Below are 72089 nucleotides of genomic sequence, written 5' to 3'. Positions count from 1 at the left end.
CTCGAGGTCTCTCACTGTGAGAAAAGGTATGCTCATATAGAACAAGAGTTGTTGGCGATTGTTTATGGATGTAAGAAATTCCAGCAATACATCTACTGTAAGACAGTACAAGTGAAGACGGATCACAAGTCCCTTGAAACACTGTTTAAGAAATCTCTCCAAAAAGCTCCTCCAAGAGGACAATGATGAGACTACAGTCCTACAATCAGTTACAAGCCTGGTAAAGAGCTGTACACCGCAGACATGCTGAGCCAAGCCTAGACGAGCCGATTTACTAGTACATCTACTATCAGCTCATCTACCAATCTCAAAAGAGAAGCTGAACACGAGAACTGCAACAGCCGATGAGTGCAGATGGCCATGTGAAGTGATCCAGACAGGGTGGCCAGCAGAAATATGACAAGTTTCAGCAGACACATTTACATTACATTACATTACAGTCATTTAGCAGACGCTTTTATCCAAAGCGACTAACAATAATTGCATTTAACGTAGGAAGAGCCAATGTACTACTACTTGCCAGAACTCACAAGTGCATCTTCCCTCTAAAACAAGTGACTAAGAGCATAATCTAGTGCTGAAGGCAAAGTGCAAGAATAGCAATCTAAAGTACAGTGCAATGTAATATAATACAATAAAATACAATAAGTGCTTAGGCGGGAGGATTGTTGTAGTACACCTGACGGAAACATCTCCAAGAGAAATCTGTGACACCTGCTGAAGACCAGATAAATTACTTTTTTACAAGCACACCCTCTAGACCTGGAGAACTGTCCTTCAGTCAACAGTGCACCTGCAGAGAGTAACAGCCCAGTGCAATCACCTGCACTGTCATCCTGTGCTCAGCGGGAATTATGTCACATGTGCAAGTCATGCCAGAGGCGTTTTGATGAATCCCAGCTGTGGACAAATGTCACTTCATGGACAGCGACGGATGTGGTGAAATTCCAAGACGCAGTGTTATGACAAGGTAGTATATCCCAATTGCATGTGTATTGCATGCAAAGTACGCACTTTCAATGGGCAGCTGTAGTACGTACTGGTAGTAAAAGGTAGAGATATGCGATTCGGAATGCAACCAACATTTACTTTATATATGCTTTGATAGAAAAAACAAACATTTCATGCAGGTAGAGGGTGCTCTCCACCAATAGTGCTAAGCGGAAGCAGGAAGTGAAAACCACCATGGGACCTTAAAGGACAATGCTCGTTTTTGACAACCTGGACCTTATTTACGACATATTATAAGACGTTTGACTCACCGAGATCACTTTGGTGTAGTTCGGAGGCATGTAGAAGAAATTTAAAATCCAGCGCGAGCCAGTATATCCATGTAATGGCGGTGGTCGGGGCACTTAGAATGCAGTTTCTAAAAATCGATTTTCTGCCGCGAAACAGTTGTTTTTATCAATCTGTCTTGATGAATCACTAGTTGTGCTTACATAGAGCATAGTCCTGTTGTGTTGTTTTTCACATGCCTCTGTAATATGATCTTTAGAAACGTCTTTAGACACGAAATAGCTTCCTCACTTGCTCCAGCACGCATGCGCACAGCGTGCTGGAGCAACGATTGCGCGCTGTGCGAATTCGTGCTGGAGCAAGTGAGGAACAGGGCTTAAAAACGAAATTATTTTTCAATCGGTTCGCTCCGAGCAGAACCAGCATATTTAACGTTTCCGTTCTCGTGTTCCGCCACCAACATAGCGTTCCTGAACCGGTTAAGAACGAAAAATAACGTTCCGTTCACCGTTCCGGGGGTGTTAGCCTATTAAGACTCTATAGGCCTACAGTATTTCTTGTAAGGTAGGCTATAACCTAATCAACAAGTCTAGGGTTGTGGTGTGTGGTGGCCTTATTGCCAACAATATTAGCCTTGGTGATGTGTGCTGTAGTGTAGCCTTGTTGATTATTTTACAAGAAATACGCAACATTAGTCCTATTCCCGTATGCCCTTAATCCACACCGTAAACTATGCACAGGTCTATCTTAAGTCATCATCATAGCTCATCATCCTTTTAAAAATATTTTCTTGTAGGCTACTGTTGCTGCAAGCTATTTTATTCTGCGCCTGTAGGCCTATTGTTTGTTTATTATTTCGTTTTATGTTTTATGTTATTTATAAATAATTAGTCACCTCATTCATTCATCTGCGCAATCCCTATTGTTTATGCTGCGTTCCTTTTGTATGGGAGCTCCGGATTTGGCGCCTATACGCCTAATACGTAGCCTATCGTCTGACATCCGCGGTCTTTAATATTATAGTCATTTAACTTATGCTATTCACTGATCAGGGGTGCACGGCACATTGCCACTAAAGTGTGCTCATATTAATTAATGTAGCCTAATCATTTGGTTTGTGAAAGTCAAGACGTGACGGAAACCTGTGCAACAATAGGCTATGACTAGATTCCAAGAGGCGCGCTCGCTTTCACAGCCTAATTGCCGAGTAGAACTCTGAAGGAGGCAGACCATTAAATTCGCAAAACATAGGTTTATGCATACTAGTATACATCCAAGCAACTGTCACAAAGTACTCCGTGTTTTAAATAGCCAAACCATACTTGGAGCGAGATGCGCAACGAGTGAAAATGGGCTTCCGCTGAATGTTGGTTATAAAGATAGAGGAACTTTATTGCAGACCCGCAGGTCCATATAAAACATTATATTTGCACAGTAGGCAGGTCCATATAAAACATTATATTTGCACAGTAGGCTATTATTTCTTTCACTTTATTATTTGCATCATTCTTTGTGGACCAATGTTGGAATAAATTTGCCTTCGAACGTTATTGCCCACTCTGACATCCGCGGTCTTTATGTGAAATCTAGTTTTAGCCTACTGAAACATTACAGGCTAGCCTACTCTTCTTCAATTAAACCAAATAAATCACATTGATATCTTTGCTAAGTAATAAGCTGTAAGGACAGGCTGAACTACTGTTTTGCACTGGCAAACAAAGGAGAGTGTGTGACAGCCCTGCGCAACGCGTGCAAATTGGCTGCCGCTGAGTGGTTGGGAAACATCAAGAATAGCCATGCATCTTAGCTTGCAGAGTTTGAGAAACATCCTCAATTTTTCTAAATAGCACTTGTTGTAGAAACTTGGGAATCCTGTTTTTAGACTAGTCATGTAATCGGTTACAAAACCACCGTCTAGTCGTCAGTGAAAATAGTCGCTGCGCACATCCCTAGTCTGAACTAGGCTATGGTGTGTTGTTGTAATATCTAAATCTCTTCATTTCGCTAAGCAAGCATTTAAGATCCTGACTGTGAAATAGCCTAACAGATTTAGTGGCCTAGGCTACATTACAAAAACGGGACAAGATGTAGGCTACAAATTTAATACATTTAATTTAGCCTATTCGGCCATAAAAGGCTCAGCTTTCTTCTTTTTTTAAATATTTTTTAAGTTATATAGGCCTACTACAAAGAACGAAAAAATAACGTTATTAACCGGTTTTAAAGATTTCAAATTAACGTTTCTGTTCTGGAACAATTAAAGACCATTTTGTTTTCGTTCCTGTTTCTGTTCCTCGTAAAATACCGTTCGTCTTCGGTTTTCGTTTCCGTTCCTTGAACCGGTTCGGAGCCTTGGTGAGGAAGCTATTTCGTTTCGAAAGACGTTTCTAAAGATCATGGCATGTGAAAACCACAACAGGCCTATGCTCTATGTAAGCACAACTAGCGATTCATCAAGACAGATTGATGAAAACAACCGTTTCGCGGCAGAAAATAGATTTTTAGAAACTGCATTCTAAGTGCCCCGACCACCGCCATTACATGGATATACTGGCTCGCGCTGGATTTTTAATTTCTTCTACATGCCTCCGAACTACGCCAAAGTGATCTCGGTGAGTCAAACGTCTTATAATATGTCGTAAATAAGGTCCAGGTTGTCAAAAACGAGCATTGTCCTTTAAATTGGAAAAAATATGGATGGTAGTGAACGGTGGATGACAAATAATTTTTTGATCCCGTTTTAATTGTGCCATGACCACAACATGCGTTTGTCAATCTAAAACATAAATTTTACTGATCTCTGTTAACTCGCAAGTTAGCTAATATTAGCTAGCTGACATTAACCAAAACCTTGTGTGGGATATTTTGATTCTGAGATATGCCTGCTAATTAGGTGTTTGGTTGTGGCTGCATTCTTTTTAGATAATCACCGGCTGGCCAATCTTCCTGTTTCCACTTAGGCACTCTATAGGGATGAGTCCATCAATATATAATCTGTAGGTTACATGAACTAGTGTTTATGCCAGCAGTCGGCCCTGAAACCATGAAGGAATGGGAGAGTAATACACTGTGTTGGGTTCATTGTGGCAACCATTTATACCACCACAATGGATTTGAAATTAAACAAGATGTGCTTTAAGGGGAGACACTACAGTCAAAATTGTGTTTTTTCTACATACATTTTAATTTCAGTATACGTCTGTTTAATTTGATTTATCCATACTATATGATTGGAAAGTGTGTCATAGGCTGTTAGACTAGTTATTCGTCTTAACTGAGGCTAATGCTGCAGTCTTGGATCAACACTGCCTGTAACGTTAACTAGAAATAGCTGGTTAGCCTACAACTAAACAAGGCATCGTCGCTTAATCTCATGAGTGAAAACATCTTCGTAAATAGCTTTCTCTAACGTTAGACTAACTGACCCCATCTACCGGTATGTTCTGCCAGAGAGGCTGCTGTCTCACTGTTAGCTAGCTAGCAATAGAAATAGCTGGCTTTTCTACAACTGAACGAGAGCAATATAATGAATGAAAACAGCATACAATGTAAAGTGAGCTATCGCACAACAGTCGTAAACCATGTTTTGATTAGCATTTATTTATGATGCCCATGCTTGCAGCAAACACTCTTGGCTGCAGTGATGTGGTAGCTACAGTAGCACTAGCTAACGTTATGACAGCATGTTGACGCTGACTTGCTGTGTGCCTCGTGTTGACTTATATTAGATAAAGGTGACCATTAATCGATCTTGTGAGTTTTTCTGGTCATTTGGGGGGAATGATTGTGTTCACAAAAGATCTAACAACCAGTTCCTCTGTTTACAAGCGAGATCACGAGAGCCGAGTACAGCGAGAGCCGCGGAGTCTCAGGCCGTGTCCGAATTGCATACTACTTGCTATATAGTAGGCGAGATGCAGCATGCTGCATCAAAACTGTGCATACTGTATTTCGCCTACTATATAGTAGGTACTATATAGTAGGCGAAATCGGCGAAAAAATGGGCGTAAATGTAGCATAGTCCAGAGCATACTGTTCCGGAAGTCGAGAGGTGAAACGTCACTGGGCAGTGAGAAAAATAAAAAAAGATGGCGAACGAAGAGATCTCCGGGACCGCAGCGGGAGTTTTCAAATGTAAGTATTGACTTAATTTGTCGATGGAAAAATTATTTTTCCGGACAGATATCTTAGTTATAACGACTCAGAGCTACAAATGCAGTTTTGTGTATATAGGTGGGGTAGAAATGACATTTCGAAAAAGAACGTCATGATAGCTAGCTGCTTGCATTGATCTCTGTGGTGGACGTTACGTTAGCTCGCTAGCCCAGCTAACGTTAATAGGCTGCTAACGTTACAGGTGTTCAGACGGCTCTTGCTCAAAACGTATTAATGTCATAGCTTAAATGTTATTATAGCTAGAATCAAGACAAACAGAGTAACATTTCCATGTAATATGACCATGATTGCTTAAGAAATGTCGAAATTGTGATGAGTTGTTAAATGGCTAACCTAAGCCACCGAGCCTAACGTTACTTGAAGTTGTTTAAACAATTGTCTGTTCATTCCATGATTTAAACGAGTTCAACTGTTCATATATCATATATTAATGTATTAGTATTCATTGTCCCATAATACTTCTGGATGTATTACAGGGACCAACGACCACACCAGGGATGATGATCCTCTGGAGGACGGCTGCATGGGTGGCCCCCATCGCCTCTTCCAAGACCCTGTACCACTTCCACGAAGCGGCTGTGGCCTCCCCTCCCTCTGTGCTGACCCCAGTTCTGGGGCTCTTTAGGTCCTATGAGGTTAGATAACAGTTTTCTAGTGTCATACAAACTGTGAGTCCCTATCAATATCTTTGCTATCATGTAGCCTGTAGATCAAAATCACCTTGTACATGGCTACAAGGTTCTCTGTGTGCTTTATCCAGGCTGTCTCCGTCGTCCCCTGCAGCCCAGCTTCTAAGATGTAGGTCCTACATAAATCAATATTCAAAGTAAACAGACCGCTGGATTGCTTCTGAACAACAATGCATACGTTAGTTAACTTACTCCAAGCCTTTCAGCGTGGTGTTTCTCTTCCCCGTAAACAGGGAAGAGTTTGCCGTCCTCCAGAGGGAGGACCGGCTGATGTTGAATCATGATGTTGAGAGAGAAGGCAGAGATGAAGGCTGAGTGGAGGGAGGAAAGGGGGTTGTTTAAGGAGAGGGAGGACCGGCTGATGTTGCTTCTAGAAGCCTCAGTCAAAAAAAACTGTTTTATCTTGTTCCATTATTGTTTGTTATTTTTTATTAAATGTATTTTCTTGAATTAAATTGGTGTTTGTGTGTCATTCCTTGTAATGTATTCCCAGTCAAAGAACAAATGTCAATATACCTAAAACCAGTCATTAGAGTAAAAGAACATTCCTAATGGACATTGTAGTTTGCAATTAGGCATAAAAGACGGAACACACATGTTGGTTCACAATGCTTCATTGGAATTATTCAGAGACGGTTATGAAAGCTTCACTGTTTAATGTGTCTGACTAACGACTACTTGATAAGGGAGTAACATGTCCAAAGCGCTCTGCGTGTTGTGTTAGGACCTTCCAAGTTACTGTACATGACCTGTAGACATATCAAGACAATGTGTCTGATGTGTAGATATTACACTTTGTTGAAATGTTAATACATCAAGAAGTAACCTTTACATGTATAATGGAAGAAACACAACCATAAACATTTCTTGGATATTTTTATTACACAATGGTCTTCAAATATACTTTTGACTTGTTTATATTTGGTCAGATCATTAGCTTTCCTTGCAAAAGGTACTGACAGGATAACGCTGATCTGTTGTCTCCCCCTAAAATACTTAAACTGATTACTATGTACAGTGTTACACAAATTTAAATACAAATACATTTAAACAAATGCCTCAAGGCTGTCTATAACCAACTGATCGGTGTTTAAAGCCTCAAGGCTGTCTATAAGGAACAAGGCAAAGCACACTCATGAACTGATAGACTGACTACTTATGGCAGGATGTGGGTAGTCGTGCTCACCAAGAGCTGCGATCCAGGCAGCTTGTGCTGGTGCTGATGCTGCCGCTGCGAGACACTTTCTGAGGCCATCTCCAGGGTTGGGATGATCTGCAGCAGCAGGACCATGGCCACCATCAAGGTCTTCAACCTTTAAATGGTTAAATGCAATTAGGCCTACTGTAAGTCGCTTAGCAGACACACAAAAGTGTCTGCTAAATAAATGACTAAGGTAATGCTGGACAAAAGTGTCTGCTAAATGACTGATGTAATGTTACCTCCAAAGACTAGCACATGTGTGTGAATGACAAGACCATTGTAAAGGGTGAGTACTGAGAAAAGCTCTAAATGCAATGAATTATTATTATTATTGCTATTATTAGCACCTCCATGGTCTTGCCCCATCCTCCTGACCATCACCAAGGTTCCTCTGTGTCGATTTTGACAATCTGAAGTCCCTCCTTGTGTCCGCGCTGTCAAAATAGGTCCTCGGCAGGGACGTGGAGGTTGACTTGGTGAGGACCTCTGTCTTCCATGTGAGCCTACAGGGGGAATATTATTAGGACAAACTTTAACTCATTTGTGCGTATGGCATTTACTTGTCTTTACAATATGATAATAGATAGATGTCATTATCTGTAGAGCTAAAATGTAACATTACAAAGCAGGCGTGTAGTGATGAGTAAACCCAGGTAAACTCAGTTTAACCACCTCTTTAAAATGAGTTGAGTTTTATTGTTTTGCTTACCTGCCTCTCAGAATCTATTTAATATAACATCCCTGGTACAGATGTAACAGTATAGCTAGCCCCAAGCCAGCACATGCATGTCTATCAACTAACCTAGCTAACTAGCGTAGCTAGCAAGCTAACGTTCAATATTTACCTCAACTACTGTACAAGCATGTCGAGAAGATCTCATGACGGCTCTTCTCCTTGCAGCGTTAACACGTCTTCTCCTGGCGGCAGCAGCAGCCGCACATCCCATGCCAGGAAAAGGCTACATTTTTGTGGATAATACACAAAATGATCACAGAAAACACCGGATAATTGTACCACAGGTTCGCGGGAGTAAACAGTATCGTATCCCGTCACTTCCGCTGGATGACTCGAGTAGCATGCTGTATTTTCTCGCATACTACACGCGTTTTGTGGAACAGTAGGTACTATATAGTATGCAGTATGCATACTATATAGTGCCTACTATATAGCATGTAGCAGGTAGTATGCAATTCGGACACGGCCTCAGTCTGACTCTGAAAGCGCTCTGTCTGGAGCTTCCACTAAATGACATCACGCATGCGCAGGCTGCGCATCTTACAACCAATCACAGACATGCTTGTATTGTAGTAAATTTGGGTTTAGGTTCTCCAGACTTTTTCAGAGAACAGTTTCGCACTTAATCCCTCACACGATTCTCTCCGCCTCAGTCAGTCGCAGTGCGAGTGTGTCTGAGGTCACCAGTCAGATGTTATTTCTCGTGTCCAGTCCACTGTCTGAGGCGAGTTATCAGGCTCATTAGTTAGTAGGGAATTGATTGATTTTTTTGGTAACAGAACTAGGACTACTGTTTTAATATTGTGGGGCATGAGTCAGACTCGGCGTTTGTCCACTGCTTGAGTTAACATCGGCCAAGTTGAGCCAACACCTGCAGCTCCTTAGCTTGTAAGGTGTCACTAAGCAAATTCTTTCTCTCCTCTCTAGATTAATCTCTGCACCTTGTGTTACGGGACACTCTTCAGCCTCTATATTTTCACTTTTTTAATAGTTAAGCTGTCTCTTGGTCATAGTCATACACATATAACGAAACTGTTGGCACGTGTCTGCTGCTTGTCTGAGGTAACGCCAGTCGGCTGCTACTCATCGTGTCCAGTCCAGCTGAGGCGAGCTATCAGGGTCATTAGTTAGTAGGGAATTAAAATATCCTGTTTTGATTTTTTTTGGTAACAAAACTACTAGGACTACTATGTTTTAATATATTGTGGGGCATTAGTCAGACTCGGTGTATATCCACTGCGTTTTATTGAGAGAAATGACAGAGGGTGGACTTAAGCAATGTAGGCCTAATTGAGACATTTGCGAGGATGAAGAAAAGAAGAACACAGTTCAGATAGTCTACACATTCCAAGAATAGCCTACTTTTAAATATTTTTTGTCATTTTCATGTGTTAAACACATTTTTTGAGTAGCCTACATTGGACTATTAGGCTTAGCCTTTACCATGACATGTTGCCTCTGAGCGAATTGAGTGAAAATACCGTATAGCCTATTGAGCCTAGTGATTTGTCTTACAGTACATTAGTATGGCTATACTATTTGTTGTGGAGTTCTAGCACATACTAGGCCTACTGGTGACTACATAACTGCAGTTGATGCCTGGAAGTGCTGTGTCATGTTTAGTCTGGTCTCTTATAATAAAGAACACGTCTTTTGTTATCCCCGGTCCTCGTTCTTATGTAGAAATAAGTTTATATAGCTCCAGTATATCACAGCTATATGTTTCAGCTGGTACAAATTAAGATAAATTCAATAGGCTATTTTAATGAATATATTATTAGAAACATATTTTTGATTGACAGACAGGCTAGGGGCCCCTTTGAGGTGAAAAAACCCCATGGGAATAAAAGTGAATCTATGCCCCTGACAATGACCCAAAGCATACTGCGAAAGCAAGACAAGAGTTTTTCAAGGCAAAGAAGTGCAATGTTCTGCAATGGCCAAGTCAAACACCTGACCTGAATCCAACTGAGCATGCATTTCACTTCCTGAGGACAAAACTGAAGGGAAACGGCCCAAAGAACAAGCAGGAAGTGAAGACAGTTGCAGTAGAGGCCTGGCAGAGCATCACCAGGGATGAAACCCTGCGTCTGGTGATGTCTGTGGTTCCAGACTTCAGGCTGGATTTGACTGTAAATGATTTGCAACCAAATATTAAACATGGCAATTTGATTCATAATTTTGTTAGTTTGTCCAACTACTTTTGTCCTTTAAAAGGGAGGTTGGGTACATATAAAATTTGTTGTAATTCCTACACCTGATTTGGATGTAAATACCAGAATTAAAGTTGAAATTCTGCATTTAAAGCACATATTTAATGTTTCATTTAAAATCCATTGTGGTAGTGTACAGAGCCAATATGATGAAAATTGTGTCAATGTCCAAATATTTATGGACCTAACTGTATACCAATGGTTCTTGCCACAATGAACCCAACACTGTCGCATTCAGTATTGGTTGGTGGAGGACAGTAGAAGACTGCCTGGGAAACGACGAAAGACTCCCCATTGGTCAATGATGCTTTCAATGAACCGCTATGCCAAGTGAGGTCAGTGAAGAATCAGTGTTACTGCTGCAGAGATGTGTGGTGCTGATATATCACCCCAACAAGTGAGCAGCAAGGACATAAAAGATGCCAGGAAAGAGCTCTCCGCACAAGTCTGGAACTAGAGAACATTCTTCCAACCCAGGTGGCACTCAAGCAGAACATAAAGAGTACATGCTACGTAATTTGACCGTGACCTTGATCCTTGGTTCTGGCATTCTTAAAAGTATCACTAAATGAGTGTGCATCTCCAATTTTGTTGGAAATTACACCTTAAATGTTTTTCTTCAATGGTTCCAAAATTAAGCATGTTTGAAAATTTGAGGTTGACTCTCACTTACCCCCACATCTGAAAATAAACCTTATGGTAAGTATTATAGAACATTGCACAATTGTTGTGATGTCTGTCTGTCTGTCTGAGGGTGTTGGTCTCTGATATTTTTGAAAATATCGAAAAATCTGCAAGAGGACAAAGACACAGACGTCTGGGTCAGTGACTGTCATTACAAATACATTCACATATCCACAGTATATTGTCAGTCACTGATTTTGCTTGTGTGTTTTCAAATACTGTGAAGAAAACACAGGTGATGCTAAAGGTATACTATGGGGCTATACTCTCACCTTTGCAATGGTTGTTCTTTTTCCTCTACCAGCAGATCCTGCGTCTTATTTTACTGTTTCTCCCTTCTTTTCCTGTTTCTCCCTTTTCGTCATCTTTCTCTTTCTCCTCTTTCTGTTTCTCTTTCTCCTCCTCTCCCCTGGCCTTCTTCATCTCCTCCTCTTCTGTCCACTTTTTCATGTCCTCGGTTTTCTCCCGGTACTTCTCTACAGCCATCTTCTCTTTCTGCTTTTCCATTTCCCTTCTATCCTTCTCCTCTTTCTCTTTGCTGTCCACCATTTCCATGTACTTCATGAAGGTCAGGAAGTTCTCGTTTTTCTTCCGGTGCTTCTCTAGAGGCTTCATCTCTTTCTGGTGTTCCTTTTCTTTCTGCTTTCTATCTTTCTCCTCTTTCTTTTTCTGTTTCTCCTCTTGCCTGGCCTTCCTCTTCTCTTTCTTTTCCTGCTGTCTCATCTTAAATTCACTCCACATCTTTTTCAGGCGAGCAAAGATGCCCCCAGATGTCTGAGATGGCCGCTGGTCACTGGTCGCCAGCTCCCTAGAGGGACACTGAACAGCAATATCAGACATCTTGGCTGTCTCCCCCCTCCTCCCCTCATCTTCCTCCCTCAACTCCGTCCTCAACCTTTTCACCCTCTGGTCCAACTCCCTGATCATGACGGCCATCATGTTCTCCAGTTGCATCTGCTCCATTTTCTGGCTCTTTACCTCTCTCTCCTTCATCATCCTGGCCGTCTCAATCCTCCTCCCCTCTTCTTCCTCCCTCAACTCCACATTCAACCTGGACATCCGCTGGTCCAACTCCCTGATCAGGAGGTCCTTCTCTCTCTCCTGGCTCCTTTCCCCTCTCTCCTCCAGGCATTTATTAACCATCTTGGCTATCTCGTTCCTACTCCTCTCCTCTTCCTTACTCCTCCTCCCCTCATCTTCCTCCCTCAACTCGACCCTCAACGCGGTCATCCGGTCGTCCATCGATCTCGTCAGGAGGACCTGAATGCGCTCCAGACGCCCCTCCGACTTCCCGGGTCTCCTCTTCTCCTCCTCCTGCCTCCCCCTCCCCTCATCTTCCACCCACGCCTCCCTCCTGAACCTGGGCATCTGTGGGCCGACGAGGTCCCTCTCCCTCTCCTGGCTCTGCGTCTCTCTGTCCTTCAGGTATTCCTCTACCATCCTGGCTGTCTCGCTCCTCCTCATCTCCTTCTCCTGCCTCCTCCTCCGCTCGTCTTCCTCCCTCAACTCCCTCTTCATCATGGCCATCCGGCGGCGCATGTCTCTGGCCACGTTCTGCAGCTGCTCCTCCACCCAGACAGTCTCGCAGGGCTTTGTCATTCCTAAAGGCTATGGGGGTCAGGGGGGCACAGGGACAACCAGTCAGTCACACCGGCGTCACATTCATGCAGTCAATACACTGTAGTACAGTGATCATAAGATATCACAGTGCATTGGCTACTCCTAGCATGGCACAGTACGATTATACATAGCTTCAGTGTTGCAAGAGGTCACAGTGAACTGGCTACTGCTATTAATAGCAGAGCAATACAATACATCACAGTACAGTACTGCTCCTAATAGGTTATGTACCAATTTACATTACAGCAAGCATACTGTAGTCATACAGCACTTTACAACACAGAACAGTGGGCCCATACCTAGCTACTGTATACAGGTAGTTTAGGTGCAAAGCGTCTGAGCATCAAGAGACTAACAAGCTGAACACATCAGCACGCAGAGTGAACAGTCATCATGTATTGCAAACATAAAGGCAGCAGCAAGAAAAGAGGAGAAAAGGGAACAGGATGAGAAGGTAGCAAAGCTGCTGGTCAAAGCTACCAGTCTGCTGGTCAGTTTTGAGTGTCTGTAGCTATCTGGTACGCTACAGGGAAAATAGTAGGCTAGATAGTTGGCTAGATAGTAGGCTAGTGCGGATGATTTCTGTCACAGCATACACCTCATGCCCTCTCCAGTCCCCTAATAGGTCTTATTTCATTTCCACTTGACTACTAACTTGATTGAGCATGCTACATTTGAGCAGTAGGATGATAATATGGCTAAAAGGTAGGCTACAAGATGCACAGTGCACAGGCTACTCCTATCATGGTACAGTACTCCTACACATACAGTAACTTCAGTTTTACAAGATGCCACAGTGCACTGGCTACTGCATGAATAGCAGGGCAATACAGTACCATGCTCCTTCAATAGGTTAATATACCACTTTATATTACAGCAATACTACAGCCTATATTTGGATATACAGGATTTTACCACACAGCACAGTAGGCCTACTGTAGCTAGATAACACTTTACAAAACAGCAAGCAAAACAATATAAAATTATTATTATCATTATTGTTATTATTATTATTGATTCACTAATTAAGAGGAGGTTCACCCAGGAACTCATATTACCCAGACACATCACTGCTAGTCCTGTAATCAACCAGTATCGCTCTCAACCTGGACATCATTTCTAACCTGGTTAAACAAAGTTCTGAGAGAAATGTTCTGTATTCTGTCTTCAATTGGAGGTGTTTTTGTCAAAGACAGTAATACAGAATAATTTCAGAAAATTCCAACTCTAAAGTCTATCCCTATTATGGACTTACTTGTTTTCTCTAAATTAGTGTGTCAGATCCAGAAGTCACTAGCTAATCTGATGAGGTGGAATCTGATCACTGACTATTTAAGTGTCTGCCTCAGTAACGTCTACTATGACGTCATAAGCAAGGGGAGATGTAAAGTGACGAAACGCCCTCTAGTGGTTTTTATTAATAATAAATAAAATAAAAAATGTTTTGGGCTGCATTGAGTTATTATTTACATAGTTTCTGAGACACATTGAGTCACTGTTTATTGATTTTGTTTATATGTTGCAGTTTAAAGACAGAATAAAAGGCTTTACAATAGGTTTTGGAACGCTGGGTGTAAACTGACTACAGTTCATATGATGCACACACCCCGTGCTTCCTCGCTTTGTCAATAGATTAATCTGTCTCGTTCTGTCGGTAACGCTTTATAATACAGCCTGTGTCTTACAGTGTCTTACCAGTGTAATACCAGTGTCTTACCCATACCGAGTAGGCTACTTACATGTAAGTACGGGGTACCGGGTACTTACAGGTAGTTATGGGGTAGCCTACTTACCGGGTACTTTCATGCAAGTACTCCAAACCTACCTGTAAGAACCCCGTACTTACCTGTAAGTACCCCGTACCTACCTGTAAGTAAAAGTACCTATGCTACTGTGCACGCCATGTACGTACCCGGTAAGTACCCCGTACCTACATGTAAGTACCCGGTAAGTACCCCGTACCTACATGTAAGTACCCGGTATGTAGGCTACCCCGTACCTACATGTAAGTACCCGGTATTAACCCCGTACCTACCTGTAAGTAAAAGTACCTATGCTACTGTGCACGCCATGTACGTACCCGGTAAGTACCCCGTACCTACATGTAAGTACCCGGTAAGTACCCCGTACCTACATGTAAGTACCCGGTATTAACCCCGTACCTACATGTAAGCAGGGCTGAAAATTAACACCCGCCAATGGCGGGTAAAATTTAGATTTGGCGACTAAATTTCGGAGGCTATCCGCCACGCTGGCGGGTAAATGTTTGTACCAATAGAGTCATGTAATAAGTTATGCGTGCGATGTCGCCACATCCATGCCATAGACCGGCGTTCTGTACTCGTAGGCCAGTAGGATTTGAAAGGAGCCCAAGACAGAGGCGCGCATGCGCTCCTGACCCCGAGTGCACAGCCCATGATCCCATGAGAGAGAGCGGTGTCGTGTGGCCGATTAAAGCCCCCGGGTCCTGTTATTCTGTTCATAAAGTAGCCTACTTTGAGACACAACCTCAAAGTGCTGACGAAACGGTTTGGCTACTCGTTCCGTTAATATTAGGCCCAACTCAGTCCCTGAATAGAGAACCCAAACAAAACATAGTTTTGATGAAGACCGTTTGGAGACCAGTGCTATGGATGTAGGAGCACCCTACTGTATACTATTGAAAATTACCCATTTCTCATTCATGTTGTAAATAACCCTTAGTGAGGACTATTTATTAAGTAGTTACTTCCTGCAAGCCTTTATTTTTCTTAGTGCTGTTTTTTGGTTTGTTCATATTATGAGACCTTTATTTTGGTAAACTAACCTTCTGTATTTGCTCCCTGTAACATTGTTGTTACCTGTAACCCATTAAGCACCTAGCTGGAACGGGAACAAGGTATTGTTTGTTGTGTGATTTGTTTCGATCTAACTGTTAAGAAGTATTTAATTCAATTGATGCATTTCTACCTCAATGGCGCTGATGTTACTCCTGATGTTAGATGGAGTTGAAATGAATGGCTGTAACGCGACGGTAATGCGAGCTTTCTTATACACCAATTGATATGTTTGTATGTTGAGCTCATTTTATTTCCATCATCTCTCCTGTAGCTCTTACGGTGTTTCTTGAGGAAACTGCAAGGAAGGCATTGTTTGTTTGTTTGTTTATTAGGATCTATTTTAGCCATCGGCTAGTCTTCCAAGAGTCCTCAACTAAAACATACAGTACAATACAATAATGCAGAAAATACTACAATTCATAAATAGAATTCAAGAAAAAATAGGAAAAGAAAGAAACATGATAGTGAATACAATAATAACAGTAAAATACAATAGTTCAAAAACACAGCTACTTACGAAATCACACATCTAAAATTATTGTAACAAAATATTGTAAAATTGTTCTCCAAAGAAGTTCAAAGAAGGAAAATACAGCACTATGGTCAGTGCAATGAATTCCACATGATCACCATCCTATATATAAAAGTCCGTCTGCCCATTTCCGTCTGTATCCTTGGTTGGGTGAATTTGTCCTTCAGTCTATTCCGCGTATTAACTGCATGTAGATTTCTAATCCGTTGTAGTTTGTTGAATATATCTGCAGGTGTCTTAAGGGCAATAATTCGTTTGAAAAGTGCTAATGACTGCTCTGAAATGAGTTGACTAACTGTTGGCCACCCTGTTGCATTGTGTTCAATATAAGGACGGCTGAACAATAAAAGGCTTCTGGAAACATCAGTGCGCTTCACCGCATTATCTAGTAGGGTTCTACACTAAGAAGGATTTCTGAAGTGTATTTCACTCACAAAAGTATGGAACATGACTTGGAGAACACAATCCTGAGACATGCGGGCCTCATTACAGAAACCTGCTGTCTTATCTCAGTTTAGGAGCACATCCCACTAAACATTCGACGTCGATTTCCGGTTGAAATAGGGTTGTTTTCCCGTCCGTCCGTCAGTGACCTGAATTCAACCTGTTTTCAACCTGACGAAAAAAACGACGTCATAGACCGACGTCCTATTGACGTTGAAATCCCGTTCAATATTTTGACGTCTGGCTTGGTCATTTCTGGTGACGTTATATGGACGTATATATTTCTTGTTATGAAAAACATAACACAAAAACACTTCTTACTACTATTAGGCTACTACTAATCATAATAATAATCATAATGATGATACACTGTGAAACGGAAGATGGAGGGCTGTTCATTGATAATTATATGTAGGCACATTCTTTCTCTGTATTAAGATTTACAGTCTAAGCCTAATAAAAATAATGATTAAAATATGCCTACAAATAAAGCCCTAATTTTCCAACCTGTGAGTAATGAACATAAAACAAAGATTACACTGTATTTAGGCTACTGACAGGTTAGAATTGGTCGACCTACAGTAGGTGGCGGTATTGAATTCACATTCAAGCTGTGCAGAAGAAGAAGAAGAAGGAGTAACGGTTGATTTGAGCTAAAACCACGGAAAGTCCACGCATCTGTGTTTTCCCTCAGGACAGCCTCCAGTAAGTGTTTGTTCAAGAGTGCTTTTGTAAATTACTCTGTCGCCATGATGGTTGGTTAACTTTCGCGTTTTGTCGTAAATTGTAATGTTGGCTTGGCTACTTGGATTTATTTCCGTTGTCTAAACTTCTTGAGCTTTTGTGAGATGTCTGAGGAGAGCACGAGGCTCGCTAGTTAGCTTCAACAGCTAACTAGCACGAGCTCCAGCTTTAGCTAGCGCTAGCGAGCTGGGTGGAAACAGTATGTTGGATGGCAAATATTGAGTTTATATTGAGTGAGGTGAGACACAATACACTGTTAGGCTCTAGCTAGATTAGGGCGCGGGCTAGCGCGGGCTAGCGCGGGCTAGCGCGGGCTAGCGCGGGCTAGCGCGGGCTAGCGCGGGCTAGCGCGGGCTAGCGCGGGCTAGCGCGGGCTAGCGCGGGCTAGCGCGGGCTAGCGCGGGCTAGCGCGGGCTAGCGCGGGCTAGCGCGGGCTAGCGCGGGCTAGCGCGGGCTAGCGCGGGCTAGCGCGGGCTAGCGCGGGCTAGCGCGGGCTAGCGCGGGCTAGCGCGGGCTAGCGCGGGAGACTTAGCAAGCTAGCATTGAGCTATCAGACAGCCTAAACCGAACATACGAGCGTTTGATATTTATGTAGGATGGCAAAGATTGACCTTGGATTGTCTAGCTATATTGTGCTTCTATCCTGCTAATACAGCTTTTGTGATGGCTAGCTAATCTTGGTTGATGGATAAGCCATCAATTGTTATATTATACGAGACATGTCCTTTTAGATTGTGCTCAGTTTTGTCTTTGATTTTCCTTAATTTCAGGGTGTATTCAAATATCTAGTGCGTGTTTAGCGCCGTTGTTCAGACTGTCAAGTCAAATTTTAGGCATGCCGTGCTGTGGTCACTCGTTTATTGGGAGAATATTCTGACAGTTGAGGTTCTTCCAGAGATTTCAAAGAATGGAGCACAACCTCATGGATATCAGCAACTCTCTCTCTCTCTCTCTCTCAGCTTAGATATATAGCCGCCGTCTGTGAAGGACCGCCGCAGCGCCAGCTGAAGGGCCGCCGCCGTCTGTGAAGACTGAAGCCAACCAAACAAGGTACAAGACTTAGCACATCAGATTTTCCTGTCCTTTCAAATATACTGTTAAACTAAACTTATGTAGACTCCCGTCTGTGTTTTCAGATGGCTGCATACATGAGAGTCTGGCGAAAACGCCAGCGAGACTTGGATGAGTTTCTACATGAAAATCATTCTGATAGTGACGATATGCCTGGGACTCATATTGACAATGTCCCTGTGACTCCAAACAGTAAACCTGGGACCCTGGATAGTTCTGACACAGTCATAGAATATAGTGACTCGGAAAAGGAATTGTCTAGTGACTCAGAAATGGAAGTAGATGATGTTGATGATGTTGAAGTAGCTATCAGCTTTGAAGATGACTTGAGAAAGTGGGCCTCAAAAAACAAAGTGACAAATAGAGCAGGGAATGAATTAATGTCCATATTGAGAAAGCAAGGTCACCTATTGCCTAAAGATTTTAGAACACTTCGTAAAACACCAAACCAAAATTCCACTATAGACAAATGTGGGGGGCAGTACAGTTACTACGGGTTGGAAAAGGGGATTACGCCTTTCCTAAGCCAAACAGAGAGCAATCAGTTAAAATTAACTGTTAACATTGATGGCATCCCACTTTTTAAAAGTAGCGGAGTACAGTTCTGGCCAATACTGGCAAAGGTTGGCCATTTTGACCCATTTATTGTAGCCATGTATAGTGGATCCAGTAAGCCCAATCCTCTTGATGAGTATCTCGAAGATTTTTTGACTGAGTACAGACGGCTCAAAGAGAATGGGATAGTGTTTCAAGACCAAAGGTACAATGTCCATCTAGAAGCTCTGGTGTGTGATGCGCCAGCCAGGGCTTATCTAAAATGTATCAAGGGTCATAATTCTTATGAGTCTTGTGAAAGATGTCTCGTCAGAGGTGTTTATCATGACAACAGAATGACTTTCAGTGACCAGGACTGCGCTCCTCGAACAGACGAAGCCTTTGCTAGAGTAGAGTACAGCAACCATCAAACTAGTGCTAGCCCCCTAATTGATGCAGGAGTTCCTTGTGTTACCTCATTTGTGCTGGACTACATGCACATGGTCTGCTTGGGTGTAGTTAAACGAATGTTATATCACTTGACCCGTGGCCCACCATCTATTTGTCGTTTAAGGGTCGGGGAAAGGAATGCAATATCTGAACAACTAATTGCACTGAAAGGCAAAATGCCAAGTGAGTTTGCGCGTCAACCCCGCAGTTTACATGAGCTAGATAGGTGGAAGGCCACTGAACTACGGCAATTTTTGCTATACACAGGACCAGTGGTACTAAAAAAGGTGTTGTCCAAGGAAACATACCACCATTTCTTGTCCTTGACGATAGCCATGTCGATAATGCTAGAGGCAGAGGAGGAGACTAGGAATGGTTTCCTAGAATATGCTCAACAGCTAATTAAACACTTTGTCGAGTGCTGTCCTGCCCTTTATGGCGACAGCTTTTCTGTATACAATGTGCATGGACTAATACATCTCCATGAAGATGTCAGCCACTTCCACTGTTCGTTAAATGACATCTCCAGTTTTCCTTTTGAAAACTACCTGCAGCAAATCAAGAAACACGTGAGGAGTGGGAGAAGTCCTCTCGAACAAGTCACCAGGCGTTTGGCCGAAATTGAACAATCACAATTGAACACTATCAAAAAGCATCCTAAAGCAATTGTTTCTGTTAAAGAGAAGGACAGTTGTTTTCTTTTGAAGGACAATAGATTTGCTTTTGTTAGACAGAAGAATGCAGATGGGACTTTAGCCTGTGAGATTTTGGACCAGCGCCACACGTCACTATTATTTGACAAACCATGTCGCTCAGATCTCCTAAACATCGTGTGCACGAATGGGCAGGGCAGGATGGAAAAACAACTACTGCGTGAAAAGGATCTGATCCGCAAGGTGGCTTGCCTCCCGCAGGAAGACGGTTATGTCCTCCTACCACTTCGCCATGGTATTGAACGACATGGTTTGGAATATTAAAGGTTAGAATCTATTCTTTCAGCTGCGCCTTCCTAGAGCATCGATCACCTGCATTTTCCAAGCAAAAAAGTCTCTTGGGAGTGTTTTTAAATCATCATAAATCACAGGAATGGGCTAGAGACATACTTTGTGTTTTTTCAAACTCAGAAAATTTTGAATTTTAAAAAAATATACTTGTATTAAGGGTGGTCTGGCCCTTTAATGCCTCATGTAATTTGAACCAACACACTACCCGAGGCGTACAAATATGTAATTCTTATCTTAGCCCTTTACTAACAGGACGCTTGGTGATATATATGGTTAATATAATTTTGTGTGTGCCGTCTTTTCAGGTCATGTATTGCAAGGCTGTGTGGGTGGAGGAGAATGGAGAGGAGTATGAGGAGACAATTCCTCATTGTTGGATAGACGAAGCAAACAACGTCGTTAGATGGCCAAAGAAGATGAAGAAGGGTCACCTTGATAAGGCCATTAAGGCACGAATGATACCCGAGGAGGACTGGCAGAAGTACAAGTTGAAAAAGATAAAGAAAACTTCAGGCAAGTTTTATTCATTATTTTTTTTATAATTTTGTCAAGAATCAAGTCAGCATTTTAGAATCAATGTTTACAGTTGAATTGTATAAGGGTCAAAGACGGATAAGAATGGTCCGTTACACAGGAAGGATTATAGTAACATTTCTAAGCTTAAAATATTAAGCTTATTTGGATTCTTGGATCATATTTGAATTTAATGTCCCTCCTGGGTAACGGACCATTCTTATCTGCCTTTGACCCATAACTTTTAGATAACATACTTGAGTGTCGAGAGTACAACTACACCACCAACGCAGAACCGGATGAGGAGGTAGAGGGAGGAAGACGAAAGAGGAAAACTACAAAGAAAAAACAGGATGATTTTGTAGCGACATTCGGTATGTTTCTCATAATTTGTTAATGAGACCTGTGTTGGGAACCTGCATTTATAGTAGGATGAAATGTGTTAACAGACGGGCCTCACATGTTGACCATTCATGTTTTATATCTTGTTTTGTAACAGAATCTGATGAGGAGGACTTCATGGGGAAGAAGGGTAACTTCATATATTCAATTTAAAGTCCTATATGAAAAAGAAATTACAAACTATTTTCTTGGTATTTGATATGTTTTACTTTGTTGCATCTGTATAGTTAAGAACCTGCCTCCATTCCCTGCCCCACCATCGAAGATTCAGTCCAGCCAAAAACCTCCAGCTAGTGAGTATTGCTGTTATAAAAGATACATTAATGTATTGGGTACACGCAACATGAAAACATTAACAAGCTGATCTTATGTTTCTTACTCAGAAAAACCAGCCACGTCTCCCCCAGTGGAGCCTGCAGAGAGTTCTCAGAGCAGTCCTCCACGTGAGTAAACATCTCCCGTTGCACAAAGTTGAAATCATGGTGTCTGTCATAATGCCTGTGAATTATTTTGGAACAGTTTCAATTCAGTTTATTGTGACGGGACAGTGTACATTCATGGACAGGTGTACAAGTACTTCAACATGTAAATATACCGGAGTTAGCTTGCTGCTAAATTCCATCCGTAGTCCCCAATAAATAACAATTCAAAACACAGTCATATAGACAATACAAAATGCATTATACAGGCACAGTACATTAAGAGACGGTTATCCCTGAGGTGACATCCCACACACACAACAGATTTATACACTTTGAAACGTATTAATCGTGTTCATGTTCTGTTTAGACTCCCCAGTCCTGCCGGATTACCAGGAACAAGAATTCCAGCCGGATGGCATGGTTGACAATTACATGGAGTCTGATCGAGCTGCAAGGTCTGCCCGCTCGGACCTGGAAATAGGATCACAGCGCAGTGAAGGTTCAGGTGAGTATATATGCAACACACTTGTGTTTTCAAAGGCATATGTTTTGAATCTAAAATGTGTTTTTGTATTTCTCAGGCTCAAAGAAGGCAGTACATTATAGATCAATGTCGACACCCCCCACACCTCGGAAGCACTGCAGAGGCACACCAGTCTCACACCGACCACGCTACAGCAGAGAACCTTCCAAATCGGCCAGGCAAGACGTTCATCGCTCCAGGTACAGTGTTGGGCACAGCATCAGTACTGACTTCTAGCTGTTCTCCAGCCAACACTGGCATAGTGATTTCCTACAGCTTTGAGCTTGGCCTAAGCCACAGCTGGGGCATTGAACTATATTTGTTACTGGTTGTGATTGTCAACATCCAAAACCAACCAAAAGGGTTGCTCTTTTCTCAGTGTGACATTGTGTTATATATTATGTCCAATAAATATTGAACCCTAATCATCTAGGTCTAGATCCAGCAACAGGTCCAGGCACAGTGTCAGCCAATCCTCCAGCTCCAGACACTCTGTCCGAACCATGGATCCTGGGTCCGACAGTCGGTCCAGACGCGATCACAGCTCCCACAGTCTGAGGTCCAGAAGTGACTGCAGGGACACAGCCAGCCGTGGTGAGTTCAAGTAATCAATGCCTTTATAATTAGACAAAGTAGAATTGGTGCAATTTTGTTAGAATTTGCCACACTGGTATTTATCATCAAACGCATGGTCATCTGTTTCTTGTGGAAATTGTAATACAAAATATAAATTATAATTTATAAAGCATGCCTTTCTTCTTATAACAGCATTGGAGTATTGTAAGTCGCAAAGGGCTGGCTACAGTCCCAGCCAAGACTCCAGTGACTCCACGCACTCTAGTGTTCGGTCCAGAGTTCCCAGCAGGTCCCACAGCCAGACGTCCCACAGCCAGACGTCCCACAGCCAGACGTCCCACAGCCAGACGTCCCACAGCCAGACGTCCCACAGCCAGACGTCCCACAGCCAAACGTCCCACAGCCAGACGTCCAGACGTGAAAAATCCAGGGATACAGTCAGGCATGGTGAGTTCAAGTAATCAATGCCTTTATAATTAGACAAATAGTATTGGTTACAGTTATGCCAGACTTTGTATTTCTCAGCTAATGCATGGTCATCTGTGTCTTGGGTAGTTTGAATACAAAATACCTTTCTTCTTATACCAGCAGTGGAGACTGGGGAGTCACAGAGGGGCCGGTTCCCTATGCCAACAGGAGGTAAGTTCTGAGCTATTTCAAGGGGGACAGGTCACTGGCCAAGAACACTGGGGGACACTTATAATTTGGAAGCCTCTCACCTGCCTTTTCTCTCCTTAAATATTCCCTCAGTTGTTGTCCCATCTCCTATCAGGACACAAACTGCACTTCAAACAGCAGTGCTTTGTATCATTGTAGGGTTATATCTATTAATGTGAATATTTATTTGTGTTAATATACATGTTTGTCATTTTTTTCAGTATACCAGAAGAAGTCCTTAGCGATATTGGCAGAAATCCGGCAGGAGGTGCGCAGAATTGCGAGAGCAGAACCTGAGACTTCCACCCATCAGACTTCCACCCATCATGTTCACACGATGGACAGCCTGGAGGAGTTCGACAGAGAGGAGCTACGCCTTGGTGATGAAGAAGCCTTCAAAACCCTGGTAGGTAGAGCCTTTACAAGAGAGTAATTAACCACATATAAAGCAGTATAATATGCACCTGCACACGGTTTTTATGGTCTTCTGCAGTATATTGAAGTTTACATGGACTTAATTATTCCAACAGGTGCTGCGACTCGTTCGCATTGGGGGGAAGGACACGAAGGAATGCGTCCACAAAGTTCTGAACAGGTAATGTTTCAACATATAATAAGAAATAGCCTGTGTGTGACGTTTGATATTTGTTTTGAGCTAAAGTGTTAGCCTGGAGGACGTGTATAAAAGATAGTAAGTAAGTAAAGTTTATTTATAAAGCGCCCTCCCAGCGCGAATGCAGAGTGCTGTACAGTATTTCAGAGCAACGGATAAAATAATCTTACAAATACAAAAAGACATAGTAACAGTGTACATGAGCAGAAAAAACACATGCAAAATACAGTGCAGTAAAGTGCAAAATACAGTGTAGAAAAAGACAAAAAACATACAGTATGGGAGCAACATTCAACTTACAAACACAAAGAATAAATACATTCAAGTGCAAAAAACAGGGACAGTCTGACAAATAGCAGCGTAGACACCAATGATCACATGGATTTACTAGGGCCCGAAAACCTGAGTGAACAGGTGGGTTTTTAGATGTTTTTTAAACTGGGCCTCGGACTGCAGGTCTCTCGTGTTGAGGGAGAGCGTTCCAGAGTTTGGGGGCCGAGGCCCCAAAAGCTCTGTCCCCTTTTGTCTTGAGCTTGGTCCCGGGGACCCCCAGAAGCTCCTGGTTAAAGGACCTAAGAGATCTGGAGGGAGTGTAGGGGCGCAGCAGTTCGGTGATGTAGGGCGGGGCTTGGTGGTGGAGGGCTCTAAATGTGACCACCAGGACCTTGAACTGGATCCTGGCGGATATGGGGAGCCAATATAGTGATAAGAGTGATTTTTTTTGACCTGGTGATTAGTCTTGCAGCAGCATTTTGGACACGTTGAAGTTGGTCTATGGATGATTTAGTGAGACAGGGGAATAGTGAAGTACAGTAGTCTAACCTAGATGAGATGAAAGCGTGTACTGATAATTCCATGCCATGTTTACAAAAAATCATACATCCTAATCTTTAATGTATGTAATTTTGTTTTTCTTCAGGCTCATGAGCAACTGGCTGATGACGAAATTCAACTTAAGAGGGTCGGGGGGGAAGAAGCGGCCCTTTATCGACACTGCACTGTTTCGAGCAACAAAAGGTAAGCCGGCTCATATTTCATGTATAGTAGGAGCAAATTAGAATAAGAGAACTAGCACCCCTAACCTGTTCCATTGGCAAAACATTTACTCCCCTGTTGACGACAAAATAATGCCAACTGTCTACCTGTAGTTGGAGATAACATTTTAAATATTGTGCTGGTTAGGTGTAGAAATTACATTACTACTAGTTGTGGAGGTACTAGCTGTGGATGTACAATGCATCATGCCTTTTCACATTTGATTTCTTATTCTATATGCAGACGCAGTCCTGCAGGCACAGCCAACAGCCAAAGAGGAGGAGATAAAGCAGTATGTTGGGGAACACCTCAAACACGCTAAACAAAGGAAGGGGGGCCAAGGACCAGGCACTGAGGACTGAACCATGACACCCTCTTGATCATCTTTCCATGTTCACATGCACACTCATACTATCACATTCTCTCTCTCTCTCTCTCTCGTGTGTGTGTGTGTTCGCACTCTGTGTGTGTGTGTGTGTGTTCGCACTCTCTGTGTTCGCTCTCTCTCTCTCTCTCTCTCGTGTGTGTGTGTTCGCTCTCTCTCTGTGTGTGTGTGTGTTCGCACTCTCTATGTGTTCGCTCTCTCTCTCTCTCTCTCTCGTGTGTGTGTTCGCGCTCTCTCTCTCTCTCTCGTGTGTGTGTTCGCACTCTCTCTCTGTGTTCTCTCTCTCTCTCTCGTGTGTGTGTGTTCGCTCTCTCTCTCTCTCTCTCTCTCGTGTGTGTGTTCGCACTCTCTCTCTGTGTTCGCTCTGTGTGTGTGTGTGTGTGTGTGTGTTCGCACTCTCTCTCTGTGTTCGCACTCTGTGTTCGCATGCACACACTCATGCACTCACACTCTCACATGCACACTCGCTCCGTTTTCCTTTCAATCTGGCTTTTTTTGTTGAATCGATACATTTTCAGTGCTCCTACATTTTTTATTTATTTAGGAGCATCTGTGTTCTCTTGAAAAAGCTTCTCTTTTCTCATTTATATGATTGAGCAGGAGCAAGTTTATTTGTGGTGCACTTTATATTAGAAAGGAAAATATTTTTTTTTACTATTCTAAATGTTCTGTACAGTTCTGGTTGCTAATATTTTTGGTAAATAAATATAAGTTAAGAAACTGGTGCTTTAATGTGTGGATGTAATTGTATTTGTTAATGTGCATAACTGTAATCCCAGTTCTTCAGAGGTGTATGTTAGTTCATTTTGCTTAGTAGCATTCAAATGTGTTTACAATTAATTAACATTGCAATGTTAAATAATCAGTAAAAGGAGCCACTGTCTGAAAACAAGTAGAATTTTGCACAGAGCTCTGTGCAAAACTACTTGTTTTCAGACAGTGGCTCCTTTTACTGATCATTTTACATTGCAATGTTAATTGACGTCTTAAGTTTTTTAAAGGACGTAGAAAAGACGTACAAATGACGATATTTGGACTACAAGCAGAGGTCATGTTGACGTCATCTTGACGTAGAATAGACGTAGAAACGACCACATTTGGACTAGAAGCAGAGGTCATGTTGATGTCACCTGGATGTAGAATAGACGTACAAATGACCACATTTGGACTAGAAGCAGAGGTCATCTTGACGTCACCTTGACGTAGAAACGACCACATTTGGACTAGAAGCAGAGGTCATTTTGACGTCACCTTGACGTAGGAACGACCACATTTGGACTAGAATTGGACGTCGAAGTTCCGACGTCGAGATGACGTCCTGGAAATGACGTCATTTCAACCTACGTTCTGCACCGTCCAGGGACCGTTTTTCGGCGTCGAAAAATTACGTCATATTAACGTTGTTTCAACGTCCGCATGTTTGCTGGGATTTAGGATGTTTGCTATTACAGAAACCTGTTTACAATAACAATGTGCCCAATAGCAATGTTTATCATAGCTAAGCAACCTCATACCAGCTGATAGTTAAGCACAGGTGCAACAGAAAGCTAGCAGCTAACTTCACTAACTAACACTACTACATAGGATATATAACGTTACATTGTCTGTTCTTGTGTTTCTTTGACAGAAGAAACAACAACTGACGAGTTGTATTCAGACCAATCGAAAGTCCACTGTGAGCAGTGATGCTTTTAAAGACGTCGTATAATAAATGATCATGTGAAAACAAAGAAACGGACTACCAGGCCGTCTGTTCACCCCACTAATGTTTGGCGCATTGCATCCAATCCTTCCGCTGCCCTAATACCACAGCAAAGTTGATGCAAATTTGAGTGAGCATTATGCAATTATGGGCTTTTTGTCACCTCACTCCTATCCAGACAGGCCTAATTTGGCTCTTTTTCAGATATTAGGGTAGGTCTAAAGAATAGGCCAAAAAACGTATTTCCCACAAAACTAAAGTTCCACAACCCATCTCATTAATTTACATTACAGTCATTTAGCAGACGCTTTTATCCAAAGCGACTAACAATAATTGCATTAATGGGACACATAGGGGATATGAAAAAACATGGTTGTGTTTTGTTCTAACTCGGGTAGGGGTACCTCAAAATCTGAGGGCCCCTCCTGCTAGACTATAATACCAGCTTTCATGTCTCAGAAGGAGAGGAGAGGCAATGCCTTAACTTCACCCAACAGTAGCTGTACTCTGACCTGGTAATCACAAGTACGTTAGCTCAACTCAGCTGTATTTATACCACACATATAGCAACGCAATTAGGGTCACGGTTGGTAGTATAATTGTCATTTTTACTGTATTAACTTGATTATCAACTAGACTATGATGTTCTATTCCTCATTTTCTTATAGGGACACTGGCGCAGGTAGACAATCACTTCAGTACAGGAAACACACACAGAAGCAACCAAGACGGTATACGACTGAAGACAAGAGAAAAAAAAAGTAAGTGCAACTGATATAGCCTACTGTACAATAACATTTTATATGTTTTCACAGTCAATTTTGATTCTGTTAAATGTATACCTTCTCACAGGTTTGTTGGTATGTAAAAGGTCAACGTGGGTTGGGGATGGGGGACACTTCCAAGTGCCACTGTACAGTATCTAGTTCTGAAGGTGTAACATACAGTAGACCTACAGGTCAATATTTCTTGTTTTCTAATAATCCATCATTAAATCATGCAGTAATCAATCAATGATCATGCTACCAAGGTTGTCACAAACATATTTACGAAATAGTCCTCTAAAATGTCTTTGACACTTGTTTTGAGCCTTTATTCAAAAGATGGTCAACTTAATTTCCTGATTCCTGCAGCTCAAAGAGCTGTCTTTGAACAAACAGGAAATGGCGTATTCCCTACACTCTGACTCCCTCTTGTGTCTGAAAAAGAGAGGTGTACATTTGTTGACAAGAAGATGCTCAGCCCTCTGCTTTAACAGAAACGAGATGGTGCTTGAGAGAGCACAGACCTCCGCCAATTAATGCATTTTGTGGCTCTGTGCATGTGCACGTGCGAGTAGTAATGTTTGGTATTGCTGCATTCATTAGGTCGATAGCTTTATATCCAAACTCCTTGTCTCTGTGACATTCCTACGTCGAGATATGTCCATTTCACCCCCCCAGCATTGACAATGGATGGGGAGAATTTTTCACTCCTGAGCCACATCTGGCAAACTGCTGTGTGTGACAACCTACCAATATTAGAAACATAACGTCATACCTAACTGCAGTCTTAAAGAAACTTTAACTTAAATTCAACATCAATTCAATAAATAAACATAACTTCATACCTAACTGCAGTTTGAATTCATAAAGAAACATAACTTCATACCTAACTGCAGTTTGAATTCATAAAGAAACATAACTTCATACCTAACTGCAGTCTTAATTCATAAAGAAACTTCACTTCATACCTAACTGCAGTCTTAATTCATAAAGAAACTTCACATCATACCTACTGTAAAAGCAGTCTTAATTCCTAAAGAATAAAAACCTTAATCCAGCAGCACAATTGTATGAGAGAGCAATTTTAGCTTTTCCCAGAGATATTGGTGATAAATGAATAGGATTGAATAATTTGTGACCAGCCATATAATTCTATATACAATATAGATGTAGTCTGATGGTCTGGTGTTCAAGAGCTCCCCCTAGAGGCAGATCCTACACACAGCATTTTTTATGTGGATTACTGTAATATACTATCATAAATACATATACTGTAGATATGGAAACAGTCATAAACTGCATGTGTCAATGTTGTTGACACAGTGATTACTGTTTTTTTGCTTCCCTCTGGAATATGTAGAGAGTTAGGAGGGTGAGGAGGGTGAGGCCGTGTGAGAGGTGAGGAGGGTGAGGCCGTGTGAGAGGTGAGGAGGGTGAGGCCGTGTGAGAGGTGAGGAGGGTGAGGAGGGTGAGGAGGGTGAGGAGGGTGAGGCCGTGTGAGAGGTGAGGAGGGTGAGGAGGGTGAGGAGGGTGAGGCCGTGTGAGAGGTGAGGAGGGTGAGGAGGGTGAGGCCGTGTGAGAGGTGAGGAGGGTGAGGAGGGTGAGGCCGTGTGAGAGGTGAGGAGGGTGAGGCCGTGTGAGAGGTGAGGAGGGTGAGGAGGGTGAGGCCGTGTGAGAGGTGAGGAGGGTGAGGCCGTGTGAGAGGTGAGGAGGGTGAGGCCGTGTGAGAGGTGAGGAAGGTGAGGAGGGTGAGGAGGGTGAGGCCGTGTGAGAGGTGAGGAGGGTGAGGAGGGTGAGGCCGTGTGAGAGGTGAGGAGGGTGAGGCCGTGTGAGAGGTGAGGAAGGTGAGGAGGGTGAGGCCGTGTGAGAGGTGAGGAAGGTGAGGAGGGTGAGGCCGTGTGAGAGGTGAGGAGGGTGAGGCCGTGTGAGAGGTGAGGAAGGTGAGGAGGGTGAGGCCGTGTGAGAGGTGAGGAGGGTGAGGCCATGTGAGAGGTGAGGAGGGTGAGGCCGTGTGAGAGGTGAGGAAGGTGAGGAAGGTGAGGCCGTGTGAGAGGTGAGGAAGGTGAGGAGGGTGAGGCCGTGTGAGAGGTGAGGAGGGTGAGGCCGTGTGAGAGGTGAGGAGGGTGAGGAGGGTGAGGCCGTGTGAGAGGTGAGGAGGGTGAGGCCGTGTGAGAGGTGAGGAGGGTGAGGCCGTGTGAGAGGTGAGGAGGGTGAGGCCGTGTGAGAGGTGAGGAGGGTGAGGCCGTGTGAGAGGTGAGGAGGGTGAGGCCGTGTGAGAGGTGAGGAGGGTGAGGCCGTGTGAGAGGTGAGGAGGGTGAGGCCGTGTGAGAGGTGAGGAGGGTGAGGAGGGTGAGGCCGTGTGAGAGGTGAGGAGGGTGAGGCCGTGTGAGAGGTGAGGAAGGTGAGGAGGGTGAGGCCGTGTGAGAGGGAACAAAACAAATATAAAGGCAACTCAAGTCATTCACAACAGTTTTTGAGCAGTTTTTGAGCACTTGAGTATTTCTCCCGATTGCACTGTGCAACATATTTGAGGGGTTATTTAGCAATATCAGATATATTCATTGTTGGTGTCAATTTGTTATGTTCAAATGGTGTCAATTTGTTTCTCGGGTTTCACCTTTATGCCATTCTCCCGTCAAGTTTGGTTTTTATAAATGCCCAGGTTTGCACAGGAAGGTGTGTTTGTGCGCATTGTTATTGTTGTATTATTGTGTTTGTCTGATGATGCAGGCTCTGATGTGTCAGAAGGGTGTGTGCGTTTCTTTTCAGCGTGCTTCTCTGACAAAGTGCTGCGTGTTTGTGCTTCCATATATCCTGGTGCCCGTGCAAATAGCCTACAACAAGACATGTTAACTGTTAGTGTACCAAATACATTCACTTGATGGACAACAGTGGTTATATGTTTGAATTTTTAGATAAATAAAACATTTTATTCATGTCTTCTGCATGGCTCTGGGTGTGTGAGTCACAGGCAGACAGGTGACAGGCTGTTACTGTCCTTTGTCCAAGATGATGGCCCATTGTGACAGATCATGGGGTGTGGTAGGGGTGTGGTCTGGGTAATGAATATTCTGATTGGCTGCTAATTAGCCTGCTAAATTTGGGAACTGTTGTGACTAAACTTTTTTTTTGGGAGCTATTTAGATCTAGGATGTTCTAAATATGTTTTACATCATTGCATAACCAAGACTTTGATGAACAACCTTCATATTGACAAAACAATTCATCACTATCATTTAGGGGGTGTTTTACCAACATTTGTGAGGGCAGAAAAAAATAGTCTTTATAACTTTTGTGTTTGTAGATCTATTTATAAGCTGAATGGTAGTGACCAAACTATTGATGGCAAATGTAGCTGCGATTGTCCTTCAACTAAAAATATAAATCATTCGGAGTAAGTGTGCGTTAAGTTGAGGAAATTTAAATTAAGTGTAGTCCAGTTTAAAAATGCATTCAAGGCAAGGCAAGTTTATTTATATAGCACATTTCAGCCACAGGGCAATTCAAGGTGCTTTACATGAGACATTAAAAGCATTAAAACAAAAAGCAAGACATTATAGACATTTAAAACAAAAGGCAGGACAAATTAAAAGCATTAAAACAAAAAGCAAGACATTATAGACATTTAAAACAAAAGGCAGGACAAATTAAAAGCATTAAAACAAAAAGCAAGTCATTATAGACATTTAAAACAAAAAGCAGGACAAATAGAATACAGGAATAAAAGTTACAGTGCAGTATACTGATAAACATATTAAAACACATTAAAGAATTCATTTGCGCCATACTTTACAAATTTGACAAGGTACACACAAACGGCTGATGTGACTGTGAAGGACACTTGTTGTGTGTTTAACTGGACTGTGTGTTTAACTGGACTGTGTGTTTAACTGGACTGTGTGTTTAACTGGACTGTGTGTTCCTCCGTGCAGGTCAGCGGGCGTCTGGCCATGTTCTACGCGTCGGTCTACGCTCACTATGTGGACAAAGGAGACCCGGCGATGGCCGTCACGCTGACCATCTTCCACAATACGGTGAACGCACTCACTCACTCACTCACGCACGCACTCACTCACTCACGCACTCGCTCGCTCGCACGCACGCACGCACGCACGCACGCACGCACACACACACTCGCACTCGCACGCACTCACGCACGCACTCGCACGCACTCACGCACGCACTCTCACGCACGCACTCACTCACACACACACACACTCGCACGCACTCACTCACTCACTCACTCACTCACTCACTCACTCACTCACTCACGCACGCACTCACGCACTCACTCACTCACTCACTCACTCACTCACTCACTCACTCACTCACGCACTCACTCACTCACGCACTCACTCACTCACTCACTCACTCACTCACTCACTCACGCACTCACTCACTCACTCACTCACTCACTCACGCACGCACTCACTCACTGCCTGACATCTTCTGCCTCTCTTTCTCTCTCTCTTTTTCTCTCTCTTTCTCTCTCTCTCTTTCTCTCTCTCTCTTTCTCTCTCTCTCTGTCTATCTCTCTCTTTATCTCTCTGTCTCTCTCTCTGTCTCTTGTGTTATAGCTGCGGTGCTGTGGACTGGTGGGTGCGTTGGACATCCTAGTGAAAAAGACGTGTCCTAACCATAGCTTTCTGGAGACCTTCACCATGCCTGTGAGTATACTAATATGACCTCACTATACCTGTGAGTATACTAATATGACCTCACTATACCTGTGAGTATACTAATATGACCTCACTATACCTGTGAGTATACTAATATGACCTCACTATACCTGTGAGTATACTAATATGACCTCACTATACCTGTGAGTATAATAATATAAACTCACTATACCTGTGAGTATAATAATATAATAATATGACCTCACTTCACTATACCTGTGAGTATAATAATATAATAATATAAACTCACTTCACTATACCTGTGAGTATAATAATATAAACTCTCTTCACTATACCTGTGAGTATAATAATATAAACTCACTTCACTATACCTGTGAGTATAATAATATAAACTCACTTCACTATACCTGTGAGTATAATAATATAAACTCTTCACTATACCTGTGAGTATAATAATATAATAATATGACCTCACTTCACTATACCTGTGAGTATAATAATATAATAATATGACCTCACTTCACTATACCTGTGAGTATAATAATATAATAATATGACCTCACTTCACTATACCTGTGAGTATAATAATATAAACTCTCTTCACTATACCTGTGAGTATAATAATATAAACTCTCTTCACTATACCTGTGAGTATAATAATATAAACTCTCTTCACTATACCTGTGAGTATAATAATATAAACTCTCTTCACTATACCTGTGAGTATAATAATATAAACTCACTTCACTATACCTGTGAGTATAATAATATAAACTCTCTTCACTGTACCTGTGAGTATAATAATATAAACTCTCTTCACTGTACCTGTGAGTATAATAATATAAACTCTCTTCACTATACCTGTGAGTATAATAATATAAACTCTCTTCACTGTACCTGTGAGTACAATAATATGAACTGTCAGCCAACTACTTTCAAGGATTTATACTCAGAATGACTGTAGCTGTATTAGTCACACTTAACTACAGTAGGTCTGTCTTCTCTATACCACATAAGACAACAAAATGGATGACCAACGATGCCTTCAGTTGTGATTAAATATCTATTTCTCTAAATGGTTCACCAGATATAGATGAAAAAACTCAATTCTAACTCTCAGAGTAAACAGACTGCACCTTAATTATTATTATATGAATTAAAATTCAACATGGAAGATTACAGAATAACTCTCCTAATACTTTAACCTCCTCTCCTCTCCTCTCCTCTCCTCTCCTCTCCTCTCCTCTCCTCTCCTCTCCTCTCCTCTCCTCTCCTCTCCTCTCCTCTCCTCTCTCCTCCTCTCCTCTCCTCTAGGCCTGTCCCACGGTCATCATGAACCTGTTCCAGGAGAAAGCCCCCCTGGTGATGGGTCTGTTCCTGGGCACGGCTGCCCTGCTGGTGGGCCCACTTCCATACTATACACTACGCACTTCCATACTATACACTACGCACTATACTAGTGTAGTAGCACAATAGAACACACACACACACACGCGCACACACAAACACACAGTAGCTCAGGAGGTAGAGCAGCCGTCTGCTGAGTGGAAGGTTCCCGGTTCGATGGCAGCTCCCAGCAGCATGTCGGAGTGTCCTTGAGCGTGCCCACTTCTCCTAGCTTCCTTGAGCCTGCCCACTGCTCCTAGCTTCCTTGAGCCTGCCCACTGCTCCTAGCTTCCTTGAGCGTGCCCACTGCTCCTAGCTTCCTTGAGCCCGCCCACTGCTCCTAGCTTCCTTGAGCCCGCCCACTGCTCCTAGCTTCCTTGAGCCCGCCCACTGCTCCTAGCTTCCTTGAGCCCGCCCACGGCTCCTAGCTTCCTTGAGCCTGCCCACGGCTCCTAGCTTCCTTGAGCCCGCCCACTGCTCCTAGCTTCCTTGAGCCTGCCCACTGCTCCTAGCTTCCTTGAGCCTGCCCACTGCTCCTAGCTTCCTTGAGCGTGCCCACGGCTCCTAGCTTCCTTGAGCCTGCCCACTGCTCCTAGCTTCCTTGAGCCTGCCCACTGCTCCTAGCTTCCTTGAGCCCGCCCACTGCTCCTAGCTTCCTTGAGCCCGCCCACGGCTCCTAGCTTCCTTGAGCCTGCCCATGGCTCCTAGCTTCCTTGAGCCTGCCCACTGCTCCTAGCTTCCTTGAGCCTGCCCACTGCTCCTAGCTCCTAGCTCCTTGAGCCTGCCCACTGCTCCTAGCTTCCTTGAGCCCGCCCACGGCTCCTAGCTTCCTTGAGCCTGCCCACGGCTCCTAGCTTCCTTGGGTCAATCACAGAGGACCCATTCCACCGGTGACACTGCTGTACTTTACTGCCCCCTGGTGGCAACCGAACACCCAGCACCGTACTGCACACTATAAACCACTCCACACTGTCTGTTAGAGCCACGGTACAACACACAGCTCTGAACACTACTGACCTGTTCACTATGAACTACTGACCTTGTTCACTATGAACTACTGACCTGTTCACTATGGAGCAGATGGAGGAGAGAGGGAGAGAGAGAGATAGAGAGAGGGAGAGAGAGATGGAGAGAGAGAGATAGAGGGAGAGAGAGAGAGATAGAGGGAGGGAGAGAGAGAGATAGAGGGAGAGAGAGAGAGGGAGAGAGAGAAAGAGAGGGAAAGTCAGTTTGGAAGGCACCAGGTGGTTAAATAATGGTAAATGGTGTAAAGAACCAGTGAGGAGCAGAGCAGATGGAAATGCTAAATGGACGGCACTTATAGAGCACGTTTACCCAAAGCGCTTTACAGCGAAGGCCTCTCATTCACCCACTCACACACACATCAATGGCGGCAGCTGCAAGATGCAAGGTGCCAGCCTGCTCACTGGGAGCAATTTGGGGTTCAAAAGGGCACTTCGACATGTGGTCAGGAGGAGCCGGGATTCGAACCGCCGACCCTACGATCACCCGCTCTACCTCCTGAGCTACAGACGCCCGGACGAGAGACATCAACTCCAAACCTCAAGATTGTTAACATCTCTTTGTTCCCCCTTCTCCTCTCCTCTGCTGTGTGCTGACCCCTACCTACCTGTGTGTGATGACCTGTGACCCCTACCTACCTGTGTGTGATGACCTGTGACCCCTACCTACCTGTGTGTGATGACCCCTACCTACCTGTGTGTGATGACCTGTGACCCCGACCTACCTGTGTGTGATGACCCCTACCTACCTGTGTGTGATGACCTGTGACCCCTACCTACCTGTGTGTGATGACCTGTGACCCCTACCTACCTGTGTGTCGCTTACATCTCACCTCCTCATCTAATGACTTTCTTCCCTCGCTCCCTTTCTGTCTCCCTCCTTGCCTCTTTCCCCCTCCATCTCTCTCTCTCTCCATCTCTCTCTCTCTCCATCTCTCTCTCCCTCCATCTCTCTCTCTCTCCTTGCTCTTTCTGTCCGTCTCCTCCTCCTCCGTTCTGTTCTCCCTCCCTCCATCTCTCTCCTCTCGCTCTCTCTGTCCATCACCTCTATCTCCTATCCGTTTGTCCTCTCTCCATCAATCAATCTCTCCTTGCTCTCTCTGTCTGTCACCTCCTCTTCCTCCTCCTCCCCCTTGCTCTCTCTGTCTGTCACCTCCTCTTCCTCCTCCTCCCACCCCTCCTGTCCTCCTCCATGACCCTCCGTCTCTCTCCCTCCCCCCCCCACCCCTCCTCTCCTCCTCCATGACCCTCCGTCTCTCTCCCTCCTCCCCCCATCCCTCCTCTCCTCCTCCATGACCCTCCGTCTCTCTCCCCCCCCCCACCCCTCCTCTCCTCCTCCATGACCCTCCGTCTCTCTCCCTCCTCCCATCCCTCCTCTCCTCCTCCATGACCCTCTGTCTCTCTCCCTCCTCCCCCCATCCCTCCTCTCCTCCTCCATGACCCTCCGTCTCTCTCCCTCCCCCCCAGGTCGCAGCCATCGTGTTGAGCTCAATCCTCAGGAAGGAGATCTGGCACTCCCACTCCCACTCCTCCTCCGCCACCTACGTGCTCCTCTCCCCCCCCGCCACCCCCTTCTCCCCCCCCGCCACCCCCTTCTCCCCCCCCGCCCCCTTCTCCCCCCCCCAGCCCGACCCTTACCAGGACCCCGTGGTCTTCACCCCTCTGACCGTCTCCATGACCACTGCCTCCGCTTGCATCTAACCCCTCTGTCTGCAGACCTGGGGGCAGTTTCATTAGTCTAGGGGCAGTTTCATTAGTCTAGGGGCAGTTTCATTAGTCTAGGGGTAGTTTCATTAGTCTAGGGGCATTTCAGTAGTATTTGTAAATAATACAATACCCAGGTCTGATTTCCCATATCGCACACTACCGGCTTTGTTTGCCTCTGTGTTCAGCTCAATCCTCTGTGTTCAGCTCAATCCTCTGTGTTCAGCTCAATCCTCTGTGTTCAGCTCAAGCCTCTGTGTTCAGCTCAATCCTCTGTGTTCAGCTCAACCTCTGTCTTCAGCTCAATCCTCTGTGTTCAGCTCAATCCTCTGTGTTCAGCTCAATCCTCTGTGTTCAGCTCAATCCTCTGTGTTCAGCTCAATCCTCTGTGTTCAGCTCAATCCTCTGTGTTCAGCTCAATCCTCTGTGTTCAGCTCAATCCTCTGTGTTCAGCTCAATCCTCTGTGTTCAGCTCAATCCTCTGGCTTCTTTTCACTGTTTAGTGACTGGATAATGTTTTCATTCTGTCCTTGGCTTGGGTGAGGGTTTCAGACTGTAGTAGGCTAGGGTTAGGGTGAGGGTTAGGGTTATAGGGTTAGGGTTAGGGTTTTAGGGTTAGGGTTATAGGGTTAGGGTTAGGGTTATAGGGTGAGGGTTAGGGTTATAGGGTTAGGGCTTGGGTGAGGGTTTCAGACTGTAGTAGACTGAGCAACTACTCACACTCTCCTGCACCACCATGACCTTCACACCATGACCTTCACACCATGACCTTCACACCATGACCTTCACACCATGACCTTCACACCATGACCTTCACTCCAGAGAATCTCCATTACTTAACCCTCTCTCTGTCTCCTCCTAGTCCTGAAAGTGTTCAGGGTCAAAGTTCCCGCACCTCCTGGTCCCCTCCCACTCTGCTTAACCCCCCGACCTTGCCCCCCCTCCTCCCCCTCCCCCTCCCGCAGGTCACAGCGTCGGCGTGCGCCGCCGTCCTAATGAAGGAGATAAAGAGGAGCGAGCGAGGGGTGCCGGTCCACTACAGCCAGCCCATCTGCTGAGGGGTGTGGAGGAGGGCCAACCAGTGCAGCCACTGGCAACGTTTAATGCAAACTTGAATGGAGGTCCCCCGCCCGCGTTTCTTCTTCTCCTGCTGCTTTTAATGCTGCTTCACACAGGAAGTGTGGACCCACAAGGGATGTTTACTGTTAAGTAGTTGAGTGTGATTTGCATGGTCAGCTGGTGTGAACCAGAATAGTCTCAGGACTGTATTCCATGTTCGTACCAGAAGGGCATCGTGTTTCTATGAATCCATTCCACAGGGGTCAGTAAATTGGCTGGCTTTGTGCATTTTACCTTCAATCATTTATTTTTGTATTGTATAGCCTAGCATGCTAGCTTCACTATGACGTTGGCATAACAGCTTCTGATGGCCACATTAAGAAGTGAACCTAGTTGTATTATGCAAATAAAAATGCATTTATTTCGGCCTTCCCGGAGTCCGTTTATAAGAAGGGCCCGGCCATGTGGCTACTGAGACGGGCCAGGGTGTCGTTACACTGAGAGAATCCCCTTCCTGCTCCCCAGAATGGCTGTTGAGTGAAGCGACAGGCCTGCAGCCTGTGGTAATAATCAAGGCTTTGGCTGCACAAGCAGTTGATCCCGAGGACCTCGAGTGCAGAGACCTGCTTTTCTAGTGACCAAATGATGCCGAGAGACTCGCCAGTTTGTGTCATCTGACAAAAATAGCCGGTAGAGATTTTTCCAAACGCTTGTTTGTACGTTTGTTACACTGTAATCCAAGTATTTCCGTCCTGTTACAAATGGCTGTATTCTAATGTTGTTCTACTGAGTATCTTGGCCAGTTGTTGAAAAAATAAACATTCTTAAGTGCTTCTTTTCTTTAACGCCGGCTCCTGTCTGTCTGTGATTGAATGAGTGCTTGAGGAAAAACACCACAGACCAATGTTGTGGATATACTTTATTTTTCATATTTATTTTTTATTGTGCTCATGTATAGAAAAAAAGGCAAGGCAGATGGAGTATTATATGTACATTGATTAACCGAGTAACAAAAAGACGATGTGTACACCATGCAGTCCCAGGATGAGAAGGTCAGAGGTCAGGTGTGTGATGTAGCAGTGATGCAGTCCCAGGATGAGAAGGTCAGAGGTCAGGTGTGTGATGTAGCAGTGATGCAGTCCCAGGATGAGAAGGTCAGAGGTCAGGTGTGTGATGTAGCAGTGATGCAGTCCCTCTCGGCGGGAGAGCACAGGAAGTACACCTGGAGAACACAACACACTGTCCAGAGACCACCTGATGAGATGCATCACTATACCATACAATAGTGTTTATAGATTAGGACTGAGATGTATTATCTGAGAGGGTGTTGGTTGGAACCCCGGCTCTTCAATGAGCTTTGAGTTGAAGACGAGAGCTCCACAGAGGGCAGTTTGGCCTGGCAGGATGGAAGGGTGTAGCCAAACCAAGCCCTCCTCTCCAGTCTATACCACCTGGCAGTCCTCCTCACCAGTCTACACCACCTGGCACCTCTGTGACAAGCTGACTGCTTTGAAAACAGTCTTTAATTGTGGCCTGTTCCCCACCATCTGATCAACTATAGAAGTTTGTGCCTAAAGCCTAGTTTTCTCAATCCATGCTCAAAACATGCACGGCTGGTATACTTCCATCCACTCCCGTCTCTTCCTGGGCGCAGCACAGCAGGATGTGACCTTGGATTTTTCCTGGTTCAGAGCCGGTAGCCCATGTTCAAAGATTGCAAGCTTTCTTTTGAACGCTTGAACAAAGGGGCAACTCGCTCTGACAAGCGGGTCTTGGACACAATCAGGTGACATGTGCTGACGGGACTCTTCACTGCGAGCCACCTCCTTCAGCCTGTCCGGCAGCAGCATCCCAATGATGCGGACCATCAGGATGGCTCGTCTCCACAGCCCACGGATGCGCCTCCGACGGACAGTCAGATCCGGACCTCGCCTCCAGTGGGGCTTGGGTGATCGTGGAACGTCCGCGTCAGATTGTCCCTTTACCAGCACCCCACTAGACACCATGGGGGTGGTGATCGCGAATGGTGGTCTAACAGATGGAGCTGTGATAGAAGGGACTGGGTCCGATGGACCTGTGACAGACGAGGCTGTGTCAGGTGTCCTCTTCATAAGAGAGTCCGAGGTAGAAGTGGTCGCTCCTTCACAGACTTCTTCCCACTCCTTACAAATGAGCCTCCGACGCCGAGAGAGCTCCAGATTGCATCTCCAGTGGGGCTCGGGTGATTGTGGAGTGTCCGGCTCAGATTGTCCCTTTACCAGCACCCCACTAGATGCCATGGGGGTGGATAAGGCGCTAGCGGGGCTGTCTCCTGTACTGGTCCTGGTCATGGAAAGTGGTGGACTGACAGATGGAGCTGTGTCAGATGGAGCTGTGTCAGGAGCCCTCTTAACCATAGAGTCCGAGGTGGAAATGGCCGCCCCTTGAAAGACTCCCTCCCACTTCTTGCGAAAGAGTCTCTGACGCAGAGAGAGCTCCAGATCTCGTCTCCAGTGGGCCGTGGGCGATCGTGGAACGTCCAGCCCAGATTGTCCCTTTACCAACACACCACTACACACCTTGTTCGTGGATAGGTGGCTAGCGGGGCTGTGTCCTCTACTGGTCCTAGTCATGGAGAGTGTTGGACTGACAGATGGAGCTGTGACAGACAGGGCTGTGTCAGGTGTCCTCTTCATAAGAGAGTCCGAGGTAGAAGTGGTCGCTCCTTCACAGACTTCTTCCCACTCCTTACAAATGAGCCTCTGACGCCGAGAGAGCTCCAGATCTCGTCTCCAGTGGACCTTGGGTGATCGTGGAGTGTCCGGCTCAGATTGGTCCTTTACCACCACACCACTAGATGCCATGGGGGTGGATAAGGCGCTAGCGGGGCTGTGTCCTCTACTGGTCCTGGTCATGGAAAGTGGTGGACTGACAGATGGAGCTGTGACGGATGGAGCTGTGTCAGGAGCCCTCTTAACCATAGAGTCCGAGGTGGAAATGGCCGCCCCTTGAAAGACTCCCTCCCACTTCTTGCGAAAGAGCCTCCGACGCAGAGAGAACTTGGAGGAGGACGGGGCCGTGTCAAATGAGCCGGTGACAGACGGGGCCGTGTCAAATGAACTCATCTCAGACACCAGGTCTTGTCCACAGCCCCCCGGATCATAGGAGTCAGAACCTGGATCGTCTTGTCCTGGACAGTCCCAATGGCTCGCATGCATCTTCGCATGCAGTCCCAATGGCTCGCATGCATGCATGCACCGGGCTGTCACTCTGTCCAGCCTGGCCCTTTTGGGATTCCAAAAAATAAAATGACTTTTGATGATTGCTAATATCCAAAGCGCGATCAGGGTCACATAGAGCACAATCAAAACTCCCGTGAAGAGGTGTGTCACCTCAAGTTCCAGGAACCGGGTCTGAAAGCACGTCGCCTCAGGACCTTGGTTTACAGGTCTACTTGAAATTGGCACCCTCTCTCGGGTTCTAAAAAGATCAATTATTTCACTAGCGAACATATTGGCAAAGATAGATCTTAACAACATGTTCCTCTCATCGCAAACACCGCACTGAGGCTTGTCCACTTGTTACAGCAGGATATGTACCTTGCCGCTGTGACGTGTGCACGTTACGCCGTAGTGCCCGTGATGTCACAGACCGGATATAATTCTATCCGGTCTGTGACATCACGGGCACTACGGCGTAACGTGTACACGTCACAGCGGCAACACTGACTTGACGGCTAGTCCAGGCGGCCAGCTAATTGAAATAAATGTATACTAGATTTAAATAGATTTAAGCTATTTTCTTTTTGCTTGAGACCCAACGATACCCCTTATACACCCCCACATTCAGAATTAAATAGGTGCGCTTAAAAGGCTGATCGGAATCAGTCCGTTAAATCCAGTCGTTAATTGTCCACGTTTTCGATAGAGATGGATAGGCATTATTGGCGAAATTAAATAAAGAGTAATCGCTCTCTATGAATCATTCATATTCAAGGGTGTTTTGTTATTTTGAAGACTACTCGTAGGCCAGTAGGATTTGAAAGGAGCCCAAGACAGAGGCGCGCATGCGCTCCTGACCCCCGAGTGCACAGCCCATGATCCCATGAGAGAGAGCGGTGTCGTGTGGCCGATTAAAGCCCCCGGGTCCTGTTATTCTGTTCATAAAGTAGCCTACTTTGAGACACAACCTCAAAGTGCTGACGAAACGGTTTGGCTACTCGTTCCGTTAATATTAGGCCCAACTCAGTCCCTGAATAGCCGCGAACCCAACTAAAACATAGTTTTGATGAAGACCGTTTGGAGACCAGAGCTATGGATGTAGGAGCACCCTACTGTATACTATTGAAAATTACCCATTTCTCATTCATGTGATCATCGTTGAAAATGTACGAATTCATTGTTCAGTCATGACAGCCAACAGCTGCAGGAGCAGCCTAGTCTGACCATATCATTCATCATAACACAGATGGGCGCACTTAACAGAATGACTACATTTATTCAACATCACAAAGTTGCATTTGAATCAAACTTTATTTCACTCTCTCTCTCTCCCCACCCATTTCCCCTCCAGTAGTACGAGTAGTAGTATGTTTACTACAGTATCTCCATTAAATGCAATTATTGTAATAAGTCACTTTGGATAAAAGTGTCTGCTAAATGATTTGAATGCAATGTAACACATACTGAATATACTGTAACACACGCGTGTGTAATTTACTATGTGTGGTGCGGTGTCAGACTATCTGTCAGTGCGAGTTCTAGGTGTGGATGGATTCTCTCTTTCACACACGGCCTGAACATTGCCGGGTACAGTGTGTTCATACTGTACACGTCGGAAGGGCAGGATGCCATGTCTACAGTCTGCGCTGGAACATGCTTTGTCGGGTGTCAATTTGCTGACTGTTATTCATTTCTGACAAGTTTTGAGACAAGTAATGTTGTTACTGGGCTCAGAAAGATGTGTTGGATAATACATTCGAGAGAAGCAGAAATTAATATGAATAAGCAGAACTTCATATGCTACACCAAACCACACACCATGGTCAGCTTTTCATCTGTATGTCTATCATGTCTAATATTTCTAAATGTCAAAAAAAAGAAAATAAGAATCTGAAACATGCAAGGAATAGTAATAGGCCAGTAATAATATATATATTTTTAAGCCTTCACATACGTCTACACACGCAATGCACAAGCACACACAGAGGCCAGTCCTTGGACAGCGATGCACAGGACCAATAGCAACACTCCTGGGTGGACTCCGGTCTCCACCCACAGGGTGTCCATGTCTCGCAGTGTTTCAGTGGACGAGCAGAGGAACTGCGTCGCCCAGTTGAACTTCCCCCCGTCCTGCAGGGGACGGGGCAGGAACTCCAGAGAGACCGGCTCACGGTCAGTCTCTCTACCGGTCTTCCTTCTGCTCACCTATGGCAGAGAGCGTAAAGAAGGAAGGTAGAGGAAAGCATAGAAAATAACTGATATCCTTCTAATCTTATAAATGCAATAGCAATGTGCATTACAAAGATAACCATGGGAATAAGGTTTGGAACAGGAGTAACTGGGGGCGGCTGTAGCTCAGTTGGTAGAGCGGGTCGTTCAGTGATCGAAGGGTCAGCGGTTCGAATCCCAGCTCCGACTGTCCACATGTCGAAGTGTCCTTGAGCAGGACACCTAACCCCAAATTGCTCCCAATGAGCAGGTTAGCACCTTGCATGGCAGCTACCGTGAATGAGAGGCCATTGTAAAGCGCTTTGAGTGCCGCTGAGGTGGAAAAGCACTATATAAGTGCAGTCCATTTACCATTTAACTCTGTGCCACTATAATAATGATGAGCAGACTGACCAGGATGTTGAGGGCATGGAGGTCTTCAGGACTGCACATAGCCAGCATGTCCAGAGCAACATCCGGTAACTCTGTGGAACCATGTACAGGCACGCCCAAACGCCAACACACACACAATCTTAACTCAGAGGGAATGAGGACTAATATCTGATGAAGTTTGATGTCATAGCAAACAAGATGAGGTGAGGTGAGATGAGATGACATCATTGGAAAGATGCCATCATCGGTGAGTGTGGAATTGTCTCTCACCTTCCTAAGGAGCTGACCAGCAGATCAACAGCAGATTCATGAGCAGTCCCACCCTGGTACACACACACACACACATACACACACACAATTTGAAATAATTTGTCAATATTTTGAGAAATGTATCTTATTAATGCCTCATTTCGCAGAGCTTGAAGAGCTTGTAGAATACTGTAACTAGGAGAGGGTCGCATGGCAGCTATTGTCACCTATTACAGTACAGTTACAGTACAATGTCACAACTTAGAGGACAATGGTTCCCAAACTCCATCAATGTGGGCCTCTCCTCTGAAAACAGTGACACACCTGCGCCCCCCCAACCCCCCAAATTTGTCCATTTTGCAAGGCAGCGTTAGCTAGCCCATAACGTTACACAGCTAAGTTAGCTCGGTGGCACCTGTTGCTAGTTAACGTTATGACGTTTTTGCACAATATGTATACATTCATGCCTGCGGGGGGAGGCTCTCTCTGCACTATCCACAAATTTAGTATACATCTCTCCCATTATTTATTTTGATTTTCTGACCTTTAAAATCACGTTTCATTAATAAAAACCATAGAAAATTCAAAAATAAAAAATGTTTTCCTTTTTTCCCCCTCTTCTAACCATCCCTCCGTGCCTCCCCTGAATTTCTTTGGGGCCCCCTTGGGGAGTGTCTCCTCACCTCAAGAATGCTAGTCTTCTATGTGCATGCAGTGTGCACATATGTATGCACACACACTCACACAAACAAATGACCAATGCTGTGAACCGCGTTGGCCACATTGTTTACTGTAACTTGGAGTGTAGGGTTTAAGTTTGGTATCAACTACATTGTCAGATACATTGTCTCTAACCGCGTGTTCTAGAAGCTTCCGAAAGTCCGTCCTGTCCTGTAGAACCTCACGAAGCTGCAGAAACAGAGATGACTTGGTCTCCTGTGGGAGACCAGCTAATGGCTGAAGAACCTCTTCAAACTCCTGCAAGGCTGAGAGAGAGAGAGAGAGAAGGGGGGCATTAAGTGATATCAGCACTCAAGGGGGTGGAAGTAACATACTGGGAACTGTCAGTAAACTAACCATTTGAGCAACCAAACTAACATGAAAAGAACATACCTTTCCATACTCGGTCTAGGATATTATCCTGTGATGTGGCGTCCCCAAACAGCAATTTTAAATCATCAGATATGCAGTCCGCCTCCAAGTCCTCCATGTCGTTGTCATCCATGTTGGTGCGGTCCTGGACTTTCAGCTCTGAAAACATACATACACAAACACATAGAAAGAGAGAATTAAGCATGTAAATTGTATAGAAAACAACAGTTAAAACATTCTACAATACAAACACCAAATAAGTACAGTAACAAGTGTCGCTGCGTTACTCGTCAGTACTGCTTCCACATTCGCGTGCCACGCGATGGGCTCGATCTTGGGTCCTCTGACTCACAAAAACCTGTGATCACCTAAGACTAAGTTCCACTGATTGCTGCTCCCTTGTTCCCTCACTCCCTATTCCCTATATAGGGATCACCATGTAGTGAACTACCTAGGGAACGGAGAAAATGTAGGGTACATGCACTGTATAGTGCACTATATAGTGAATAGGGAGCGATTCCGAACACAACTCATGAGTCAACCGTTCCAGGAAGAGAGTTGACAGCGTTACCATGGTAACTCACTCTGGGAACCAAACCTGCTAGCAGGTTTACTCTTAAAACCCAGACTGTCTCCCCGTCTCTCTATTCTCTTAATACATCCGTGGTCTCTCCCTACCAGATGAGGAAGCGCATTACTTCGTGAAGTGCATGTTTCACCGAGCATGTATGGACAGATAATTTCACTGATATTAAGTAATTTCTCCTCAAATTCAGTGTTTATGTCTTGTATTTTAACTAATGTTTTTTGCAGTGTACCCATGAGAGTAGCTCTGTTCCTCCCATAGGGTCTCTGACCTAAAGTTCAGTAATATTCTGAAGTTATAGTGACCTAATTGTGCAAAAGGTCCTTTTTTTCTTTGATTTATCAATTGCCTCCAGGGAACTATATAAAGTTTCAAGGAGATTCCACAGAATCAAAAAGTTGGGGTGATTCAGACAACATAAAACCACTATGTTATTTGTGAGAAGATTTTTCGCAGGAACACAGATAACAGTTCAGTGAATTTGAAATGCGCTTAAGAACAGGTAAACTCAGGTGAACACAGCACCAAAAATTAAGTCTGTACAATTAAGAATTTATGTTTCTAAGTCATATTTTACAGTATAATATGTAGCTTTCACTTACTTTATTTTTTCTTGTCTTTTTGTAATTGGTATTTGTTGTCTGTTGCGTGTTTGTTTCCTGTACTGAAATGATGGACCTTGCTGTAACCTACCTTATAAGAAAAAACAACATGATCAGGAAGTGCATCACTAAGCTGTTGCATGGCAACTTCCTGTTGAGAGCTCACTTTGAACTGGCTGACTGACAGGAAACTGTCTTCCTTTACAATAATGGATCTGACAAAGACAAACTAGGTTATGTCTCAATAGTCTTGCTGCTTATCTCTTCTCCTTTTTTTTAGAACTGATATGGGAACAAAGGATCGATTCAAGCAACATTGATGTTGCCCACAAGGACCTTTCATCTCATATTCACCAGGACAGATGAAGTACAATGAAGGAGATGAGGAGGGGAAGCCACCATACACAATTGAGATGCAGCCCACGTTTAGGGACTTGACCTAGATCCCAACATAGAGTCCCCAAATCGAGCAGATGCATGTGTGAATTCTCCAAATGACCTAAGAGCCTTCTGAACAGGGCTGGACTGGGACAAAAAATCGGCCCTGGCATTTTTGGCCCAGACCGGCCCACCACAATCGGTCGGACACCACCCACCAGTACGAAATCCTTGCGGCCCCTTTAAATATGCAATACCACCGTACTATTTCCCCAAACCACTACAAAGATGAGTAAGTTCCGTGGACAAGTGTACCAGTGCAAATGGACGAGTGTACTCACTCACTCTTGACTCCCTGGTGGTCAGACGTGGCCGTGGAGTACACCATCTCCATACTCAAGTAAGTTACAGTAGAAGTACAAGAAATTGTCAAAGAAAAAGCTCTGATAGAAGTCAAAGTATAATTTCAAATTATTTATTAAATTATTATTATTATTATTCAAATGTAAGTATAGAAATATATGTACAAAGTATACAAGTAACTCAAAATGTTGCCTGTGAACTCCACTGGGCTGAAAAGATCTCCTCCTCAAACAAGGCAACCTTTAAAAGAGTGAGAGGGAGAGACAAAGAGAGAAAGGTGAGAATGATAATTGATGGAGTTAAATGATCACAGTACTGGTCCAGTATCTTCAATTGAGAACAATGTAGAGAGATAGTTGCATGTATTTGATACTTACTTAGTAATAAAGGCTGCATGGCCCTCTGGATACCCTCAACAATAATGGCATCTCCTGAGAGAGAGAGAAAGAGAGAGATAGAGAGAGAGAGAGAGAGAGAGAGAGAGAGAGAAAGAGAGAGATAGAGAGAGAGAGGGGGGGAGAGAGAGAGAGAGAGGGAGAGATGAGACATGATCAATGATAAGTCATACATGATTAAATGACAGATTCAGATGATCAGAGTTGCATGAATTGTATACTTACTTACTGGAAAAAGGCTGCATGGACCTCTGAATACCCTCATCAACAATGGCATCCTGAGTGAGAAAGAGGGAGGAAGAGAGATGAGGCACGATAAGTGAGATAAACTATAGATTCAGATAGTAACAATATCTTCTAGAAAATGTAAGCAGTTGCATAGATTGTAAACTCACTACTTACATAAAAAAGGATGCCTGTGAAGTCCACTCCAGTTAAAAGCAAAGTGCTTCTTTTCAAACAAATGAGGGCAACCTTTGATAGAGAGAGAGGGAGAAAAGGGGAGACAGAGAGAAAGGTGAGACTGAGACATTATAATTGATTGAGTTGATCACAGTACTGGTAATTACATGATCATAATACCTTTATCTTTACTGGAAAAGGCTGCATGACCCTCTGGATACCCTCAACAATAATATCCTGACAGAGAGAGAGGGGGGGAGTGAGAGAGAGATGAGACATGATCAATGATCATTTTTAAATTATAAATGATTAAATGACAGATTCTAGAAAATATAAAAACATAGTTGCATGTATTGTATACTTACTTAGTGGAAAAGGCTGCATGGCCCTCTGAATACCCTCATCAACAATGGACAATGAACCACACAAGTTAGGGCCGGGCATCCTATGAGAGACAGGGGAGGGGGGGTAATAATGAGTCACATGATCACACCATCTTCAGTCTAAAAAGCTGCTACATTATTATGAATAATTTTATAATAATAACAACAATTTCATATCAACTTACTATAAGTTTCCTCAGTAGCTCACTCTTCTCTGACACTTTGTCAATGACAGTGTCTGTGTCCAATTTGCTCTTATTATTATTTAGCATGTTATCTTGGTCTCACATGTGATCCTCAATCAATATTATAGTGTGTGCATAACAGTAGTAATGTACTAGAAGGATCCAAAACGAACTTTTTTAACCTAGCCCCTTAGTAACAGTCCTGAAAGGAGCTAGGCTTACCAGTCAACTGGCTGGTCAATTATCCATTACCAATAGGTTTTTAGCAGCCAGCCATTGGCTAGTAAATGGCTAGGGTTAATTTTGGACCATGGCCACACACAGCTAACGTTAGCCTGCTCCTCTTTTTCTTCGAAGATATAACGTTAAGTAGCCCAGCAGCAGCAACACTGCTAGGCTAGGCCAGAATAGATAACGTTAGTAATAGCGCTAGTGCTAATTGCCAAGCTAACGTGCTAACGTTAGCACTACTAGTACTGACGTTATCTGGCTGGCCTAGACAAACAGTGTTAACGCTAGCTAGCTCAAACGAAGCTAGCTACGACCCGGTTTGCTTGGCAGGGAGGTGGGTAGCTAGATAATGCTAGCTAGCTGTACCTAGCTAATGCTAGCTGGCTCTAGCCAGCAGATAGCCGTCACCCATATTCATATTTAGCTATAGCTTTTTTAGCTTTCAGCTATATTTCCTTACCGTTTCAACTACACACTCCTCCTGCTCACTCTGTCCTTCCTCGGCCCTGTCATGTCTCTGTCCCTCCAGGGCCCTGTCATGTCTCTGTCCCTCCAGGGCCCTGTCATGTCTCTGTCCCTCCTCGGCCCTGTCATGTCTCTGTCCCTCCTCGGCCCTGTCATGTCTCTGTCCCTCCTCGGCCCTGTCATGTCTCTGTCCCTCCTCGGCCCTGTCATGTCTCTGTCCCTCCTCGGCCCTGTCATGTCTCTGTCCCTCCAGGGCCCTGTCATGTCTCTGTCCCTCCAGGGCCCTGTCATGTCTCTGTCCCTCCTCGGCCCTGTCATGTCTCTGTCCCTCCTCGGCCCTGTCATGTCTCTGTCCCTCCAGGGCCCTGTCATGTCTCTGTCCCTCCTCGGCCCTGTCATGTCTCTGTCCCTCCTCGGCCCTGTCATGTCTCTGTCCCTCCTCGGCCCTGTCATGTCTCTGTCCCTCCTCGGCCCTGTCTTGTCTCTGTCCCTCCTTGGCCCTGTCATGTCTCTGTCCCTCCTCGGCCCTGTCATGTCTCTGTCCCTCCTCGGCTTCCCTGTCCTGCTCTCGGCCACCATGGCCACCAGCCACCTCTCCTTCAAGTTCGTGTTCAACATGGTGTTCTGAGGCTGTAGACGTTGAAGCAGCCCCTGGCGCAAACATATCAGTAATTTTTTCACATGTTGCAGCATCCGCCTCAAGACTTTTAATCTTTTTAGCTCGTAATTTCTCTGCGCCCCCCTTGCGCTTTGGTTTACTATACTTGTCCTTATCCATCTTTCTCCATCCACTGACTTTTGGCTCTCTAACGGCCCACGCAAATGACACATGAAACTAACAGAGGGAGGGGTGGGGCCTACATATGATTGGGCCAGCCCAGTGTCAGTTTAGAAAATGGACCAATGGGCCGCTGTCCCTGCTCTATGGGCCGTTCGTTAGCCCCCAAATATATATATTTTTTTTTAGATCGGCCCACAAGTAGGTCCGGCCCACCGGGCATTTGCCCGGTACACCACATGGCCAGTAATGGGACACATAGGGGATATGAAAAAACATGGTTGTGTTTTGTTCTAACTCGGGTAGGGGTACCTCAAAATCTGAGGGCCCCTCCTGCTAGACTATAATACCAGCTTTCATGTCTCAGGAGAGGAGAGGCAATGCCTTAACTTCACCCAACAGTATGTACTTGTGACCTGGTAATCACAAGTACGTTAGCTCAACTCAGCTGTATTTATACCACACATATAGCAACGCAATTAGGGTCACGGTTGGTAGTATAATTGTCATTTTTACTGTATTAACTTGATTATCAACTAGACTATGATGTTCTATTCCTCATTTTCTTATAGGGACACTGGCGCAGGTAGACAATCACTTCAGTACAAGAAACACACACAGAAGCAACCAAGACGGTATACGACTAAAGACAAGAGAAAAAAAAAAGTAAGTGCAACTGATATAGCCTACTGTACAATAACATTGTATATGTTTTCACAGTCAATTTTGATTCTGTTAAATGTATACCTTCTCACAGGTTTGTTGGTATGTAAAAGGTCAACGTGGGTTGGGGATGGGGGACACTTCCAAGTGCCACTGTACAGTATCTAGTTCTGAAGGTGTAACATACAGTAGACCTACAGGTCAATATTTCTTGTTTTCTAATAATCCATCATGAAATCATGCAGTAATCAATCAATGATCATGCTACCAAGGTTGTCACAAACATATTTACGAAATAGTCCTCTAAAATGTCTTTGACACTTGTTTTGAGCCTTTATTCAAAAGATGGTCAACTTAATTTCCTGATTCCTGCAGCTCAAAGAGCTGTCTTTGAACAAACAGGAAATGGCTTATTCCCTACACTCTGACTCCCTCTTGTGTCTGAAAAAGAGAGGTGTACATTTGTTGACAAGAAGATGCTCAGCCCTCTGCTTTAACAGAAACGAGATGGTGCTTGAGAGAGCACAGACCTCCGCCAATTAATGCATTTTGTGGCTCTGTGCATGTGCACGTGCGAGTAGTAATGTTTGGTATTGCTGCATTCATTAGGTCGATAGCTTTATATCCAAACTCCTTGTCTCTGTGACATTCCTACGTCGAGATATGTCCATTTCACCCCCCCAGCATTGACAATGGATGGGGAGAATTTTTCACTCCTGAGCCACATCTGGCAAACTGCTGTGTGTGACAACCTACCAATATTAGAAACATAACGTCATACCTAACTGCAGTCTTAAAGAAACTTTAACTTAAATTCAACATCAATTCAATAAATAAACATAACTTCATACCTAACTGCAGTTTGAATTCATAAAGAAACATAACTTCATACCTAACTGCAGTTTGAATTCATAAAGAAACATAACTTCATACCTAACTGCAGTCTTAATTCATAAAGAAACTTCACTTCATACCTAACTGCAGTCGTTATTCATAAAAAAACTTCACTTCATACCTAACTGCAGTCTTAATTCATAAATAAACTTCACTTCATACCTAACTGCAGTCTTAATTCATAAATAAACTTCACTTCATACCTAACTGCAGTCTTAATTCATAAAGAAACTTCACATCATACCTACTGTAAAAGCAGTCTTAATTCCTAAAGAATAAAAACCTTAATCCAGCAGCACAATTGTATGAGAGAGCAATTTTAGCTTTTCCCAGAGATATTGGTGATAAATGAATAGGATTGAATAATTTGTGACCAGCCATATAATTCTATATACAATATAGATGTAGTCTGATGGTCTGGTGTTCAAGAGCTCCCCCTAGAGGCAGATCCTACACACAGCATTTTTTATGTGGATTACTGTAATATACTATCATAAATACATATACTGTAGATATGGAAACAGTCATAAACTGCATGTGTCAATGTTGTTGACACAGTGATTACTGTTTTTTTGCTTCCCTCTGGAATATGTAGAGAGTTAGGAGGGTGAGGAGGGTGAGGAGGGTGAGGAGGGTGAGGCCGTGTGAGAGGTGAGGAGGGTGAGGAGGGTGAGGAGGGTGAGGCCGTGTGAGAGGTGAGGAGGGTGAGGAGGGTGAGGCCGTGTGAGAGGTGAGGAGGGTGAGGCCGTGTGAGAGGTGAGGAGGGTGAGGCCGTGTGAGAGGTGAGGAGGGTGAGGAGGGTGAGGCCGTGTGAGAGGTGAGGAGGGTGAGGAGGGTGAGGCCGTGTGAAAGGTGAGGAGGGTGAGGAGGGTGAGGCCGTGTGAGAGGTGAGGAGGGTGAGGCCGTGTGAGAGGTGAGGAGGGTGAGGCCGTGTGAGAGGTGAGGAAGGTGAGGAGGGTGAGGCCGTGTGAGAGGTGAGGAGGGTGAGGAGGGTGAGGCCGTGTGAGAGGTGAGGAGGGTGAGGAGGGTGAGGCCGTGTGAGAGGTGAGGAGGGTGAGGAGGGTGAGGCCGTGTGAGAGGTGAGGAAGGTGAGGAGGGTGAGGCCGTGTGAGAGGTGAGGAGGGTGAGGAGGGTGAGGAGGGTGAGGCCGTGTGAGAGGTGAGGAGGGTGAGGAGGGTGAGGCCGTGTGAGAGGTGAGGAAGGTGAGGAGGGTGAGGCCGTGTGAGAGGTGAGGAGGGTGAGGCCGTGTGAGAGGTGAGGAGGGTGAGGAGGGTGAGGCCGTGTGAGAGGTGAGGAGGGTGAGGCCGTGTGAGAGGTGAGGAGGGTGAGGCCGTGTGAGAGGTGAGGAGGGTGAGGCCGTGTGAGAGGTGAGGAGGGTGAGGCCGTGTGAGAGGTGAGGAGGGTGAGGAGGGTGAGGCCGTGTGAGAGGTGAGGAGGGTGAGGCCGTGTGAGAGGTGAGGAAGGTGAGGAGGGTGAGGCCGTGTGAGAGGGAACAAAACAAATATAAAGGCAACTCAAGTCATTCACAACAGTTTTTGAGCAGTTTTTGAGCACTTGAGTATTTCTCCCGATTGCACTGTGCAACATATTTGAGGGGTTATTTAGCAATATCAGATATATTCATTGTTGGTGTCAATTTGTTATGTTCAAATGGTGTCAATTTGTTTCTCGGGTTTCACCTTTATGCCATTCTCCCGTCAAGTTTGGTTTTTATAAATGCCCAGGTTTGCACAGGAAGGTGTGTTTGTGCGCATTGTTATTGTTGTATTATTGTGTTTGTCTGATGATGCAGGCTCTGATGTGTCAGAAGGGTGTGTGCGTTTCTTTTCAGCGTGCTTCTCTGACAAAGTGCTGCGTGTTTGTGCTTCCATATATCCTGGTGCCCGTGCAAATAGCCTACAACAAGACATGTTAACTGTTAGTGTACCAAATACATTCACTTGATGGACAACAGTGGTTATATGTTTGAATTTTTAGATAAATAAAACATTTTATTCATGTCTTCTGCATGGCTCTGGGTGTGTGAGTCACAGGCAGACAGGTGACAGGCTGTTACTGTCCTTTGTCCAAGATGATGGCCCATTGTGACAGATCATGGGGTGTGGTAGGGGTGTGGTCTGGGTAATGAATATTCTGATTGGCTGCTTATTAGCCTGCTAAATTTGGGAACTGTTGTGACTAAACTTTTTTTTTGGGAGCTATTTAGATCTAGGATGTTCTAAATATTTTTTACATCATTGCATAACCAAGACATTTACATGAGACATTAAAAGCATTAAAACAAAAAGCAAGACATTATAGACATTTAAAACAAAAGGCAGGACAAATTAAAAGCATTAAAACAAAAAGCAAGACATTATAGACATATAAAACAAAAGGCAGGACAAATTAAAAGCATTAAAACAAAAAGCAAGTCATTATAGACATTTAAAACAAAAAGCAGGACAAATAGAATACAGGAATAAAAGTTACAGTGCAGTATACTGATAAACATATTAAAACACATTAAAGAATTCATTTGCGCCATACTTTACAAATTTGACAAGGTACACACAAACGGCTGATGTGACTGTGAAGGACACTTGTTGTGTGTTTAACTGGACTGTGTTCAGATACCTCTCCTCTCCTCTCCTCTCCTCTCCTCTCCTCTCCTCTCCTCTCCTCTCCTCTCCTCTCCTCTCCTCTCCTCTCCTCTCCTCTCCTCTCCTCTCCTCTCCTCTCCTCTCCTGTCCTCTCTCCTCTCCTCCTCTCCTCTAGGCCTGTCCCACGGTCATCATGAACCTGTTCCAGGAGAAAGCCCCCCTGGTGATGGGTCTGTTCCTGGGCACGGCTGCCCTGCTGGTGGGCCCACTTCCATACTATACACTACGCACTTCCATACTATACACTACGCACTATACTAGTGTAGTAGCACAATAGAACACACACACACACACGCGCACACACAAACACACAGATAGAGGGAGGGAGGGAGAGAGAGAGATAGAGGGAGAGAGAGAGAGATAGAGGGAGGGAGAGAGAGAGATAGAGGGAGAGAGAGAGAGGGAGAGAGAGAAAGAGAGGGAAAGTCAGTTTGGAAGGCACCAGGTGGTTAAATAATGGTAAATGGTGTAAAGAACCAGTGAGGAGCAGAGCAGATGGAAATGCTAAATGGACGGCACTTATAGAGCACGTTTACCCAAAGCGCTTTACAGCGAAGGCCTCTCATTCACCCACTCACACACACATCAATGGCGGCAGCTGCAAGATGCAAGGTGCCAGCCTGCTCACTGGGAGCAATTTGGGGTTCAAAAGGGCACTTCGACATGTGGTCAGGAGGAGCCGGGATTCGAACCGCCGACCCTACGATCACCCGCTCTACCTCCTGAGCTACAGACGCCCGGACGAGAGACATCAACTCCAAACCTCAAGATTGTTAACATCTCTTTGTTCCCCCTTCTCCTCTCCTCTGCTGTGTGCTGACCCCTACCTACCTGTGTGTGATGACCTGTGACCCCTACCTACCTGTGTGTGATGACCCCTACCTACCTGTGTGTGATGACCTGTGACCCCTACCTACCTGTGTGTGATGACCTGTGACCCCTACCTACCTGTGTGTCGCTTACATCTCACCTCCTCATCTAATGACTTTCTTCCCTCGCTCCCTTTCTGTCTCCCTCCTTGCCTCTTTCCCCCTCCATCTCTCTCTCTCTCCATCTCTCTCTCTCTCCATCTCTCTCTCCCTCCATCTCTCTCTCTCTCCTTGCTCTTTCTGTCCGTCTCCTCCTCCTCCGTTCTGTTCTCCCTCCCTCCATCTCTCTCCTCTCGCTCTCTCTGTCCATCACCTCTATCTCCTATCCCTTTGTCCTCTCTCCATCAATCAATCTCTCCTTGCTCTCTCTGTCTGTCACCTCCTCTTCCTCCTCCTCCCCCTTGCTCTCTCTGTCTGTCACCTCCTCCTCTTCCTCCTCCCCCCACCCCTCCTGTCCTCCTCCATGACCCTCCGTCTCTCTCCCTCCCCCCCCCACCCCTCCTCTCCTCCTCCATGACCCTCCGTCTCTCTCCCTCCTCCCCCCATCCCTCCTCTCCTCCTCCATGACCCTCCGTCTCTCTCCCCCCCCCATCCCTCCTCTCCTCCTCCATGACCCTCCGTCTCTCTCCCTCCTCCCATCCCTCCTCTCCTCCTCCATGACCCTCCGTCTCTCTCCCTCCTCCCCCCATCCCTCCTCTCCTCCTCAATGACCCTCCGTCTCTCTCCCTCCCCCCCCCACCCCTCCTCTCCTCCTCCATGACCCTCCGTCTCTCTCCCTCCTCCCCCCATCCCTCCTCTCCTCCTCCATGACCCTCCGTCTCTCTCCCTCCACCCATCCCTCCTCTCCTCCTCCATGACCCTCCGTCTCTCTCCCTCCACCCATCCCTCCTCTCCTCCTCCATGACCCTCCGTCTCTCTCCCTCCACCCATCCCTCCTCTCCTCCTCCATGACCCTCCGTCTCTCTCCCTCCACCCATCCCTCCTCTCCTCCTCCATGACCCTCCGTCTCTCTCCCTCCCCCCCAGGTCGCAGCCATCGTGTTGAGCTCAATCCTCAGGAAGGAGATCTGGCACTCCCACTCCTCCTCCGCCACCTACGTGCTCCTCTCCCCCCCCGCCACCCCCTTCTCCCCCCCCGCCACCCCCTTCTCCCCCCCCGCCCCCTTCTCCCCCCCCCAGCCCGACCCTTACCAGGACCCCGTGGTCTTCACCCCTCTGACCGTCTCCATGACCACTGCCTACGCTTGCATCTAACCCCTCTGTCTGCAGACCTGGGGGCAGTTTCATTAGTCTAGGGGCAGTTTCATTAGTCTAGGGGCAGTTTCATTAGTCTAGGGGTAGTTTCATTAGTCTAGGGGCATTTCAGTAGTATTTGTAAATAAGACAATACCCAGGTCTGATTTCCCATATCGCACACTACCGGCTTTGTTTGCCTCTGTGTTCAGCTCAATCCTCTGTGTTCAGCTCAATCCTCTGTGTTCAGCTCAATCCTCTGTGTTCAGCTCAATCCTCTGTGTTCAGCTCAATCCTCTGTGTTCAGCTCAATCCTCTGTGTTCAGCTCAATCCTCTGGCTTCTTTTCACTGTTTAGTGACTGGATAATGTTTTCATTCTGTCCTTGGCTTGGGTGAGGGTTTCAGACTGTAGTAGGCTAGGGTTAGGGTGAGGGTTAGGGTTATAGGGTTAGGGTTTTAGGGTTAGGGTTATAGGCTTAGGGTTAGGGTTATAGGGTGAGGGTTAGGGTTATAGGGTTAGGGCTTGGGTGAGGGTTTCAGACTGTAGTAGACTGAGCAACTACTCACACTCTCCTGCACCACCATGACCTTCACACCATGACCTTCACACCATGACCTTCACACCATGACCTTCACACCATGACCTTCACTCCAGAGAATCTCCATTACTTAACCCTCTCTCTGTCTCCTCCTAGTCCTGAAAGTGTTCAGGGTCAAAGTTCCCGCACCTCCTGGTCCCCTCCCACTCTGCTTAACCCCCCGACCTTGCCCCCCCTCCTCCCCCTCCCCCTCCCGCAGGTCACAGCGTCGGCGTGCGCCGCCGTCCTCATGAAGGAGATAAAGAGGAGCGAGCGAGGGGTGCCGGTCCACTACAGCCAGCCCATCTGCTGAGGGGTGTGGAGGAGGACCAACCAGTGCAGCCACTGGCAACGTTTAATGCAAACTTGAATGGAGGTCCCCCGCCCGCGATTCTTCTTCTCCTGCTGCTTTCACTGCTGCTTCACACAGGAAGTGTGGACCCACAAGGGATGTTTATTGTTAACTAAGTAGTTGAGTGTGATTTGCATGGTCAGCTGGTGTGAACCAGAATAGTCTCAGGACTGTATTCCATGTTCGTACCAGAAGGGCATCGTGTTTCTATGAATCCATTCCACAGGGGTCAGTAAATTGGCTGGCTTTGTGCATTTTACCTTCAATCATTTATTTTTGTATTGTATAGCCTAGCATGCTAGCTTCACTATGACGTTGTCATAACAGCTTCTGATGGCCACATAAAGAAGTGAACCTAGTTGTATTATACAAATAAAAATGCATTTATTTCGGCCTTCCGGGAGTCCGTTTATAAGAAGGGCCCGGCCATGTGTCTACTGAGACGGGCCAGGGTGTCGTTACACTGAGAGAATCCCCTTCCTGCTCCCCAGAATGGCTGTTGAGTGAAGCGACAGGCCGGCAGCCTGTGGTAATAATCAAGGCTTTGGCTGCACAAGCAGTTGATCCCGAGGACCTCGAGTGCAGACAGCTGCTTTTCTAGTGACCAAATGATGCCGAGAGACTCGCCAGTTTGCGTCATCTGACAAAAATAGCCGGTAGAGATTTTCCAAACGCTTGTTTGTACGTTTGTTACACTGTAATCCAAGTATTTCCGTCCTGTTACAAATGGCTGTATTCTAATGTTGTTCTACTGAGTATCTTGGCCAGTTGTTGAAAAAATAAACATTCTTAAGTGCTTCTTTTCTTTAACGCCGGCTCCTGTCTGTCTGTGATTGAATGAGAGGAAAAACACCACAGACCAATGTTGTGGATATACTTTATTTTTCATATTTATTTTTTATTGTGCTCATGTATAGAAAAAAAGGCAAGGCAGATGGAGTATTATATGTACATTGATTAACCGAGTAACAACTAGACGATCTGTACACCATGCAGTCCCAGGATGAGAAGGTCAGAGGTCAGGTGTGTGATGTAGCAGTGATGCAGTCCCAGGATGAGAAGGTCAGAGGTCAGGTGTGTGATGTAGCAGTGATGCAGTCCCAGGATGAGAAGGTCAGAGGTCAGGTGTGTGAGGAAGCAGTGATGCAGTCCCTCTCGGCAGGAGAGCACAGGAAGTACACCTGAAGAACACAACACACTGTCCAGAGACCTCCTGATGAGATGCATCACTATACCATACAATAGTTGTTTATAGATTAGGACTGAGATGTATTATCTGAGAGGGTGTTGGTTGGAACCCCGGCTCTTCAATGAGCTTTGAGTTGAAGACGAGAGCTCCACAGAGGGCAGTTTGGCCTGGCAGGATGGAAGGGTGTAGCCAAACCAAGCCCTCCTCACCAGTCTACACCACCTGGCAGTCCCCCTCACCAGTCTACACCACCTGGCAGTCCTCCTTCAGTCTACACCACCTGGCAGCCCTCCTCTCCAGCCTGGCAGTCCTCCTTCAGTCTACACCACCTGGCACCTCTGTGACAAGCTGACTGCTTTGAAAACAGTCTTTAATTGTGGCCTGTTCCCCACCATCTGATCAACTATAGAAGTTTGTGCCTAAAGCCTAGTTTTCTCAATCCATGCTCAAAACATGCACGGCTGGTATACTTCCATCCACTCCCGTCTCTTCCTGGGCGCAGCACAGCAGGAATGAGAAAGAGGGGGGAATGGGTGAATTCATTGGAGTGTGACGCCCTCTAGTGGTGAGAATTGTGAGTCACATACTGAGAACCTAGGTCAAGTACACACACTGTACATTTGACTTGAGGTGCGTTAGATTTATCTCTGAGTTTGAGGCCCAAGTATGAGAGAGCTAACCGTCTTTTATCCATATCTGGGCAACATAACGCATGAAAGAAACATGAGACAACTTTAAAGGTTATGTACATTTATACAGTTTCACAAATACAGTACGTCATTAACAGTAATGTCACATGACACACAGACATTCAGATATGGAGCAACATAGAACCATTTGGGGGAGTCGATCGCCTCGTTGAGAGGGGTCAGGGAAGAATTTTTACAGCTCACTTATCTGGCCACCGGGTGATTACTGTTTTTTTGCTTCCCTATGGAATATGTAGAGGTGGGTCGTATGCCCACCTCCCTTGTTCTCTGTAAAGCGCATTGTGTTGTCTCTGGGTATGAAATGTGCTATACAGAAAAAGCTTTGATGGAGCAAGCTCCTGGAGTATGTTTGTCTACCAGCTAAGAACATTTATAAAGCAATAAATTACATTTTCAGAGTAAGAGAAGCTAAAAACGACATAGGAGAGACATGGCAAATACTGGTGTGTGTTTGCTATGGCCCAGGCCTAAAGCCGGAAGTGGGCTGGTGTATGTCTGTGTGTATGTGTGTGTGACAGGAAGTCCAGGCAGCTCACTGAGCACAGTCGTGGGATACAGTGGAGATAGGACCCAAACACAGGCAGAGAATGTTCAGAGACTTTATTCATGAATGACATCAGTACAAGCACAAGACATAACAAGTAACCCCAAACTGAACAAACCAAATGTTGAGGCCCATGGGGTAGATGGTGATGGTCTAGATCAGTGATTTTCAACCAGTGTGCCGCGGCACACTAGTGTGCCGTGAGAGATCGTCAGGTGTGCCGTGGGAAATTATCTGTCATCGTGGGGTTATTTGTTATGTATTGTGTCTTGAACGTATTGTTTCCGGCCAGGCTGTTAGCAGGATGTGACCTTGGATTTTTTCTGGTTCAGAGCCGGTAGCCCACGTTCAAAGACTGCAAGCTTTCTTTTGAACGCTTGAACAAAGGGGCAACTCGCTCTGACAAGCGGGTCTTGGACACAATCAGGTGACATGTGCTGACGGGACTCTTCACTGCGAGCCACCTCCTTCAGCCTGTCCGGCAGCAGCATCCCAATGATGCGGACCATCAGGATGGCTCGTCTCCACAGCCCACGGATGCGCCTTCGACGGAGAGTCAGATCCGGACATGGCCTCCAGTGGGGCTTGGGTGATCGTGAAACGTCCGCGTCAGATTGTCCCTTTACCAGCACCCCACTAGACACCATGGGGGTGGTGATCGCGAATGGTGGTCTAACAGATGGAGCTGTGATAGAAGGGACTGGGTCCGATGGACCTGTGACAGACGGGGCTGTATCAGGTGTCCTCTTCATCAGAGAGTCCGAAGTAGAAGTAGTCGCTCCTTCACAGACTTCTTCCCACTCCTTACAAATGAGCCTCCGACGCCGAGAGAGCTCCAGATCTCGTCTCCAGTGGGGCTCGGGTGATCGTGGAGTGTCCGGCTCAGATTGTCCCTTTAGCGCCACCCCACTAGATGCCATGGGGGTGGACAATGCGCTAGCGGGGCTGTCAACTCTACTGATCCTGGTCATGGAAAGTGGTGGACTGACAGATGGCGCTGTGTCAGATGGAGCTGTGTCAGGAGCCCTCTTAACCATAGAGTCCGAGGTGGAAATGGCCGCCCCTTGAAAGACTCCCTCCCACTTCTTACGAAAGAGTCTCTGACGCAGAGAGAGCTCCAGATCTCGTCTCCAGTGGGGCTCGGGTGATCGTGGAACGTCCGGGTTAGATTGGTCCTTTACCACCACACCACTACACACCTTGTTCGTGGATAGGTGGCTAGCGGGGCTGTGTCCTCTACTGGTCCTGGTCATGGAGAGTGGTGGACTGACAGATGGACCTGTTACAGACAGGGCTGTATCAGGTACCCTCTTCATAAGAGAGTCCGAGGTAGAAGTGGTCGCTCCTTCACAGACTTCTTCCCACTCCTTACAAATGAGCCTCTGACGCCGAGAGAGCTCCAGATCTCGTCTCCAGTGGGGCTCGGGTGATCGTGGAACGTTTAGCTCAGATTGGTCCTTTACCAGCACACCACTAGACGCCATGGGGGTGGATAAGGCGCTAGCGGGGCTGTGTCCTCTACTGGTCCTGGTCATGGAGAGTGTTGGACTGACAGATGGAGCTGTGACAGAAGGGACTGGGTCAGATGGGGCTTTGTCAGGTGCCCTCTTCATCAGAGAGTCGGAGGTGGAAATGGCCGCCCCTTGATAGACTCCCTCCCATTTCTTGCGAAAGAGCCTCCGACGCAGAGAGAACTTGGAGGAGGACGGGGCCGTGTCAAATGAACCGGTGACAGATGGGGCTGTTTCAAATGAGCCGGTGACAGATGGGGCTGTGTGAAATGAACTGGTGACAGATGGGGCTGTGTGAAATGAACTCATCTCAGACACCATGTCTTGTCCACAGCCCCCCGGATCATAGGAGTCAGAACCTGGATCGTCTTGTCCTGGACAGTCCCAATAGCTCGCATGCATCTTCGCATGCAGTCCCAATGGCTCGCATGCATGCATGCACCGGGCTGTCACACTGTCCCGCTGGGCCCTTTTGAGATACAATAAAATAAAATGACTTTTGATGATTTCAGTACACTTGTACAATCAAAATGCATCATACCACACATTTTACACATAAACACACACATCTCACACATGGATGCACACGCGCACGCACAAACAAACACACATACATACACACACACACACACACACACATACATAGACACACACATACACACACACACACATACACACACACACACATGGTTGGATACACTGAAAAAAACATTCAACAATCAACTTACCAATCAATGTCTTCAAGGTTTTCATCCTAATTTATAAAGGAAATACAAGATGGATGTTGAGTTCATTAAGGCTTCAGAAAGACAGAGCAGCTTCTGTAATTGTTTGAATTGTAAATGATTAAAGTACAATGAAACTTTGATTACCAACCTTAATGTTTCTTTGGCGATTTCTCCATTTATATAATAGCCAAAGCAAGTTCAGGATCACATAGAGCGCAATAAAAACTCCCGTGCAGAGGAGTTTCACATCAAGATCCAGGAACGGGGTCTGAAAGGGCGTCGCCTCAGGACCTTGGTTTACAGGTCTACTTGAAAATGGCACCCTCTCTCGGGTTCTAAAAAGATCAGTTATTACACTAGCGAACATATTGGCCAAGATAGATCTTTAGCAGCATGTTCCTCTCATCACAAACACCGCACTGAGGCTTGTCCACTTGTTACAGCAGGATATGTACCTTGCCGCTGTGACGTGTACACGTTACGCCGTAGTGCCCGTGATGTCACAGACCGGATATAATTCTATCCGGTCTGTGACATCATGGGCACTACGGCGTAACGTGTACACGTCACAGCGGCAACACTGACTTGACGGCTAGTCCAGGCGGCCAGCTAATTGAAATAAATGTATACTAGATTTAAATAGATTTAAGCTATTTTCTTTTTGCTTGAGACCCAACGATACCCCTTATTTAATACACCCCCACATTCAGAATTAAAAAGGTGCGCTTAAAAGGCTGGTCGGAATCAGTCCGTTAAATCCAGTCGTTAATTGTCCACGTTTTCGATAGAGATGGATAGGCATTATTGGCGAAATTAAATAAAGGTAATCGCTCTCTATGAATCATTCATATTCAAGGGCGTTTTGTTATTTTGAAGACTACTCGTAGGCCAGTAGGATTTGAAAGGAGCCCAAAACAGAGGCGCGCATGCGCTCCTGACCCCGAGTGCACAGCCCATGATCCCATGAGAGAGAGCGGTGTCGTGTGGCCGATTAAAGCCCCCGGGTCCTGTTATTCTGTTCATAAAGTAGCCTACTTTGAGACACAACCTCAAAGTGCTGACGAAACGGTTTGGCTACTCGTTCCGTTAATATTAGGCCCAACTCAGTCCCTGAATAGCCGCGAACCCAACCAAAACATAGTTTTGATGAAGACCGTTTGGAGACCAGAGCTGTAGGAGCACCCTACTGTATACTATTGAAAATTACCCATTTCTCATTCATGTTGTAAATAACCCTTAGTGAGGACTATTTATTAAGTAGGTAATTACTTCCTGCAAGCCTTTATTTTTCTTAGTGCTGTTTTTTGGTTTGTTCATATTATGATACCTTTATTTTGGTAAACTAACCTTCTGTATTTGCTCCCTGTAACATTGTTGTTACCTGTAACCCATTAAGCACCTAGCTGGAACGGGAACAAGGTATTGTTTGTTGTGTGATTTGTTTCGATCTAACTGTTAAGAAGTATTTAATTCAATTGATGCATTTCTACCTCAATGGCGCTGATGTTACTCCTGATGTTAGATGGAGTTGAATGAATGGCTGTAACGCGACGGTAATGCGAGCTTTCTTATACACCAATTGATATGGTCTGTTTAAGTTTGTATGTTGAGCTCATTTTATTTCCATCATCTCTCCTGTAGCTCTTACGGTGTTTCTTGAGGAAACTGTAAGGAAGGCATTGTTTGTTTGTTTGTTTATTAGGATCTCTTTTAGCCATCGGCTAGTCTTCCAAGAGTCCTCAACTAAAACATACAGTACAATACAATAATGCAGAAAATACTACAATTCATAAATAGAATTCAAGAAAAAATAGGAAAAGAAAGAAACATGATAGTGAATACAATAATAACAGTAAAATACAATAGTTCAAAAACACAGCTACTTACGAAATCACACATCTAAAATTATTGTAACAAAATATTGTAAAATTGTTCTCCAAAGAAGTTCAAAGAAGGAAACTACAGCACTATGGTCAGTGCAATGAATTCCACATGATCACCATCCTATATATAAAAGTCCGTCTGCCCATTTCCGTCTGTATCCTTGGTTGGGTGAATTTGTCCTTCAGTCTATTCCGCGTATTAACTGCATGTAGATTTCTAATCCGTTGTAGTTTGTTGAATATATCTGCAGGTGTCTTAAGGGCAATAATTCGTTTAAAAAGTGCTAATGACTGCTCTGAAATGAGTTGACTAACTGTTGGCCACCCTGTTGCATTGTGTTCAATATAAGGACGGCTGAACAATAAAAGGCTTCTGGAAACATCAGTGCGCTTCACCGCATTATCTAGTAGGGTTCTACACTAAGAAGGATTTCTGAAGTGTATTTCACTCACAAAAGTAGGGAACATGACTTGGAGAACACAATCCTGAGACATGCGGGCCTCATTACAGAAACCTGCTGTCTTATCTCAGTTTAGGAGCACATTTAGGATGTTTGCTATTACAGAAACCTGTTTACAATAACAATGTGCCCAATAGCAATGTTTATCATAGCTAAGCAACCTCATACCAGCTGATAGTGAAGCACAGGTGCAACAGAAAGCTAGCAGCTAACTTCATTAACTAACACTACTACCAGGGGCGGGGTGGCCATCGGGAGGTTGGGGACGACTCCCGAACGGCCGACCCATCCAGGCCGAACCGGCTGGGGAAAAAAAATAAAAAATACATCTTTTTTGGGGGGGGGGGGGGGGGGGGGGGGGCGGCCGGCCGTATGACCTGCTTTGGGAGTGTTGTGGCTCGGTGCTAGGTTGATCTGGGATGTTTGGGCTCAAAACAGACTCTCGTCACACATCAAGATTGAATTCACCGATAGCCTACCACAGGGTTCTCAACGTAGGAGCCAGCACAACCACACAACCTTGTTAAAATGAGGACGAGTGATACAACAGAATAGAATAAAAGAACTTACATTTATTTCAATCGCAGCGAAAGGACAGTTACACAGAGACACAAGGGGTATCTGAATAAGCGCACTCCCCTTTGTCGGGAGAGGATATTTATACTGGTTAAGAATGCTAGGCTTGTTCCACACCTCGTGACTACATATCTGAATACCTGATTGGTTGAAACTACTGTCTATCATGTTGGTCATATGTGCTCATTTCTGTCTAGCCGAGATAGATAAGGATGTTCGGTTAATCACATTCTTGCTGCAACATGGACAGACGTTTCTTTGTTAGTTGGCCTTGGCCGTCAACATTATCTGCTACGAACAGAGATAATAACACTTTTCCTGCATACTGCATTCTGGAAAACTACAGAAGTGCACAGCAGTATGAAGCTTAACTTTAGGCCTACATACAGACAGGCCTGGCATTTCAACAACCATAATAGCACTTTATCAAGAATAGCTTTCACATTCCCCCCTTTGATCCATACAATGGATCATTCTACTGTTAACATTACTGGTGAATGATGCTAAGCTAAGCTATCAGAATGGGGAACAACAGAGTACTTAAAAACATCTGAATAGCCCAGTGACTTTAAAACAGAGTATAGAACATAATAAAACCTAGTTACTGTACTGTAACTAGTACAATCATAAAACAGTTCAAAATGTCAGTTATGGCATGAGCCTTTAATAGTGAAATTTACAACAGTATTATTGCTTTTTAGGTTGACCCTATTGGTCAGTTTTACTCAGCTTCTTGGTGATTTGGTCTTCAGGACTTCAAAAGTCCTCTCCGGTGCTCAACCTTTAAGTGACTGCCAGCTGGTCTGTCACGGTAGGGAGGTGGTTGTAGCTCTACTAAGCAAGGGCCACGGCTCTCGTGTCTACCCGAGTTAGGAGGTTCCCGTGTGGGGTGTGTTTGTTATCAGTGCCATACTGCATTGAAATTTAGAATTTGAAATTTGGAATTGAAATTTGAAATTTGAAATTTGAAATTTGAAATTTGAAATTTGAAATTTGAAATTTGAAATTTGAAATTTGAAATTTGAAATTTGAAATTTGAAATTTCGAATTGAAATTTGAAATTTAAAATTGAAATTTGGAATTTGGAAATTTTGAAGGAGGGGGTCTGAGAATGTGTGTAGGTGCTCTGTAGCTCGACTTTAGCTCGGGCCACGGCTCTCGTGTCTCCTCCGCAGCGGCGAAGGGCGCTCCGGGCCTCTTGTGTGGGTCCGTGATGATCTGTACCTACTAGGGGGTCATGATTACTGGAGAGAAATTCGGCCTCCTCCTCTCCGTTTGTCACCTGTATGTTTACACTGTTTAACCCTGCTTGTGCGGCCTGATTGATTTTACCGATGGCAGTGGTGGGTCGAGGTTTTACTATGAGTTGGAATGGCTCCAAGGGATCTTCTCCCCATACATCTACCCCCGCCTGATAAGCCCCTCCATCGCCCAGTCTTGGGGTCAGGGCGGGTCAAACGGAGGTGGAGTCTTTCTCTCTGGAGCACTAGTGCTACTGTAGGCCAGGAAGACTGCGGGACTCAGTGCTTTAGTCTCTACCTCCTCCTCCTCCTCAGCTGACACGGATGCTCCGAACCCGGTGTCGGAGTCTTCAGGGCCGCCGCAGGCACCCCCTGAGTGGGGTGTGGACGCGGCCTGTGGAGTCCTTTGGGCGGGTGTCTGTGGTGCTGGAGAGAAGTTATGAGATGTCATTAATTTGTTAAAATTGTCCTCAGATAGTTTACTTTTTTTTATGTAGTTGGTGATGAGTTTTATGGCCGCCTCATCGATGGACATTGAGGGTGGCCCTGATTGTAGCGGTTCCCTGGCCTGGTACGACCCCTGCTGGTAGGCGGGTGGAGATGACTGTTGCTGAGCTGCTGGCTGCAGCGGGCCTTGTGCCTGGACAGAGAGAGAGAGATTGGGATAGAGAGAGGGCACTGGTGCCGGTTGGGCGCTCGCTGGTGGAGGTGGAGGTCGAGCTGCTGGCTGCAGCGGGGCTGGGGTGGCGAACGGACTATATTCATCATCTCTGCGAGCCTGATCAGCTTGAAACGATCCGACAGTGTCTCCCCCCTGACTGGAAAACAATGTAATCTCACATCCCCCCTGACGGTTCTTAGCCTCTTTTTCCCAGAGACCGAGAACCGTACAAACATCACTCTCTAACTTAAACCTTCTCCTTTCCTTCTCTGTCATCTCTTCCACTTTCTCCTTCACGCTTTGTATCACACGTATTGCAAACGTACCGTTAGCGGGCCAGCCTATTTTATCGAGGTTGCGGAGGCCGACCACGCTACGGACGCCTTGCGTCTCTTTCATATAATCGTAACATTTACTCTGAGAGCAGAGGTCAGCGAGTGTCTTGCCTGCTTGTGCACCCATATTTCAAGCACCTCCGGTCTCTAATGCACACAACACAACAATCACTTCAATCACACGTCTTTAACAAGTGCTAAGTAATGGTAGTCTAACAGTAGTAGTACAATAGTAAAAGAATGGTACCTTAGTCAGAACAGAAACGTACTCTATGTGGAACAAGCAACACTGTTTAATATCAGAGTCGTAATGGTTCTATTTCACACCTGGTTCTATTTCACACCGCTCCGATATTAAACCTTCACACAGTCAATGAAATCGAAAACCCAACCAAAAGAATAATTCTTCAACAACTAAGATGTTAAACACAGGCGCAGCACTTCTCTGTGAGCGTAACAGTTTCAATCTATATACAAGTTCACCATACATCAAGAAGGAGGGTTATACTCAGTTCGGTGAGGTAACCTCCCTCTTGATGTATGGTGAACTTGTATATAGATTGAAACTGTTTGACCCCATGATGTTGATAATGAGCAGAGATGTAATGGCAATTTTTGATCCACAGTACCTGAAGACCGAAGAAGAATCAGCCGATGTAGGGGACATGTTAGCTAAGTTACCCCACTGTATCTGGGCATCAGGGAAATATGATGTAGGGAAAGTCAGGTCAGCCACCCCAGTGGTGGTATCCAACAGAGACGGAGGGGCCCAGGCGCCCAACGTGCGGGTAAAGCAATACCCCATCTCAAAGGAGGCAGAAAAGGGGGTAAGGCCGGTGCTGGAAGAGTTGTTAAAAGCGGGGGTGATTAGAGATCTACCACAAGGAAGCCCTGTTAACACACCCATCTTCCCAGTAAAAAAGCACCAGGAAGCAGGTCAGCCACCAGAGTGGAGGTTTGTGCAGGATCTCAGGGCCGTGAATGAGGTATGTTTGAAGCTCGCTCCTTTGGTACCAGACCCTAACACAATATTTGAGCCTTTGACACCTGACTGCACGTGGTACACTGTCATTGATCTGGCAAATGCTTTCTTTTCTGTACCCGTCGACCCCAAATCACAGCACTGGTTCGCATTCACTTTCGACGGTCGATGCTACACCTGGACACGCTGTCCCCAGGGATGGACGAATTCGCCTACAATCTACAATGCTGCTCTATCCAACGACCTTCGTGAGTATGTCCCACCGGCTGGTGGGGTGCTCATTCAGTATGTTGATGACATACTTCTTGCTTGTCCCACCAGAGAAGGCTGTCTGGAAGGGACCGAGAGGCTCCTACGCCTGCTGGCGGCAGGAGGCCACAAGGCATCCAGGAAGAAAGCCCAGCTTGTGACACAACAGGTCACGTTCTTAGGCCACACACTCACGGCAGAAGGTAAACGCATCACACCAAGCCGGGTCACAGCAATCCTGGCCATGAAAAGACCAGGGACCAAGAAGGAAATTCTCTCTTTTCTTGGAATGGTTGGTTATTGTCGTACCTTCATTCCTGAATGCAGCAGGTTAGACAAAACACTGCGCACCCCGTTTCTCTCCCTTAAACCAGGAGAAAAGGTGATTTGGAGCCCGGAGATGGAGTCGGCGTGGGAGGAGCTAAGGTCCGCGCTCACCACCGCACCGTGTCTTGGGTACCAGGACCCCACCAAACAGTACGACCTGTTCGTCGATGGGAGCGGTAAGTATGTGAGGTGTGTGCTGACCCAGAGGTATGGGGGAAGACACAGACCAATCGCTTACTTCTCACAGGCGTTCTCTGCTGTCGAGCTGGGGCTCCCTGGGTGTACGCGGGCCGTCGTGGCGTGTGACATCGCTCTGGTAAAGTGTGCTCCGATTGTAGGATACTGTAAAGTTGTCATTCAGGCCTCACACGCGGTGGCGGCGATCCTTAACTCTTCAGAGCAAGGCTGTCTTAGTACTGCCCGTGTTCAGCGGTACGAAAGTTCTCTCTTGAGTCAGTCCAACGTGTCAGTTGTCCGCTGTACCACACTTAACCCTGCAACCCTTCTCCCAGATGTCGACTTGGCGGAGGTGGAGCACGACTGCGTGGGACGAGTCGACGAGGAGTGCAAACCAAGGGCCGATTTGAAGGACGTGCCCCTGGAGGGCGCACGTGCACTTTACTGTGATGGTTCTGCTTCCATTGATCCCAATACAGGTCACAAACATGTGGGTTTTGCAGTTGTTTCCGACACAGAGGTAGTGACCAGTGGCAGGCTACAGGACACGTGGTCGGCACAACAGGCAGAGTTGTGGGCCCTCACCCAGGCGTGTGAGGCATCACGTGGTAACAAGGTCACCATTTTTACTGATAGCAAGTATGCGTGGGGCGTGGGTCACAGTTTCGGCGCCCTATGGGCCAGAAGGGGTTACAAAACATCAGCGGGCACCAACATCAAGAATAGGGAACTGATTGACGGCCTACTCGCAGCTATGCTGCTACCCTCACAGCTGGCGGTAGTCAAGGTCATAGCACACACCAATGCAACAGACACAGCATCAAAAGGCAACCAGCGGGCCGATGAGGAGGCCAAGCGAGCGGCTGGTTACCACCTGACAGCTAATCCTAACTCTCTCTCCAATTGTGACACTTGCTTTCTCTCACAGGAACCAGAGGAGCTGACGGAGGAGGATCCAGTTGAGGGACAGGACTGTTTGGGGGCTGCAGGATCAAGTGTGCTTAGGAGAATGTATAGGACTGATCTGGGCCCTGTGGAAGCCTCCCTATGGGAGGAGGAGGGCTGCACCAAAACAGACGGTATCTGGAGGGCAGCAGACGGTAGACCATGCATGCCGAGAAAACATTACACATATTACTGTCACGTTGCTCACGGACGCGGTCACGTGAGCAAAGGGGGGATTAGTCAGATCCTTACCCGATCATGGTACTGCCCAAGCATCACACAAACAGCAGAGAAAATTTGTCAATGTTGCATCACATGTGCCCGATACAATGTATCTCGGGGCCTCAAAAACACACCAGGACACCATGGGGGTTTAGCCCAGGGTGTAGGAGCTCATCTAATGCTTGATTTTGTGCACCTTACTCCTGCAGCCGGCAAGAACGTGGCGTTGGTGGTCGTGGATATGTACAGTAAGTGGGTGGAGGCTTACCCAATGAAACGGGAGACAGCACGAGGAGTGGCTGAGGCACTGTGCAGAGGTTGGTTCCCCACATTTGGCTTACCCAAGAAAATCTCCTCAGACAACGGCAGCCCGTTCGTCAGTGAGATACTGGCACACGCCACAGAACTGTTGGGAATAGAGCTCAAAACACACTGTAGCTATCACCCACAGTCGGCAGGACAGGTAGAAAGATCCAATGGGACCCTCAAGAGCAGACTCGCCAAACTCATGTCTGAAACCGGTCAGAATTGGGTCAAGTGCCTGCCCCTCGCTCTGCTGTCCATGAGAACCACGCCAAGGTCAGGGACACCTCTGACACCTTTTGAATGCATGTTTGGCCGTCCCCCATACACAGGGGCGGACCCACCAGCAGACCTGGTACCACCACCCAATGCATGTGAATTCGCTGTATGTCTGTCTAAACAATTTTCTGTCATCAGATCCACTCTCACAGCCCAGGCATACGACCCAGCACAACCACACAACCTTGTTAAAATGAGGACGAGTGATACAACAGAATAGAATAAAAGAACTTACATTTATTTCAATCGCAGCGAAAGGACAGTTACACAGAGACACAAGGGGTATCTGAATAAGCGCACTCCCCTTTGTCGGGAGAGGATATTTATACTGGTTAAGAATGCTAGGCTTGTTCCACACCTCGTGACTACATATCTGAATACCTGATTGGTTGAAACTACTGTCTATCATGTTGGTCATATGTGCTCATTTCTGTCTAGCCGAGATAGATAAGGATGTTCGGTTAATCACATTCTTGCTGCAACATGGACAGACGTTTCTTTGTTAGTTGGCCTTGGCCGTCAACATTATCTGCTACGAACAGAGATAATAACACTTTTCCTGCATACTGCATTCTGGAAAACTACAGAAGTGCACAGCAGTATGAAGCTTAACTTTAGGCCTACATACAGACAGGCCTGGCATTTCAACAACCATAATAGCACTTTATCAAGAATAGCTTTCACAGGAGGAAGAAAAAAAAAAAGACTATCTCTGATAAAGTTGTTATTTATCAATTTCTCGTGTTAGTATTGGTATAATGGGCCGGCCAGCCTGGCCCTCGCAGACACAGAGCACAGAGCAAAGCGGCCTGTCAGACAGGGCCTGGGCAAATGGAATACTTTCAATATTGAGGGGGATACAAGCGGCCCCTCCCAATTTGGACCGATCCTCGTTTTGGTTGAAACCTGATTGGCTCAGTCATTTTTTCCATCAGTGAACTTAAGTTTTTAGCCAAAATGGCGAAAGGAAAGAGAGACGACAAAGAAATGGGTGGCGCACAAAAAAATAAGAGATACAAAACGAAAGAAGTTACTGCAAGATGCAGCTAAATGCGCCAAACTGACGGCCCTTTTCCGTGGAGGCGCAGGTTGCTGTGGCTGAGCCTGAGGGCACTGATGAGGCAGGAGTCGCGGCTGCGGGACCCAGCCATGATGACACGACAGGGGAGCAATGCATGGTTCAATCTTGTGGGCATAGTAGGCTAGAAAGAAGAGAGCTAGCTAGTTTAGCTACCAGGCCCAGGGTGCGTTGGTAAATAGACACTCCGAGCGCCACAAACTGGACCAGCGTTAATCCGAACCAGAATCGACAGCAACATGTTGTTAAAGTAACCGCTAACCCACCGCTGACTCACCGGTGACCCACCGCCGAATCACCGCTCACTGGGCGCGGTGGGTTTAACATGTCCCGGTTGGGTTCGGATTCATTCTTTTTAATCTTTGTAGAGCGTTAGATTGGATTTACGAACGCACCCTAGTTAAAGGCAGAATATGCAGCATTGTATAAAAACAATGTAGGCTATAGACTCATAAACTATAATCCCTCAAAATCTTCATTTATGACCCACGACTTGGCAGTATTTATCTGCAGAGACCCTGCCCTCAGCCTGTATTTTCTTATTGTTTTGGTTGTCTTGAATCTAATGTTTTGATGTCAAATCTGTTTGGCTTTTCTCATGTTGATTTAATGATGTCCTTGTTCTTATGTTGATTTACTGTAATGTTGTCTTTGTGTTTTAATACTTTGCAAACTGATGTACTGCTATATAAATCAAGTTTATTATTATTATTAGTCAAGGCCAGTGTCAGCAGCGGGCGTGATGCTGAGGGACAGGATGACCCCAGTCATGGTGGTGATGGTGAGGAGGAGAATGGAGCAGGAGCAGGAACCAGCAAAAAAACTGACAGGTACAGGTAGGTGCAGTGCTGGGTAGGCAATCGTATTATGCATATCATCTATAATTGGATGGAGTCATATGTTTATGCTCCAAGTTCATACAGACATTAGGAGCCTATCCACTAGTGCCTTTATTTTAATGGCCTGCTGAATTATATATCTCTGTTCC

General features: G+C 45.5%; 1 protein-coding gene and 1 long non-coding RNA gene across 2 annotated transcripts; both read left to right on the top strand.

The window, feature by feature from the left end:
- The first annotated feature begins 16656 nt into the window (after positions 1-16656).
- On the top strand, positions 16657-19212 carry LOC311325826. The gene is made up of 3 exons (XR_014631022.1): positions 16657-17058; positions 18057-18147; positions 18234-19212. It is a non-coding gene; the product is annotated as an uncharacterized lncRNA (long non-coding RNA).
- A 1710-nt stretch (positions 19213-20922) lies between these two features.
- On the top strand, positions 20923-25946 carry LOC311325796 (uncharacterized protein). The gene is made up of 13 exons (XM_084458567.1): positions 20923-21043; positions 21169-21201; positions 21299-21364; positions 21455-21514; positions 21861-21998; positions 22075-22216; positions 22450-22610; positions 22785-23039; positions 23181-23231; positions 23471-23655; positions 23780-23844; positions 24782-24879; positions 25141-25946. The coding sequence occupies exons 2-13, from the start codon at positions 21189-21191 to the stop codon at positions 25257-25259; spliced, it is 1353 nt and encodes a 450-aa protein (XP_084314693.1). The 5' UTR covers positions 20923-21043; positions 21169-21188; the 3' UTR covers positions 25260-25946.
- Positions 25947-72089: the final 46143 nt, after the last annotated feature.

The sequence above is a fragment of the Borostomias antarcticus genome (assembly GCF_949987555.1).
Source record: "Borostomias antarcticus genome assembly, chromosome: 25".
Lineage (NCBI taxonomy): Eukaryota > Metazoa > Chordata > Actinopteri > Stomiiformes > Stomiidae > Borostomias > Borostomias antarcticus.
Note: the sequence above shows the minus strand (reverse complement) of the source record. Positions and strands in the feature narration are given on the sequence as shown.

Coding starts and splice junctions, on each gene's coding strand:
- LOC311325796 (XM_084458567.1), top strand. Junction 22,217..22,449: donor CAAGACGTTCATCGCTCCAG/GTACAGTGTTGG, acceptor CTAATCATCTAG/GTCTAGATCCAGCAACAGGT. Junction 24,880..25,140: donor ACTGTTTCGAGCAACAAAAG/GTAAGCCGGCTC, acceptor TTCTATATGCAG/ACGCAGTCCTGCAGGCACAG.